Source organism: Toxorhynchites rutilus, chromosome 2 (assembly GCF_029784135.1).
Source record: "Toxorhynchites rutilus septentrionalis strain SRP chromosome 2, ASM2978413v1, whole genome shotgun sequence".
In the NCBI taxonomy this organism is placed as follows: Eukaryota; Metazoa; Arthropoda; class Insecta; order Diptera; family Culicidae; genus Toxorhynchites; species Toxorhynchites rutilus.
The window spans coordinates 308,018,818-308,090,906 of NC_073745.1; the positions used below are offsets into that span (position 1 = coordinate 308,018,818).

General features: G+C 37.9%; 5 protein-coding genes and 1 long non-coding RNA gene across 15 annotated transcripts; 4 read left to right on the forward strand and 2 right to left on the reverse strand.

The window, feature by feature from the left end:
* Positions 1–6,546: 6,546 nt before the first annotated feature.
* LOC129768322 (uncharacterized) lies at positions 6,547–9,566 on the forward strand. 3 transcript variants are annotated; one of them, XM_055769886.1, is made up of 3 exons: positions 6,547–6,822; positions 6,926–7,377; positions 7,461–9,566. In XM_055769886.1, the coding sequence occupies exons 2-3, from the start codon at positions 6,951–6,953 to the stop codon at positions 8,570–8,572; spliced, it is 1,539 nt and encodes a 512-aa protein (XP_055625861.1). In that variant the 5' UTR covers positions 6,547–6,822; positions 6,926–6,950; the 3' UTR covers positions 8,573–9,566. The 3 variants fall into 3 exon arrangements, with proteins under 3 accessions (XP_055625861.1, XP_055625860.1, XP_055625859.1); XM_055769885.1 differs by having other exon boundaries at positions 6,610–6,822; positions 6,900–7,377; positions 7,431–9,562; XM_055769884.1 differs by having other exon boundaries at positions 6,612–6,822; positions 7,431–9,561.
* Positions 9,567–18,165: 8,599 nt separating this feature from the next.
* Positions 18,166–20,429, forward strand: LOC129768977 (uncharacterized). 6 transcript variants are annotated; one of them, XM_055770936.1, is made up of 5 exons: positions 18,175–18,280; positions 18,349–18,386; positions 18,440–18,634; positions 18,691–18,818; positions 19,276–20,429. In XM_055770936.1, the coding sequence occupies exons 3-5, from the start codon at positions 18,528–18,530 to the stop codon at positions 20,427–20,429; spliced, it is 1,389 nt and encodes a 462-aa protein (XP_055626911.1). In that variant the 5' UTR covers positions 18,175–18,280; positions 18,349–18,386; positions 18,440–18,527. The 6 variants fall into 6 exon arrangements, with proteins under 6 accessions (XP_055626909.1, XP_055626906.1, XP_055626911.1 ...); XM_055770934.1 differs by having other exon boundaries at positions 18,166–18,280; positions 18,349–18,634; XM_055770932.1 differs by having other exon boundaries at positions 18,440–18,818.
* Positions 20,430–20,545: 116 nt separating this feature from the next.
* LOC129768975 (uncharacterized) lies at positions 20,546–24,118 on the forward strand. 2 transcript variants are annotated; one of them, XM_055770930.1, is made up of 3 exons: positions 20,546–21,156; positions 21,218–22,652; positions 22,754–24,118. In XM_055770930.1, the coding sequence occupies exons 2-3, from the start codon at positions 21,243–21,245 to the stop codon at positions 23,615–23,617; spliced, it is 2,274 nt and encodes a 757-aa protein (XP_055626905.1). In that variant the 5' UTR covers positions 20,546–21,156; positions 21,218–21,242; the 3' UTR covers positions 23,618–24,118. The 2 variants fall into 2 exon arrangements, with proteins under 2 accessions (XP_055626905.1, XP_055626903.1); XM_055770928.1 differs by having other exon boundaries at positions 20,546–22,652.
* Positions 24,119–27,520: 3,402 nt separating this feature from the next.
* Positions 27,521–30,335, reverse strand: LOC129768978 (uncharacterized). Its single transcript, XM_055770938.1, has 4 exons — positions 30,104–30,335; positions 29,461–29,789; positions 29,169–29,398; positions 27,521–29,103 (listed from the first exon to the last, which is right to left on the reverse strand). The coding sequence occupies exons 1-4, from the start codon at positions 30,104–30,106 to the stop codon at positions 28,967–28,969; spliced, it is 699 nt and encodes a 232-aa protein (XP_055626913.1). The 5' UTR covers positions 30,107–30,335; the 3' UTR covers positions 27,521–28,966.
* Positions 30,336–40,711: 10,376 nt separating this feature from the next.
* On the forward strand, positions 40,712–48,360 carry LOC129770703 (ubiquitin-related modifier 1 homolog). 2 transcript variants are annotated; one of them, XM_055773691.1, is made up of 6 exons: positions 40,712–40,802; positions 40,872–40,936; positions 41,090–41,481; positions 41,651–41,718; positions 47,813–47,943; positions 48,007–48,360. In XM_055773691.1, exons 3-6 carry the CDS (start codon positions 41,420–41,422, stop codon positions 48,073–48,075), a joined length of 330 nt encoding a protein of 109 aa, XP_055629666.1. In that variant the 5' UTR covers positions 40,712–40,802; positions 40,872–40,936; positions 41,090–41,419; the 3' UTR covers positions 48,076–48,360. The 2 variants fall into 2 exon arrangements, with proteins under 2 accessions (XP_055629666.1, XP_055629667.1); XM_055773692.1 differs by having other exon boundaries at positions 40,713–40,802; positions 41,320–41,481.
* Positions 48,361–68,034: 19,674 nt separating this feature from the next.
* Positions 68,035–69,028, reverse strand: LOC129771635 (uncharacterized). The gene is made up of 3 exons (XR_008742430.1): positions 68,719–69,028; positions 68,493–68,635; positions 68,035–68,430 (listed from the first exon to the last, which is right to left on the reverse strand). It is a non-coding gene; the product is annotated as an uncharacterized LOC129771635 (long non-coding RNA).
* Between the last annotated feature and the right edge of the window lie 3,061 nt (positions 69,029–72,089).

Here is a 72,089-nt window from a genome sequence, read left to right on the forward strand (position 1 = left end):
TTCTTTCATTAATGAATCGTATGTAACTGACGTAAAAAAACTTTGGTAAAATTCGACAGCTGGAATGTAATGATAGCATGAACACAGCAAGCACTTTGATTTTCAAAAAATATGAATTTTCCGATCGTGGTTTTAAGGTTTTACCCGCTGATTAAACAAACTTTTCGTGTATTGTGCAGTAAAGTTCCTACAGAAGAGATACAATTTGATGCAGCGAAACTGTAAGTTTGATAACAATAAGTGAAATTAATTTTTGCATGTTGTGTGGGGTGACATGGGCACGTTTTTGTGGAGTGAATTGGTCCTACAGGTTTGAGGCTTCTCTTTGGTCTAATTGATTCCAGATGCCGCTGAATTACAAAAAGAAGATGGACAGACAACGTTGGAAGTAGGAGGAGCTTGAAAGAGCAACGCATGCCAAATAAGAACGGATTTTCTTTGACCAAGCATTGAAAGTGTTTGAAAATGCTCGAACAATAGTGAAAAAATCCATGCAGAATTCGAGATGGTTTCAATCCAATTTTTCTGGACTGGAATCTGGCTGTAGAGGGGTTACTTTCTTCAGATAAATTATTCACAACGCGTTTATCAATCAATTTCATTCACTTCTTTATTTTAACACGCTTCACCCAGCAAACATTAAATCGTATAATTTTGCACGTGCCAAGTCTTACAAGAAATCCGAATAAATCACAATAGCGTAAAATGTAAAAACTCGATTTTATATACCATTATCAAATTAAGTCACAATTCGGTATAATAAACATCAGTTTTATGATGTACATTGTCGTAAAATATATTTAATCCGCATCATATGCGTATATTACGCTGATGCAGTTTGTGTGTCGTATGAGCGTATAATTTAAATCGATTCAGTACTGTAGTGAATCGTGTTGCATGCTGAAGAAAATCATGAAACAGTAAATCATATTAGATCCTAATAAAGAACACATTACATCATATTGAAATGTCAATGATGCACTCGAAAGTTTTAACCGCTGTTGAATTAAATTTCAGATAGCCGCGCGAGATATCTGGTGGATGATGATCCAGACGACCGGAGTTCGAACCCACATCGGAGCAGTTTTCACCAAACATCAATCTGTGGCATTTTAAACATTCATATTCCACTCCCAACACAAGTCAATCAAACAATTATTATTTCTACGAACATAAATACTCATATATAAAAATGGCGATTCGTGAGGTTGTAATAAACATTTCACAAAAATATTTTGCGCCATTTGTTTTTTTCTATGTCTGTAATAAATCGTATATAAGTATGGCAAAAGTTGTATTTGGTGCTTTGACAATTCATGAATATATTCATATTAGATCGCAATTCAATTCCAACATAATCGCTATTATAGCCGGTCAAAGTTGCGTATTCATCCAAACAAATTCGGTAAGCATTTGCCATGTATGTATATGGCCTCCACTTTTGCATGCATATGCCAGTTAGGCGCATTATATGCCAACCAAATTTTAGGGCATATGATGTTATATATACGCTTGTTATGCGATTTAATGTTTGCTGGGCAGTAAAACACGTCCGCTTGCCTATCCGTTCTCAATCGTTCTCCCCCTTCTCATTCAACGCATGTGATAGCTCGGTTCAAAGATCTCACCATCAGGTGTGCTTCACCGCAGCTTGTAGGTGTGTGCGATGCATCCCTACACTGGCCAAGACACCTGGTATCGATCTCAAAACACTGTTACTGAGTGGCGATCTAACGTACAAATCTTCACCTAGGCGGCGCTGCGGTGAAAGTGATGATGGTTTAAAATTTTGCCATGTGAGCTTATGGAAGGTTTGTAGTTCTTTCCATAAATTACAATGTTATAATCATAAAAGATTATTTGATTGCGATGAGTTTGTAGGAAATTTAATTCTACGCAATTTTAAATATAACATGTTATTTATTTACCTCTTTCAGTAGTGAAAACTATAAAAATGTTAACAATGGCTGAATTAAAGAAGGAAATTCGAGAGCACAATCAAACATAAGTAGAAAAATGCACGATTCCTGCATGTGAGAACTACCTTGGAAAGCCGCCAATTGGCGATCTAACGCAAAACGTAAACGATCGGTGAGACATCTGGATTTTGTTTTTGAACTAAGAAAATGATGCTAATGTAACCTAAAACTGAAAAACAAATCACGTATATTTTACTTCCGGTATTTCGAAGGTTGTTCTCACATGTAGGAAACATGCATTTTTCAACTTGTTTTTGATTTAGCTCTGGAATTTTCTTTTTTGATTCAACCATTGTCAACATTTATACAATTTTCACTACTGAAAGAGGTAAGAAAATAACATGTTATATAAAAAATTGCGCAGAATTAAATTTCTTACAAACTAATCGCAATCAAATAATCTTTTATGACTATAACATTGTGATTTATGGAAATAACTATAAGCCTTCCATAAACTCACATTGCAAAATTTGAAACCATCATCACTTTCACCACAGCGCCGCCTAGGTGTAGATTTGTACGTTAGATCGCCAATTGTAACATTATTCCAAAATACTTTACATAAACATAAGTATGTATTTTTCGATGAAACACACACTGGACCAAATCACCCCACAGACGGTCCAAATCACCCCGCATCAAATTTTAATGTCCAAATATCATCTCTTTTATTTTATTATATATTTGGTAGTTTAAAGCTTGATATAATGATTAAACATTATTGATTGAGAGAAAACAAGTGTAGCTTAGTATACAATGTGTCATTTTTTATTTAGACAGCATTGGTTTGGAAATATTACGCGATTTGCTTAGGTGGTCCAAATTACCCCCTTTTCCCCTATATTCAAACAAAAAGATAAAAGGCGAAAGACGCCAAACTAATTTTTTTTGTGATAAATGTGAAAGATATAACCCGAAGAAGAATCATAGCAAATATTTTTGAAACATTGTTTAGTAAATACTTATCAGAAGTTAACAAGAAAAAAATAAAAGAACCTTGTTCATTTTTCATAATCTCACAAAGTTATACATCACTGCTTTTTCAAGGACAGTAGAACCCCGATTATCCGCGAAATAGTCTGGCTAGGCCACCGCGAATAACGAAAATCGCGGATAACGCGATATACGACTAAAAATAAGACGTAAACACGAAATAACGATATTTCAGCATGAAAACTATGTTTTATCAATACAGAAAACAATCAACTATCCATCTGCAAGGTCGTCTGCACCAGTGGTCAGATAATATGAAAGCTATGACCAAAACAAAATAGCAAGCGCCTACGTCTCACTAACAAATTTTGGGAAGCTTTATAGAATTACTATGGAACTCGCTTTCGCGGATAATCCGCTCGCGGATAATCGTTCCACTGTAAAAATGGTTGCGATCAGTACGACACACATGTCGAAATTTAATTCGACCACAAAGGGTTAAATTTATAAGTTCAAGCATAATCTTAGCTTTAGTATCATTGATTGACATATGGTTGATGGTGTCCACGTAAAAATTCTCATTCGCTGTGCTTTAGCAGGAAAAGAATAAACATTGTTATTTATTTGTTGTAAAGCTAGCTGATGAGGCAGACTTTTTCATCTTGAGGATTTAGATTGAACATGAGAAAGCAGTACTACACGCTATATATGAATGTCAAAATTACTCTCATTCAGACTGATTCGGTTGCTATATGAATAAAATTGGTTAATTGGGAAAAAATATATAATTGAGATCAAGCCATAACTTATATTAACTTATTCCCAGCAAACATTAAGGCTAGGCGCAAATTGAGAAGCGTATAGCGCTCGTAAGTGAACGCGAGACTACCAACACGACTCACACGTGCCACAAACGTAGCGTGGTGGAGCGCATATTGAGTCGCAGTTTGGTGTAAATAACATGCCACTCGCATACAATGACTGATTAACACAGAGTTGCGCGATATATTTATTTACTAACACAATCACTCGACCAGTACAGCCATACAGTGTTCCCCATCACGGCGCTATATGATTGTTCACCAACACAACTACCACAACCGGCATGACCAGCACGAGAAGCTGTGGTTCAGCCACAGCGTCGCGCGAGTCGTGTCTCACGAGCGCTCCACCATCTCGCGTCATCTGGCCAATTTCCGCCGTTCTATCTGTTTTCATTAGCCACAAAAACAGGCGCTATATCGCGCCAAGTTACTCGCGCTATATGCGTCTTAATTTGCGCCTTGCCTAAATCGTATAATTTTGCACGTGCCAAGTTTTACAAGAAATCCTAATAAATCATAATCGCATATAATATCAATCAAAGTATGTATCGTGTATATTTGAAATCGCCTCGAATGTAAAAACTCGATTTTATATACCATTATCAAATTAAGTCGCAATTCGGTATAATAAACATCAATTTTATGATGTACATTGTCGTAAAATATATTTAATCCGCATCATATGCGTATATTACGCTGATGCAGTTTGTGTGTCGTATAAGCGTATAATTTAAATCGATTTAGTACTGTAGTAAATCGTGTTGCATGCTGAAGAAAATCATGAAACAGAAAATCATATTAGATCCTAATAAAGAACATATTACATCATATTGAAATGTCAATGAAATTCTGATGCACTCGAAAGTTTTAACCGCTGTTGAATTAAACTTTAGATAGCCGCGCGAGATAGCTGGTGGATGCTAATCCAGACGAAACAACATTCATACTCCACTCCCAACACCAGTCAATCAAACAATTATTATTTTTACCAACATAAATACTCATATATAAAAATGGCGATTCGTGAGGCTATAATAAACATTTCACGAAAATATTTTGCGCCATTTGTTTTTTTCAATGTCTGTAATAAATCGTATATGAGTATGGCAAAAGTCGTATTTGGTGCTTTGACAATTCTCGCGTAATTTTTGAAAAGGTGCAATGTAACATTTTCGCCAACTCGAGAAAAACGTAGTTGAAGACCCGAACATCATTTCGCGAATTGTCTTGAAAGCTATCAATCTTTATCACTGTTTTCACCACTAGCTGTCAAGAATAACTCCGTAAAACCAATCGTAACTATTGTTCCGTGATTTGAGATTAAGGTTGAAGCCTTGGAGCGAAAAATGTTACATTGGACGTTTTGACTGCCCGCGTTTGCACATTGGACATATTACGTTGCACTATAAAAATTTGAAACTAACTAATAAACAACAATCCAAATATCAGCATTTCGTCCTAAAGACTGATTATTATTGTTATCATTTGTTGAATTGCACTGAAATCGATAACAACACCTGTAAGAAACAAATTCCAAAACGACCGAAGTACGACTGCGAGTTGTATTGACTGCTCTGTTACTTCGGACGTTTCGGCCGTCGGAGGAAAGTGGCGTCCGAAGTAACAGCCGGGTGCTTAAAATTCGAATCTGTACATTGGATATTTTTTGTATCGGCGACAAAAAGATGAAGAAGATAGATACGTGAACGATTGTTTTTGTAATACATTCAATGATTGAAAACTAATAGCGTGCATCCATTAACTCGATTTGTTTACACCTATGTTTATTACCTATGTAACGGACCATTTCAAAAGTTACGCGAGAATTCATGAATATATTCATATTAGATCGCAATTCAATTTCAACATAATCGCTATTATAGCCGGTCAAAGTTGCATATTCATCCAAACAAATTCGGTTGGCATTTGCCATGTATGTATATGGCCTCCACTTTTGCATGCATATGCCAGTCAGGCGCATTATATGCCAACCAAATTTTAGGGCATATGATGTTATATATACGCTTGTTATGCGATTTAATGTTTGCTGGGTTGGATCGTTATTTTGAAAAATCTGTATGAAAACCAAAAGAATCTGTAATCTGTATCTACAGATTCTTGGTTTTAAAAAGTCTGAAAAATCTGTATAAATACAGATTATTTTGCTGAGGATAGCCTGGGAACTGTAGAGCCATCGGCCTTCGCATACAATTGGTCAGGATGTTTCTGCTTCTTCCTGCAGTTTCTCTGTCAGCATGAATCAAAAATCATTTGGGCGCTTTCGTTGTTATCGGCTCTACGGTGGTCCGTGTTCATTTCATTTTTCACCGTAAAATGAACTTCACGGTACAGTAATTTACATTTAATGCGACATGCCGAAGCACCACTCAGACTGAGGACATAGTAAAAGCGGTGCGGTGCGATGCGATGCGGAGCGATGAATGGGAACTCATTGCGTGCTATGACATACTGATCGCTTTAGATCGCGCGTTTTTTTATGTTCATTCCACTTTATTCCACATGTAAACAACCTAGCACATGGATGCCAGATATGATAACACATCTTCATTCTGTAAACAGTTGTATTGTGAGATATTTAATTTGATAGTAAATTGTATTTCTCTCAGAAAAGCTTTTTGATGTTTCATTCCACACTATTCCACATGTAAACAACCCAGCAAAAGTATGCCAGATATGATAACACATCTATATTCTGTAAACAGTTGAATAGTGAGATATTTAATTGGATAATAAATTTATTTTTTCTCAAAAAGCTTCAACCGAAAATCTAAATTGTAGGTACAGCAAATGAAACATTTTTTTCAGTAGCATTTGCTAACTTTTTCTCTCAACAACTCAATTTTTATTTTTATTTTATTTTTCGATTCGAGCTTTACCGGACACCACTTTTTGTGGGTAGAATGTAAACAAACGCGTAGAAAACGTTCGATTTGTTTGTCTGTTGTATCTACTATCAACAAACAGGAATTCCGGTTAAATAAAAACACATTACAGTGGACGAACATTTGTGACTTATCTAGTGTTATACGGCAGTGAAATCGTTGAGAACTTCCTAGGATTCCAGGGTAATTTGAGAATTAAAATAAGCGATGTAAATCTAACGCTGTTACATGCAAAAGCTCGATAAATCTGTTCTATTCAGAGGAAGAATAATTTCTCTATTTTCAGTGTTTTTACAATCTTCCTGGAGAAAATGGACGAATGGGGGGAAAGTAAACCTGGCGTCGAGCTTTTCGTGGAACATGCCGCCAGCGTTCGTGTCACGCAAACTTGCGTCAAGCTTTACGTAGAACCTGCCACGAACGTTCAAATACCGCAGCCTTGCGCCGAACCTTCTGTAGAGCATGCCACAAGCGTATACATCACGCAACCTTGCTTCGAGCCTGATGCAAAGCCTGTCACGACCGTTTACACTCCGCCACAGAAGAGTAGAATAGTATGCATAGTTCCCGGATGTCATACACGGTACGGTGAAGGTTGTTCATTCCACTGTTTTCCCAAAAAGGAGGATAAGAAACGATACAAACTGTGGCTGACAAAACTGCGATTGAAGTACGAACCGTCCGCGTCGACGAAAGTTTGTAGCGCACATTTTAGCAGTGAAAATTTCGTTGTTCCAAGTAAGGAATGTTTTTTTCTTGTCCATTACAAAAACAGTAATATTTTATTTTAGCTCGGAAAAATTATCCAAACCGGACCAAAGCGAAGATGCTAAAAAGTACAGCTGTGCCGGATATGAACCTACCTCAACCGAAAACTGACCCAAAAAAAGATAAAATAGCTAAGAAACGTGCTGAACGAGTTGCCAGGCGGAGGGAAGTTAAGCTGGAAGAAACACATGTGATCGAAACACTGGACTTGGTGGAAGCAGCTGTTCAGGTGGACACGCTTGAATTGGATTCACTTACTATCGGTCGCCGCAGAACGATGTCTGTTCACTTCAAAACTGATTCGGAGTTAAACTCCTGGACCGGATTGGCTACCCTTCGGATGCTGAATACCATCGTTGAGGGCTTGTCTTCATTGGCTGCATACAAGAAGCGATCACGCTCTCCCGTTTCACCGGAAGAGGAAGTGCTTGTTGTGTTCATAAAAATGAAAACGAATATATCGTTCCCCTGCCTGGCTACTCTCTTCAACTTGAACCACCGAACTGTTTCTACGGTGTTCCTCCGAACGGTTCCACTGTTGAAAATGATGTGCACTCCATTAATACCATGGCCCACACAGGGAGAAATACACCGCAACATGCCACACTATTTCCGGCCAGATTTTACGGATGTGGTCGCTGTGCTCGATTGCATGGAAATTCCAATCAAAAAACCAAAATGTCTCCACTGCAGAATCAACGCATATTCGCATTGTAAAGGTCATGAGACTGCGAAGTACTTGATTACCGTTACACCGGGTGGAACGATATCCTATGTGAGTCGTGGATACGGTGGGAAGGCTTCGGTAAACCAAATAGTTGCGGAGGGAAATATGCTTGGAAAGTTCAGAATGGGTGAAGCACTGATGGCCGATAAAAGATTCAGCATAGAAACCGAATGTGCTGCCTACGGAGTAAAGCTCGTGCGACCGCCTTTTTTAACCGCTCGTCGGTATCAGTTTAACGGAAAGGATGCTCGTGAAGGTGTCTCGATAGCCGCGGCATACACCCTTTATGTGGAAAGAGCTATACAACGCATAAAAATGTTCGGAATATTCAACAACGAAATCGATACACGATTTGTCCCCATTTTGGATGATTTAATATACATTGCCTGTGGAGTTGTCAACATTTCGAAGCCATTTTTGTCAAACGTACGACTTTAGAAGTTGTATTTTTGATTTGAAGTACTCGAAAATATTTTGGTTAAGTGACAGAACATAAATACATTGAAATGAACAATGAAGTAACTTCTTTCAGTACTGCTACCAATGGCCGTAACATAATCTAAATTGAAATCAAAATTTATAACATATGGCATCTGTATCAATGTTCTGAGTGGATTATTACTTCTTCTTCTTTTTGGCTTTAAGAGGGTTTAAACTTTTCAGTTCATTCGCCTCTAGGTGGATTATTACGTTTGCTGTTTCACATTTTGCTATATAGTTCTCATTCGTTCCCAGCAATTGCATGACTTGGCACATTTTAAGTCGTATATAATGTGGGATCGAATCACAATCGTAGATAATGTCGATCAACGCGTACATCATGCAGGGTGTCGACAACCTTGAAAACCTTTGAAAATCGAGGAATTCAAACAATATCAGAGAATTTTGTCCCCAATCTGGAAAAAAAGGAAATTCCGCCAATTAGAATTTTGATCATTGCAGTTAATGAATACCAAAAAAATGTTGTATATGACTAGTTTGACTCTCTGTAGGTTTTTTCAGTATATGTAGTATGCTTTTGCCTATGACCCGAAGGGTAAACAGTGCAAAATTAGACGGCTGTTACATTTGCGCTTTTTTTTACTGGCATTTGGCATCAGTATCAGCATTTGAGCTTCAACCAATTCCCTTCCTTTTCTTATAATAATTGCATTTAAATTGAGTTTTTCATTGTTCAAAATCTGCATTTTTTCTCTTCTGATACATCAAATGGATGTCCTAGAAAAACCGTTTCGTGTATGTACTTGTATCCTTTAAACGAGTTAGATGACATAACGTGGTAGAATTCGGTACCACATTATGTTCAAAAATGTACACAAAAATACCATTAAAGCCATTACTACCCTTTTCTTCTGTTTATTCAATCATGCAGATGAAGACAAAGAGTCATCATGTATCATTTTCAAACACAAGTCTAAATTGTTAAAACCTACATAAATATAAGCCTGAGTCAAATCAATCTATGACTACAAAAATATATTATAGATAAAAATAGCATTGTCTCCTTACCACGTTGTCCGAAACATTGTAATAAATTTATAGCCCGGTAAGATCGTGACTACTCAAGCTATCATAATCTGATATACGTGAGTATACCCTTTCGATTTTCTAAATCAGCAGCCAGTTAAATTCATTAATTGCATTCTTACATAACCAAACAACATGCTCGCTATTATGACATCCTGGACCACAATTGCATAAATTGTTAGTAGCAAGACCTACACGATAAAAACGTGAATTGACCACGAATTGATTGGGCAACATACAATACAATAACTGATAAATGCCTATTATCGGTAAATGGAAAAAACTCATACGCATCAACTCACATTGTGAGCTGACGCCCGAATCTAGACAAACATATAGCTCGTTGCGTCGGGTAGGAAAGCGAGTGGTTAGTGCAATCGCAAGAAAACATACCCATTTATAAACCGTCAAATTGTTAACTTTTGACGTAGGACTACGTCTAACCGGAAGATATAGGGGGTGAAATGGAAATCTAGGCACTGAACAAGTAGGAAAAAATGCAAGATTTGGAACGCTTATAACTCGAGCATTTCTCAATAGATCGCAAAGGTTTTTGCATCAATTGATAGGAAATATATCTATGCATCTATCATAACGAATAACATTTCATTTTTCTTGAGATAAATAATTGAATAATTGTGAAATATCAAGCATTGTCAAAATGCACTATGTGCCCATTTTTGATTGGTCCATTTTGTGCTCCTCAAATCGAACCGACCAAAACGGGCAACCAGAGCAGCAGCGAAATAGAATGAACCACGATTAGAAAGGAAAAAGAAAAAAATGAACGAAACATTGGTCGCAGTCTCACACATGCGTAATTCTCGAGCCAGCCAGTCAGCTTAAAAATCCCCGCTCCGCTGCCGTAACGATCATTCTCATTCAAACCGTACACCACATTGGTTCGAATCACAAAGGCAAAATCCCGCTCGAACCGTGTTGATCTGGAGTTCCCCGCAAGGGTAGCTAGGCCGAGCGCGTTAGTACCAGTGCACCATTCCACCTAGCCGGCGTTATATAGTTTCGGCCGCCGAAGTGATCGAGTTAGCTGGTAAAGCTGCTCGCGACGATAAGAAAACCCGCATTCGGAACAGAACACATTCGGTTCGGTGGACATCAAGACAACAGGCAGTTGCAGCGAGTGGCGAGTGGCAAACGTTCGTAAAATTACCTCCAATCCGATACTGAGTGGTGGTAATGCGACGTGCCATTGAATGTAATTTACTGTAAAATATGTCACAAGCTGGATGGGAAGAAATTTTCCAACTGTGAAAGCTGTGGCGAGTGGCAAATGCAATCGCTAAACAGCAAGGTTTAGCCGAACAAGATGGGGATATCGAGTGATAACAAAACAATAAACTCTTTAGATTGAAGATAATTTTGTGATCCTGAAAAGGACCCTTTTTAGCCTGCATGTGAATCCAACGAGCGAACAAATCGTAATGAATGTATTTTTCTTCTTTCTTTCTTTGTTTTTAAGAGGCTTTAAACTTTGCAGTTCATTCGCCTCTAATGTATTTTTTTGCCATCGCTCCCTTTTAACGCTCATTCGTTCGTCTCGTTGGACTCGCCCCTCTGGCTGAGTCTGCCGATTTGTCTCTATCCTGTGAGTGTGTACCGCTAGAGTATAAAACACGCGGACCCCAAAAAAATATCTTATTTTATTTCAAACCGTAAACCCGTGTGGTTGTACGGCATCGGCATCGTGGACGTAACAAAGGAGGACAAGTTAAGGGAAAGGCAAAGTCTCACTCGAACCGTGCAAGTCTCCAGTTCCCTGTTGGTCGCATTCACTGATTGCTCCGCAAGGGTAACTAGGCCGAACGGATTGGTGCCGGAGCACCAGTATACCTAACAGCGATTATTAGCTGCTCACGACAATCAGAAAACCCGCATCAAGAACAGAGCAGCTTCGGTTCGGCGCTCATCAAGGCAACAATTAGTTTCAGTGAGTGGCAAAGTGTTTCTCCGGCACGTCGCATCAAATGTAATTTCCTTAACAACATGTCACAAGCTGGATGGGAAGAAATTTTCCAACTGTGAGAGCTGTGGCGAGTGGCAAACACAATAGCTAAACAGGAAGGTTTAACCGAACAAGATGGGAATATCGAGTGATAACAAAAACACAACACCAAAGATTCTTTTCAGAACCATCAACATATTCATGAAGAGTAAACAGTAAACTAATCCATTTTTAAGGTAGATAGGTAGGTATTCACGTAGGAGAAGAAAATAAAACAATATATTTAAAATATATATTTAACAAAAGCTGTCCCCTTTGTATAGTCCTACCTCACTCCGGTTATGTCCCCGACATTACCCACCCGTCTTTTTTTTTACTATATTCACTGTTCATGTTTTAAGCAAAAAAAATCTTTATATATATAAATAGATTTCTGTCTGTCTGTCTGATTCTTATGGACTCGTAAACTACTGAACCGATCAACATGAAAGTTGGTATGTAGGGGTTTTTGGGGCCGGGGAAGGTTTTCGTGATAATTTGAGACCCCTCCCCCCTCTCTAAGGGGAGGCTGCCATACAAATGAAACACAAATTTCTGCATTACTCGAGAATTAATCAAGCAAATGAAACTGTCTATACTGCCATACAAATTATTCTGTATTTCTGCATAATTCAAGAACTAATCAAGCAAACTGAACCACATTTGGCCGGTGGAGGTTTTAGGGAGCAAGAAACATTTCTAAGGTGGTTCAACACTCCTCCTACCTTTCTGAAGAGGGGACGGGGGAGGTCTGCCATAGAAGTGAAACAGTTTTGTTAGAAATACTAGGAATTTTATAGTAAAAGGTGAATTCAACGGGGTCAATTAGAAGATCAATCAATAAACAGTTCTGCGATTGGACCCATGAACTTGCTCACGAAACAGAAAACGTGGATGTTTGAAGGTATTGATAACAAAACAAAAATTTTGGGCGGGACGAATTTTTCCGGGTCAGCTAGTTATGGATAAATTTCCTGTCTAATGATATATAACACAACATATATCACAATAACCATTTTGAGTAATATGCGTTTGAAAACTCTTAATAAATTGTTACATTTTTCGTAGAGTGACCCCCCTATATAGAAATCAAAGACATGGTCCTATGTCAAAATCATGCTGTCAAAGCTGAGATTCTGTGGTGCCTGGAAACAGTTTCAACGGGTCTTTTAACAATGCTACAAAGAGGCTACAGATGGATCTGAATGTCAGATTTAGGGATGAAGAAGATAAAGATTTGGTAAATCAGAGATCAATTTGCAGCTTTTATAGAAGGCCTGGGAATTATATATTCGAACAAACTTCTTCTTGTGTCGATGCACGGTATAAACGTGAATTAGTCATTTACGCGAGCTGCAACTGGTTTTTTAAAATGGAGAAGGAAAACTCTTGAAGTTGGGTAGTTTCGGGTTTCATATTTTCTACTGTTCTTCAAAGTATTTGCGTCCAAAATAATTCGCCAAAATTTTCGACAAACAAATCTTGAAATTTCGCCTGAGATGCGACGGATTTTTTTCTTATTACCCTCAAATGATCGTCATTAGGGGCAGCTATCCGGACAACCCAATAGAATCGTGATCCAGGAATTACCACATTTTAATGAAGAAAATATTGTTTTTCCACAGAATACCAATGAAGTAGATATGGGGTGGAGCAATAGGCAGAGTATTTTTGGATTGGTAAACAAAATATGATGTCATCATTTGCATTCAATATGGAATGTACATGAAAAAACAAAACAATGTTTAAATAACTCACGGTCTCTTGATGTTAGGAGCCAAATTTCTCACGAAATCTTGTAACTGATTGTTTTTCAATAGATTAAAATTGTATTGTTACTTATTTCTTATATCACTTTTTTTTATATGAAAAAGGTTCAGAGGACAGTTGTATTCTTAGTCCTCAGACATAGCAGCATTTTCAATGAAATGTGGCAAAATTGTAAACTTTTACCTCAAATCACATACACCGACACTGTGAGCTTTCGAAATATCGTCATCTTCTCCTACATTATTCCACAAATGTCCAATGCACACTACCACTGTGGCGTCCAAAATCGAGGGGCGAAGGGGGGTGAATAAAAAATCTTGCGAGACCGAAAGACGCGTCCACATTACGCCAATCGGCCTTGGCCGCCCGGTAAAGCCGACTAAATGTGGACGTACCGCCCGGGCTTGCCGACGTGCCGAAAACCGACTCGAATCAAACCGAACCCAACCCGAAACAAGTGGATCCGGTTCGAGAAAGTCGAACCAAAACAAAACGAAGTAAATTAGCGTTGACGACATTGTGCTTCGTGTGTTCGTGACGGCTTCGTGCATTCGATGGGACTTCGGCTTCGTGCACCCGATGGGGCGTATACATTACATAACGAACCGAATATGCCGCCAGGTACTGGCCTATCGGCATCATTCGGCATAATGTGGACGCGCCTGAAGGGGACGAAGATCAAGACAGACACGTCGAGGTAGCCTTGAGAACTACTGCGTCGTACGTATCTCGCTCGAAACTCTTGTGCAAGATTTCTTAGGGTTTCGAAAAACGGAATTAACGAGGCGAAGTCGTTTTCCTATTTCCAGTGTGTCCAACGGGACACACCGAATGCAAGTGCTTTATTCAGTGATTTTGTGGCTTATATATACGCTGCTTAACCTAAGAAATCTACCTCCTAAAGCATGAGGGAATTTTCATTTTCCTCTTCCACATCCTTCTTTTACCGACAATCTTCCCGGGCCGATAAGCGGCCGATCCTGGCATAGAATGATCATATATTTCCCAATGGAAATTCCTAGAACATATCTATTGCTTTTTTCGTCTAGCGGTCTTACAACGCTAAGATCGTAGAGCAGCAATTAGATTTTTATTGTTCTCGTCCCTTCGATATTCTACATACAACGTGGGAGGGATTCTCCTATGCTTTTCTATGTTCTTTTCATTCGAGGTCGTAAATCGTGTTCTATTTTGGCCTTTCTACGCTCCTTCAGAAAAAATGTTATCTTCTATTTGGAAGGCAAGTGTATCGCGCTTATACTCATATTCAGCGGGAATTTAGAAAAATGTCTGTTCCTAACTGAAAAGAAACTTACTGAAAATAGCGTTTTTTACATTGATGTGGAACGCAATTGAATATAAACACAAATAGCTATGAAAGTGTAATGCTATTACGCATGCTATGCTCGCAAACTCTCTGATTAATATGGATCTTTGACCAGACAGCACTCTGAGCCAGCTCAACCCATTTATTGATAAATACGTAGTATTAAGGGATGGGGGAAAGTTTAAAAATAAGAGTACATTTCATTCATTTGGGATTATAGATGAGGATGTATTGAAAAAATATTCGACAGACAAAAATGTTTTTAATTTAAATATAATACTAATTTGATATGGAAAAGCTAATTTTCATTCATAATTTTAGTTTTGAAAACGTTCATGCCTACTGAAACGCTGTTTTGAAGAAATCAAATACTTTTGACGTTTGAGATGTTGGCACCAAAAATAGAGGAGATAGAGGAGGAACCATTAAAGTTAAAATAATTGAACTAGTACCCAGGATGTGTTGCTTTTCAAAGTGGTCTTTTTACGGCGGCTCGACTGCGAAGGAATATATATGAAATATTTCTATTCTCAGATAATTCTATGGCTCAATGTGTGACACCCGGATGTGTGAGCGTTCGGTCATTGATACCCGTCCAACTCGAATCATGAAAACATATCCCACAAATTATCATTCCATCGATCCCCAAGGAATGTGGCTATTCGGAAGAAATGGCTTCGATTCTTTGGACAGGACCTAAACAGCAATACTAAAAACATGTACATTTGCTCGCTTCACTTCAGTCCAGAATGTTTCATTCATATCGATGGCTTGGAAGTGCAATATCGTCGAAAACTGATACAATCAGGTAAATTTGAACAAATCCATATTATAGTTACAATTATTACACAAAACTGTTTAGTTTTAGCTGTTCCTACCCAGCAAACATTAAATCGCATAACAAGCGTATATATAACATCATATGCCCTAAAATTTGGTTGGCGTATAATGCGCCTAACTGGCATATGCATGCAAAAGTGGAGGCCATATACATACATGGCAAATGCTTACCGAATTTGTTTGGATCAATATGCAACTTTGACCGGCTATAATGGCGATTATGTTGGAATTGAATTGCGATCTAATATGAATATATTCATGAATTTTCAAAGCACCAAATACAGCTTTTGCCATACTCATATACGATTTATTACAGACATAGAAAAAAACAAGCAAAATATTTTCGTGAAATGTTTATTATAGCCTCACGAATCGCCATTTTTATATATGAGTATTTATGTTTGTAGAAATAATAATTGTTTGATTGACTTGTGTTGGGGGTGGAATATGAATGTTTAAAATGGCACAGATTGATGTTTGGCGAAAACTGCTCCGATGTGGGTTTGAACTCCGGTCGTCTGGATTATCATCCACCAGCTATCTCGCGCGGCTATCTGAAATTTAATTCAACAGCGGTTAAAACTTTCGAGTGCATCAGCATTTCATTGACATTTCAATATGATGTAATATGTTCTTTATTAGGATCTAATATGATTTACTGTTTCATGATTTTCTTTAGCATGCAACACGATTAACTACAGTACCCAGCAAACATTAAATCGTATAATTTTGCACGTGCCAAGTCTTACAAGAAATCCGAATAAATCATAATCGCATATAATATCAATCAAAGTATGTATCGTGTATATTTGAAATCGCATTAAATGTAAAAACTCGATTTTAAATACCATTATCAAATTAAGTCGCAATTCGGTATAATAAACATCAATTTTATGATGCACATTGTCGTAAAATATATTTAAGCCGCATCATATGCGTATATTACGCTGATGCAGTTTGTGTGTCGTATAAGCGTATAATTTAAATCGATTCAGTACTGTAGTGAATCGTGTTGCATGCTGAAGAAAATCATGAAACAGTGAATCATATTAGATCCTAATAAAGAACATATTACATCATATTGAAATGTCAATGAAATGCTGATGCACTCGAAAGTATTAACCCCTGTTTAATTAAATTTCAGATAGCCGCGCGAGATAGCTGGTGGATGATAATCCAGACGACCGGAGTTCGAACCCACATCGGAGCAGTTTTCACCAAACATCAATCTGTGTCATTTTAAACATTAATATTCCACTCCCAACACAAGTAAATTAAATACTTAATATTTCTACAAATATAAATACTCATATATAAAAGAGGCGATTCGTGAGGTTATAATAAACATTTAACGAAAATATTTTGCGCCATTTGTTTTTTTTCTATGTCTATAATAAATCGTATAAGAGTATGGCAAAAGTCGTATTTGGTGCTTTGACAATTCATGAATAAATTCATATTAGATCGCAATTCAATTCCAACATAATCGCTATTATAGCCGGTCAAAGTTGCATATTCATCCAAACAAATTCGGTAAGCATTTGCCATGTATGTATATGGCCTCCACTTTTGCATGCATATGCCAGTTAGGCGCATTATATGCCAACCAAATTTTAGGGCATATGATGTTATATATACGCTTGTTATGCGATTTAATGTTTGCTGGGTACTAAATCGATTTGAATTATACGCTTATACGACTCACAAACTGCATCAGCGTAATATTCGCATATGACGCGGATTAAAAATATTTTACGACAATATACATCATAAAATTGATGTCTATTATACCGAATTGCGACTTAATTTGATAATGGTATATAAAATCGAGTTTTTACATTTTATGCGATTTCAAATATACACGATACATACTTTGATTGATATTATATGCGGTTATGATTTATTCGGATTTCTTGTAAGACTTGGCACGTACAAAATTATACGATTTAATGTTTGCTGGGTACTGTCAGAAAGGGCAACGATTCTCATGCCTCGAAATCAAAACCGGACGGCTCACCGAAAGGTCTTGATTGACATCATGCAAGAGTAAAAAATAATAAATCATCCATAACATCCGTGGAATTGGTCCAGTTTTCTAATGGGACGAAACATGACTATCCCGAGAGGAATATTCCGTTAAATGAAATTGGGAGCAGGGATCAACATTTCTAATAAAAAAAACCTCGTGATTCTGCTAGTTCTGATAGCTTAATTCAAGCACTGCAGTAGGAGGTATCGGAGAGCTACTGAGAGCTTCAGGAAGCTAAACTCTGAATAACCGAACCACAATTTCCCCTAGGTTTTGATTAGAAAAAAATCTAAATTGATTATCTTTACGCAGCAATGAATAAATGTATACATTTAGATGAAATACAAAAAAAAACTTATTTAGACAATCCATGATATTTGCAAAGCTACACGTCACAGCCTCACTGTTGCTGATGCACTAGTCAGTCCAGACTACCTTATCATATACGTACCCTGATACAGCTGGTATTTATCGATTGGTCAAAAGACTACCGGACATCACTGTTTGTGATTAAAATGTAAACAAACCGTCGAATTGAAATTTCTTTGAAACATAAACAAACAAAGTCCCGTAGTGAACAAAACTTTTGGAATCACCTAGTAAACAAGGCGGGAAAATCGTTGAGGATTTTTGGAAGATCAAGATTTAAGGGTAATTTCAGCATTAAAATTACTAATAACAGTAGAATTCTGCTATACTAGACTATATTTATTTTATAGACACTTCAAACCTAAAAGTTCATTTGCTATATTGGACAGTTAGTAGAAAAATATTCTCTCAAACGGAAAGAAATCATCGTCAGGTTTTCAGTGCTATTTTCACAGTTCCATAACACGCTCCATGGAAGATATGGACGGTTGGGAGGAAGGTAAACCATGCGTTGAGCTGCTCATAGAACATGTTCCGAGCGGCCCGGAGAGAATGGACGATTCGGAGGAAACTAAACCTAGCGTTAAATCTTCTGCGAAACAAGCCACGAGCGTTCACACCACGAAGAGTAAAAATGTATGCATAGTCCCTGGATGTTATACACGGTATGGCCACGGTTATTCATTCCACAGGTTTCCCAAAAAGGAGGAAAAGAAACGATATGACCTGTGGCTGGCCAGACTGCGATTGGTGTATGAACCGTCTCCGACGACAAATGTTTGCAGCTCACATTTTAGCAGTGACAACTTTGTTCCTCCATGTAAGTTATGTGTTTTGACGTAGGATTACGTTGTTCGGGAATACATCAAGGGTACAAATTGTGAAGCAATATGTTGATCGGGTCACGAAAACTGTTGTATTTCGAGTGTTTGTTGCACAACCATTTCTTAATGGGCTTATCAGATTTTTGCAGCAATCTATTTGGACACCCCCTAACAATCTTCTGCAAAATAACAATTAAATATTTTTTCCATAGTTAATTGCAAAATGCAAGCAAGCTGCGGGAGCTCTGCTCGCCACAGTTAGAGGGAAGTCAGTAACGATAAGGTCGTTACTGCAATTAATCGATTCCGATTGCGGTGTTTCTTTTTCAAAGATATTCAAAATCAACATGCAACAAATATCGTAACGTAATCCTACGTCAATTATGCGGTCGTGTCTCGGACGCAACCTTTTAACTTTTCCTGTACATTGTATTTCATTCCACTTTATTTCAGCTCGAAGAAGGATCACCAAACGGGTGATACTGAAAAATACAGCTGTACCGGATATAAATCTACCTCAACCGAAAACTGACCCAAGAAAGGAAAAAATAGCTAAGAAACGTGCTGAGCGAGTAGCCAGGCGGAGTGAAATCAAACTAGAGGACAATCACAATAAGGGATTTGGAACGGATATAATAGAAACAGTGGAATTGGTGGAAGCAGCTGTTCAGGTGAACACGCTTGATTGGGATACACTTTTTCTGAATCGCCGCAGAAAGACGGCTGTTCGCTTCAAAACCGATTCGGAATTGAACTGCTGGACCGGGTTGACTTCCCTCAAAATGTTGAATACCATCGTTGAAGGTTTGTGCTCGTTGGCCGCGTATAAAAAGCGATCACGCCCTATTATTTGTGCGGAAGAGGAAGTGCTTGTGGTGTTTACGAAAATGAAAACGAATATATCGGTCCGTTGCCTGGGAACTCTCTTTAACCTGCATTACCAGACTGTTTCGGCAGTGATACATCGGACAGTTCCATTGCTGAAAATGATGTGCACTGCCTTAATACCATGGCCAACACAGGGAGAAATACACCGCAACATGCCACACTTTTTCCGGCCAGATTTTACGGATGTTGTCGCTGTGCTCGATTGCATGGAAATTCCAATCAAAAAACCAAAATGTCTCCACTGCAGAATCAACGCATATTCGCATTGTAAAGGACATGAGACTGCGAAGTACTTGATTACCGTTACACCGGGCGGGACGATATCCTACGTGAGTCGTGGATACGGCGGGAGGGCTTCGGAGAACCAAATAGTTGTGGAGGAAAATATGCTTGGGAAGTTCAGAATGGGTGAAGCACTGATGGCCGATGACAGATTCAGCATAGAATCCGAATGTGCTCCCTACGGAGTAAAGCTCGTGCGACCGCCTTTTTTAACCGCTCGTCGATATCAGTTTAACGGAAAGGATGCTCGTGAAGGTGTGTCCATAGCCGCGGCATACACCCTCTATGTGAAACGAGCTATGCAACGCATAAAAATGTTCGAAATATTCAACAACGAAATCGATCCACGATTTCTTCCCTTTTTGGATGATATGATATACATTGTCTGTGGAATAGTCAACATTTCCAAGCCGTTTTTGTTAAACATGCGTCTTTAGAAATTGTGTTTTATTTTATTTGTTGTTCGAAAATGCATTTGCAGGGTGTCGACTACCTTGAAAATCCTTGAAAATCAGGGAATATCAGGGAATTCAAATATGGTCAGGGAAAATCAGGGAATTTTACCACAATCAGGGAAAAATGAAATTCGTTGGATATAAAATATAAAAGTTTTTAGCCTTCCAGGTTTTATGTGTACATTTACTTCAGTGTATGTTGTTTGTTTTTGTCTGTGAAAATGGCGCGAAAGTAGAAGTCTTTTACTTTCGTGCAGTTTTTGCCAACTCCGTGTTAAGCCGTTATTTATCAGATACCATCATCTCGAGCACCAGTTTGACAATTGTTGAATGCAACTGACAGCTGATATATTTGCGCTTTCCGAGCACAGCCAGTAAGATAGGCGATGTCACGGGGCTGTTTTTTCGACCATTTGAAAGATGTGTTTGCGTAAGAAGAAATAGAACTGCAAGAATTTAAGTTTGAATTTCGTTCAACGGAAGCGACTGTTGGTGCTCGTAGGCAGAAACAGAACTGCAAAAATTTAAGTTTGAATTTCATTTAATGGAAGTGATTGTTGATGCTCGCTTTGTGTTAAAGTTGAGGTGGGTGAGCCAATTTTATAATCGGTGAATACAGTAAAATAATTTATTCATTATTTTAGCAGAGAGGTACGATAAAATCATAAGGTTGTCTGGCATTCTTCCCCGACTATCAACTGAAGCGAAGGTGTAGTGTACTGACAATTTACAGTGACCTTTTTTACTGATAATTATTATCTTTATCATAGGAAATCCAGTAGAACTTAGTTCGAAATGGCAAGCAAAACCACGTTCCAAGGCGTTTGGTTGCATGACCCGGAGTTTTCATCATGGTTGAAACGAATTGACACTAAGCTAGGATGCGCATACTGTTCTGTATGTTCCTGTGAAATAGTTCTCAGCAACATGGGCAAACAGGCTCTCAAAAGTCATATGAAATCAAAGAAGCATAGTCAACGAACCACAGCCGGAAATATTTTCAAATATCTAATGAGTGATTCACACCAAACGTTCGAACCAGGCACTTCCAAGAATATCGGATTCAGTTGTGCTAGAAATGATCATCCACCTGTGGAATCAGTACCTACTGTTGCGATTCCTTCAGTTTCCTCTGCGAGCATTCTACCTCCTTCGAAAACTATCGATAAATTCATGCTGAAAAACGATACCATCAAAGCTGAGATCCTGTGGTGTTTGGAAACAGTTATGTGTCACAAATCACTCCGCACAGCTGAAAAGGACATGGTAGTATTGAGAACAATGTTTCATGATAGCCAGATTGCTGAGAAGGTTCAACTAGGCCGTGATAAAATGAGCTACATGATGCTGTTTGGCATTGCCCCCTATTATAAATCTGAGCTCGATAAAACTCTGCATAATACAAACTGCATTGTCGTTGGTTTTGACGAGTCCTTAAATAAGACTACAAAAAAGCAGCAAATGGATCTAAATGTCAGATTTTGGGATGAAGAAAAGAAGGAGGTGGTAACTCGTTACATGACCTCAATGTTCTTGGGACGATCTCGAGCAACAGATTTACATGCAGCTTTTAAAGAAGGCCTGGGAAATATCCCTTTAAACAAGCTTCTTCAGGTGTCGATGGATGGTCCCAACGTGAATTGGTCATTTTTACGCGAGCTGAAAATGGACTTTGAACATGGAGAAGAAAGGCTCTTGGATTTAGGTAGCTGCGGATTGCATATTTTGCACGGTGCATTCAAGGAAGGTGTTCGCTGCTCTGGATGGAATGTTACGAAGTACCTGCGAGGCATCTATCACATCTTCAAAGATGTTCCAGCACGACGCGCTTTATTCACATCGTATTCGGGAAGTGCTGTGTATCCACTGAAGTTTTGCGCTCACAGATGGTTGGAAAACATTAACGTAGCACAAAGAGCTGTGGAGATTACTCCTCATATAAGGAAGTTCGTTGAGGGTGTTCAGAATGACAAAATTGAACCAAAATCAGATTCGTACGTCGATGTAGTTGAGTGTCTAAAAGATCCTCTACTGTTGGCTAAGTTGACCTTTTTCAAATCCGTTGCCGCTGAAGTAGAACCATTTTTGCGCGAGTTCCAAACGGATAATCCCATGGTGCCATTTTTGTATAACAATTTGAGTCAAATGGCTAGAAGTATATTGGGAAGATTCATGCAGATCGATCAGCTAAAGAACATCACTCAGGTATATTTAATCTCTTGTGGATAATTCATTCTATCAAATGATTGATCCAATAGCAATTTTATTGCTATTTGAATAAAATTTACTGTTTTCATTTCTTTCAGGTAACAATAGAAGAGATCAATGAAGCCAAGAATCATTTACCAATGAAAGAGATTGTATTGGGTTTTGAAACAAGAAAAGTTTTAAAAAACTCGTCAAAATTGACCCAAAAACAAATTCTGCAATTTCGTCTGGAATGCAAAGGATTTTTGAAAGCACTGATTCTAAAGCTTATGAAGCGATCGCCATTGACGTATCCTGTGACGAAAGCCGCATCCTCTCTTGACCCTTCAGTCATTGATTCCGATCAAAAATTGGCTGGAAAACGATTCGAAAAGCTTTTAACTATATTGATGGATTTTGGTCGTATCAGTGGAGCTTCAGCAGACTTGGCACTGAAACAATATTTAAAATTAGTTGGTAGCAACAAAAGCAACAAGTTTGCCTACTATGATCGGAAAAATGAACGACTGGACCATTTCTGGAAGGGATTGCTATCGGGGGATGAGTTTATGGAACTTTTTACCATCGTAAAAATGATCTGCTGTCTCTCGCATGGAAACGCCAACCTTGAGAGGGGCTTTTCCATTAACGCTGAATGTCTTTTTGAAAACATGCGTGAGGAATCGGTTGTTGCTAAGCGACAAATTTATGACGCTGTATTTCACGCTGGAGAGATAGCATCAATACAAATTTCGAACCAGCTAATTCAACGAGTTCGAAATTCTCACTCCCTTTATATAGAAGACAAGGAACGCCGTAAGAAAGAAGATCTTGCGTCAAATGCGTCAAAGATGATGAAACGTCAACGAGAAGCAGAAGCGAAATCTTTAGAGATCAAACGGAGTAAAATTTTGGAAAACGCACAGAAGGAAGCCGAAAGTTTGCAAGAAAAAATCGCTTTGTTGAAATCAACTGTTTTGTAAAACTCATCCGAATCAAAATAAATAAAATTTTCTGCTGTATTAGTATTTAAGCATCTTTCATGAACTGCATGAATAAATCATGTTCTATCTTTTACGCCGTTTCTCAGTCTTTGTATAATTCAAACAAAAAAATACAAAAAACTCATTTATTGGATTATATTCGCTCATAAATTTACTTGTTCTAGCCTTCATAGATACTTACTAGCTGTTAAAAAACAGAACTAAAATAAAAATTTTGATCACTAGTCTATATCTGGAATTTTTCTGGAAAAGTACTGGAAAATCAGGGAATATCAGGGAATTTTTTTTCGGAATTTGAGTCGACACCCTGATTTGTTAAGTGACAAAATAAAAGTACATTGAAGTAACGTTGTTTTTGTTTTTTTGCAGCAGGGATTCACATGCGTCGATACGGTTAAAGATGTTTTTTTGCCTCAACGTGTGTGGCACCCCCATACATCGAGCTTCTTTGTGAATACAAGCTTCTTCAAATGGTTAATAACGGTTTGATGATTTATCCCCAGCTCTTGGCCGATGCTACGGCTGCTACTATGCCGGTCTTTCTCGGCTAATTCAGCGATTTTGTCGCAATTTTCGACGACAGGCCTTCCGGAGCGTGGCGCATCTTCGACGACCTCTACACCAGAACGAAAACGTTGAAACCATCGTTGTGCGGTGGAAATGGAAACTGTATCGGGTCCATAAACTGCACAAATTTTATTGGCAGCTTGAGATGCATTTTTGCCTTTGTCATAGTAGTACTATAAAATATGTCGGATTTTCTCTTTATTTTGCTCCATATTTGCGACACTATAACTCACGAACGACTTAACCAAACAAAACACTGTCAAGGACTATATTATAGCCTCGCGGAAATACCGCAGGACTTTTTTGACAGCCTAATATTCACTACAGAGGTATTCTCTATCGAATGAAAAATTCTCCTCTAATTTTGAATTGAGAATATTTCATGAAATAATGAACGCACAGCAAACCGATAGTCAAAACTGCCCATCGAAAACTTGAAAATATTTTATACAAAGTCCATTTGTTGCTTTGACGAATGCATTATTTTATAACAGAGCTACAACGTTTCAAAAATCACTCAAAACTTTCGATGTCGCATTTTGCTCCTCTATTTTTTTGTCAAGTGTAGCTCTTTGCCGACTTCGGTATACGATCGGTCACAAGAAATGTCGGTTCATTTACACACTCGATTCACTTTTAGTCGCCAGTGTAATACGAAACCTTTTCCGCAATAGTTCGGGGAATTTTCAGAGAGTACTAATAGCGTAATCAAATATTTTCAATATTTTTATTTTTTCGACTGCTTATTGACCATTCTGTCTAAGCAGTCGTTATTTATTGACCATTCTGAGTGTCTAAGTAGCATTCTACGCAAAATTTCCTCATCTTTCGAATGAACAGTATAACTATTCTAAGTAGCGTGCTTTCTAAATGAGAGTCAGTTCAAGACATAAAATTAGACCACGAAAGAGATAAAAATCCCGAATCAGCTACCTAATCGTATGTATATTTTTATCAGAACACTGGCTCACTTGTTTTAAGTTGACGACTAGTGATGAATGGATAATCTCATGCAAATGTTACTATTCATTCCTAGAAATTGATGAAATGAAAATACTATGGAAAAATGATTTTACACCCAATCATGTATGACAAAGGATAATAATGTCGGTATACATTATTATCCTAAAGGTGGCCGTACACTGTTTGCCCGGAGGTCAAATATTTGATATTTTTTGACAGATAAGGTTTGATTTGATATTTGTACAAACACTATTTTGTTTGCCACTCTTCAATTTTCAACAGTAGTAAACAATATCAAACACCGAACATGGAAAAAATCAACTGAAATATTCAAGGTAACCTAACAATGTACCGACAGGTTCGAAGAACAGACTGAAAAAATATTTTAGGCATCCAATAATTGAATATTTGCTTGTCGTGTTTTGTGTAGAATATATTTGATCAGTACACGTTGACCAAATTTTATCTGTCAAAAAGAGTCAAATATTTGGCTTCGGTCAAACAGTGTATGAGCACCCTAAGACTAACTGTTATTACAGAGATATTACAAAATGTATAGAAAATTATTTGATTGAAAATCATTTACGCATATCATCAAATCTCAACGATTATGGAATCGTTTAATTTTTATAGTTTTGGTATATGAAGATTAGGTTGGCAATGGATGTATCATCATCATCGTCGAATTTCAAAAACCGACCATGTACAATTTTTTATTGACCCAAAATAATGACCTGTGCAAAGTTTCAGCTCAATCGGACATGATTTCTGGGTGCCCAAAAGCGCTTCTTGATGCCAAATGACTTAAAAATGCATGAAACGTCGAGATCTGGTGTCATCTCGAAAAAAAAAGTTTGGGTGAAAATCAACCTTTTGGGACTGAAAATGCATTAAACGTTGTGATCTCGTGTTTCCCGAGAAAAATTTTTTGGCCTAAAATCGACCTTTTTGGGACTGAGAGCCTGGGAGGCAATGAAGGTATGGAAAAAAAATCATCGAATTTGAAGAACCGACCATGTGCAATTTGTTTATTGACCTGTGTTTGTTAAAAATGACCTGTGCAAAATTTCAGCTCAATCGGACATGATCTAGGGGTGCCTCGAAGCACTCGAAATTTTGATTTTTTGGCCACTCAGTCTGTCCCCAAACATCTATTTCGGCCAACATTTTTTTTTCGAGATAACACCAGATCTCGATGTTTTATGCATTCTTATGTAGTTTAGCAACGAAAAAAAATTTGGATTTTTTAAAATTTCTTCACTTACGCCTTGGAAGATTTTCGAGGATAAAAAAATCGAAACTTTGGGCGCTTTGAGGTACCCCTAAATCATGTCCGATTAGCTGAAATTTTGCACAGGTCATTTTTTGGACTAATAAACAAAATGTAGATGGTCGGTTCTTTAAATTCGACATTATTTTTTTTCCATACTTTCATTGCCTCTCAGGCTGAGTCCCAAAAGGTCGATTTTCGGCTAAACATTTTGTTTTCGAGATAACACCAGATCTCGACGTTTCATGTTTTTTTAACTCATTTGGCATCGAAATTTTTTTTTTCGATTTTTCAATCTTCCTTGGAAAATTTTTGAGGATAAAAAAATCGAAACTTTGGGCGCTTTGAGGCACCCCTAAATCATGTCCGATTGAGCTGAAACTTTGCAAACGTAATTTTTTTGTGCCAATAAACAAAATGTTCGTGGTCGGTTTTTGAAATTTGACACGACCATTTTCGCTGGCATCCTAATGAGGATCTATGCATACCCCGTAACTATAAAAGTTCGATCATAGGAAATAGTTTGGTCATTCACGTCAGATACTTTTATAATGTAAATTTCACTGAAGAGTATCAATGATATGAGAAAAAATATATGAACGTTCAACTGGGCAGCCCTTTCAGGCGGCTCAATCCATTTATTGATAGATTCAGAGAAATTCTTGAATGTGTGTTTTTTAATTTAATTTTGAATGTATAGGTGGTTGTATTTAAAAAAAATTCTTCCTGTCCACGTGGACTCAGTATATACCGCCTCCCCCTCTCCGTGGACACTCGTGGGCATTTTCTTACCCCCTACCCCTCTAAAGTTGTCCACATGGTATGTGAACAGTCCCCTAGGTGAATAATAATTTTAAATAAAATATTTTTTTCTGCTTAATCCTCATTTCTTGTTGAATAACTCAACGACGAATTGAATTTGCATATTATTTCTTTTGTTTCAAAAAACCTGATATAAACGAAACATTTTCAGTGATAAAAACGCCTAGTGATATAATCGAGGCGTCACTGTATTAAGTTTGAATTAAGCATAATACTCTTGATTGTGAACTTTGAATCTTGGGAAATAGAGAAAATAATCAATGAATTTTGTTTTATCCCATTTGCTTATTTATTTAATTCCATTAGCATTATAGTTCCATTAGCATTATATTTAACAGAACCGGATTGAATCGTGTACATGTTACATGTTGCTCATATAAATTTCACAGTAGTAGCCATTAAATCGAAATAGTAATTCTTCAGTTATTGCATTGTTCAGCGGAGCGGACAGCGAAGACAGTTGATATGATCGTTGTTGTGTTAATAATAGCACAACCACAACCAATACATGTTTTATGGTGGTTTGACACTCCTTTCTCCTCTCTAAAGAGGAGGAGGGGAGGGTGCTGAACAACTCGAGAACTAATCAAACAAATGGAATCAAACTTAGCATATAGAGGTTTTAGGAATCGATAAACGTTTCTAGGGTAGTTCGACACTCCTCTTCCCTCTCTGCCATGCAAATGAAACACAAACTTCTGCATAACTCGAGAACTAATCAAGCAAATGGAGCCAAATTTGGGATGTGAGGGTTTTCGGGTACGAGAAATGATTGTATGATGGTATGACACCCCTTCCTCCTCTGGAAAGAAGAGGGGGTACCATAAAAATAATACACATATTTCAATCAAACATATTCCACATGACAATTGAAAATCTTCGGAGAACTCTGAAGGAAAATGGGAAAATTCGAAAAATTCAATTCCTATGTGTTCTACAATTACATATTGACAAGCGTTGTTAGTCCATTCGATGTTTGCGGTAACGAAATTGATCTTCGTTCGAAAGTGGAAATGGATTTTAATGTGATAAAACGCACTCCTATATCGTCTTCTATCTATATGAATAAAAATGGATCGCCGAATGTGTTGATAAGAGCAAAACTCGAGAAATTAATTGTCCGATTTAGGGCTGTCTTGGTGCACCCGTGGCCGAGTGGTTAGCGTCCCACACTATCATGCCGGGTGTTCGGGTTCGATTCCCGTTCTGGTTGGGGGATTTTTCGTCAAAGAAACTTCTTCCGGCTTGCACTGTGGTCACGCGTATTCTAGAGCTTGCCACTCCAGAGTACATTCAAGGCGTGTTATTCGGCATAGAAATCTCAACCAAGTATTAATGAACGACGCTAGTTAATGAATACGTTGAGACGGCAAAAGTTCCACAGGGAACGTTAACGCCACTCAAGAAGAAGAAGGGCTGTCTTCATTGTATCATATTTTCTGTATCAAACATTTATTCCATGTAACGGACAAATCTTGCAAGAGAATTGTGTTTGAAAATAATCTGATATTATAATGTCGAGTTTCGGTAGAAGTACTGAAATTTCATAGAAAAAAGTAATTTTAAAGGGTAGAATAGAAGATCAATCAATGAACAGTTTCGCGATTGGACCCACAAACGTGCGCTTAGTAAGGAAACGTGGATGTTATTATAATTAATTTAGGGCAGGACGAAGTTTACCGGGTCAGCTAGTAAGGATATATTTTTTAAATATAGATGTTATCATTTTTTTTTAAATACTGATTCGAACACTCCATAACTTCTACCCCTTCACCGTGAACAAGTGTGGATCTTTCCTTTGGTCGTCCATTTTTTTCGAATGCCAAACTGCTTTCAGGGAATCCTAAAACAACGAATAGAGAACAATACTTATACCAATATAATTTGATCATCGAATTACTAGTGCACCTTCTACGAAAAGTTGAAGAATGGTGTTACTTTCGTCCGGAGTCAGTCCCGCTGGCGGGGCTGGTAGTAAAATAGGAGAAACAACTTTAGCCATATCCTCTGCATTCGTCGTTTTCTTGCAGAACGCCGTCAGTAACGTTGGCCTGTGCATGTCGACAGCAACCTTTTCTGTAATTTCACCCCATTTCTGTCTCAAGTCTGCTGCAGTAAGCAATGGAACCGATGGAAACCTAAACACAGAATAATCAGGACTATTGTCAGTTACATTCAAGAGAATCAGAAACACTCTTACATTAGAAGATGGTTCAAAACTGCCATTATGTGCTTGCACTTTACCATTCCAGCTTCGCACGAACACTGCAAAGTCCACTGTTCAAAGACAGGTCTGGTACGGATGGAAATTTTGTGCGGCTCAGACCGCGGTGACGATGACTTTAAACAAGTGGCAAATATGGTGACGCCGTCCTCGTGTACGGTTCGGACTCCGACCAGAAGTAAGCGGTTAGCTTGAAACACACGTTCACCTTCGATTATCAGCCAGCTTGCTCCTGCGGCGTATTGAATGATATCCGCAAGTTGTACCTTCACCGTCAACATCAAAGTTTTTGCCTCGTTGGATGCCTGTTTTCGAGGAAATATAACAGTTTCTGATTAACTTTTCATTACTTCGAAAACATCGCTGGAAATATATTTTATTTGAATACAATAAAGTTGCTCAAGTTTTTCTTTCGTAGATTCAAGAAAAAGCATCGATACATTGATTTTGATTTATACTTTCGATCCGGATGGGAAGCTACAATCACAATTAATAGATAATATAATAGTGCAATAAGCACTATTTTTGAAATACAAATAACGAAACAACAATACAAGAAGAAATTGAACGAATAGTTAAAAAAGATTGTACATTAGGTACATTAACATTTATTACTTACCATTGTTGCTGAAAGCTATAAACCTTCGAAATAACGTTGAACAAAAAGTATGAATTTTATGCAGCGTTTGTTTATGTTTACCTCACAATACCGAATTGACAAAACAATGTCGTCGCGGCGGATTCCCTGAAAGCCAGGTATCTGACGCGTTGTCATATTTTCGATGCCACAATCTCGAGCCATGGATGCCAAGTGATTTTGACGTAGGACTACGTCTTTGATTTCTATATAGGGGGGTCACTCTACGGAAAAAAGTAACGTTTATTAAGAGTTTTCAAATGTTATAATATATACCATTAGGCTAGGCGCCAATTGAGAAGTGTATAGCGCTCGTAAGCGAACGTGAGATTACCAACACGACTCATTCGTGCCACAAACGTAGCGTGGTGGAGCGCATATTGAGTCGCAGTTTGGTGTAAATAACATGCCACTCGCATACAATGACCGATTAACACAGAGTTACGCGATATATTTTTTTACTAACACAATCACCCGACCAGTACAGCCATACAGTGTCAAACCCACGGCGCTATATGATTGTTCACCAACACAACTACCACAATCGGCATGACCAGCACGAGAAACTGTGGTTCAGCCACAGCGTCGCGCGAGTCGTGTCTCACGAGCGCTCCACCATCTCGCGTCATCTGGCCAATTTGCGCCGTTCTATCTGTTCTCATTAGCCACAAAAACAGGTGCCAAGTTACTCGCGCTATATGCGTCTCAATTTGCGCCTTGCCTTAGACGGAAAATTTATCCAGCATTTTTTCGCCTGAGACATCAACAGTCGAAATAATAAAACAAGTGAGCGGTTTGACAAATAGAAGAGGTATGTTTTGCGAGCGGAGGTGAAGGTAAATCATGTATTATGCATTCTTTCTCCAACTTCGTTCCCATGAATGTTGTATGTAACACAAAATTGAACGAATAATTGTTCTATCTAACTAATTAGCAAGATGTTAAAGTAATCAGATGCAAGATTTCATGTATCACTGAAAATTCATGCAAGATTTCGTTCATAAATTAACAAGAGGCAGCGATTATCATGCGAAGATTTATTGAGATCTGCATTACATCGCGCCACAAAAATGAAATGAAATGAAATATTAATATTTTTCAGGACTCATATTCATAATTCTCAATGACTCAATTCCTTCTATGATAGATTAAGCAGTAGAACCAATACGACTTGATTGTGACTGTCTGCAAGCGAACATTATTTCACCGAAAAAGCTACTGCTCTCGATGCCTTAGAACAAGACTAATAATAGGAATAAGACAATAGAAAGAAATCACAATACCATAGCACGAAATCGTGAGTATTTTCAACTTGTTTTTTTTCGTTTCTTCCCCATAAATTTCATATTCAATGTAATCAATGACGATATTTGTTTTTGTTTACCGATTCACATATACTGCATCTACCATTCCACTCTGTTATTTGTCCCACTGATATTCATTAATCATTTTCAGTTAGACAGTTGAACTTCCTGCCAGAAGCTTATTGTCTTTCTTTGTTCGTTACAAACCGTTTGAAGGTTATGAGTACATACAACAAACGGCCCTATTCAAGGCTACTGTTTAGAGTTTTAAAAGAGATTTCTGAACAATGAAAAGAATTACATTTAAAATAACCAAGTGTTCTGAACAATCACAGTCCTACGTCAAACTTCCGTCCGTGCCCCTAGGCTCGGACTCTTCTACTTTTTCCAGATATCTTCACATGGTACGAAAAATATTATTAGTTATGAAACTAAATTCATTACTAAATTCTGAACAATGTTTGATAGATTATTTAATATTTATTCTAATTGATATTGATTGTGTTCATTAAACTGACCTTGCGGTATTGAAGTTTATTGGCGTGGGACTATGTCTAACCAGAGTATATGGCGGTGAAATGAAAACCTAAACACAGAACATGCAGGAAAAAATGAAAGATTCCGAATGCCTATAACTCGAACATTTCGTAATAGATCGGGAAGGTGTTTGCATCAACTGATAGGAGATATTTTTACGCGTCTATCACCATTATTAAAATGTTATTTTCCATGAGATAAACAATTGAATAACGGTAAAATGTCAAGCGTTACCTAAACGCCCTAATTGCCAGCTTTTGATTGCCCCGATTTACGGTTTCTCCAACTTGAAGACTTGAAGTCAATGTACCTGTGGGAATTCGCTTCGCAAATACACACGCAGATAGGAGGTGTTTTTGTTCCCACCGAGCTGTGTTTCCCTAACACGGACATTGAAATCAATGTGCTTGGGGGAATCCGCTTTGCAAATAGATGCAAGTAGGTGGTATTTTGACACAGTTTTATCTAGCTTTCTCTGTAATTTGTATGTTTGTAACATGTTTGTCTGTAGCGCTTTACCACATCAATAGAAATTTGACCCCCTTTCTGTTGACCGATGGATCTGAAATTTGGAACACACCTTTATCTCTGCAGTCATTATAAAACTGCGTATTTCATGATTTAAAAAATCCAAAATGGCGGCCATTACAAAATGGCGGATTACATATCTCAAGCCCCATTCATATGGGTTTTCCCAAAATCCCATCAATATGAGTGCCAATGAAAAGGATTGACTAGTAGAACACAGTTATTTTTAAAACATGCAAATCCAAAATGGCCGCCACCACAAAATGGCGGATTACATATTTTCTCAAGACAAACCCCGCCAAAATGGATATCAAATGAAGGGGCTTGACCAGTAGATCATAACTATTTATAGAAAACTCAAATCTAAGATAGTCGCTATAACAAAATAGACAATTGCTTTTTTAAATGGTTTCATTCAACTTGACCTGTTTGTATGTCTGTAGGGTTAACCCGTATTAATGAAAAATTAACCCCTTTCCTTTTGACTAATTAAATTAAAAAAAAGGGTGTGATAACTACTAACTGCTACTCGCCTAATTATTTTTTAACTTTTAGTACATTATCTGTATTACTATTATGTGCGAACCGGAATATATGTTTTCCCAAAACATACTTCTAAACTGAGAAGCCTGGGAAAATTGTCATTTCAGATACTAGAGGTGAATGAACTTTCACGGTTCGAGAACTACGTAAACATGAGAGATGCAATAATTCCAGAGGGAAATGTTAAATACAATGATCGTTTGACAATTCTTCCGTTCACATATTTTGGTAGTACTAGGCATCATATCAAACGTAAAAGGACGGTCATAAAATTTACGAAGAACATAATCTATTACAACAATGCATGAATTGATCTTAAATGGCAACTGTTCAAACTTATTACTTACAAAGCAAATATGTTGAATTCAATTGAATTCGTAAATTGTTTCATTCAATCGATGGTTAAATCAATACAATACAAATGCTTACTAAAACAACGGTAGTCCCACGTCAACCTTGCGTTTCTATCACCCATTTTTTAATTACGGTGAACAAAGAATATATCGCGTAACTGTGAACTAAATTTTATTAGTTTAGAAATTATCATTGACTTCATAAACCGTTGATTGAGAGAATATCCTCCAATTCTACTACAAAAACAGAACTGTGATGGGTGTTATATTAGTGTGAGCTGTACGGATTCAAGTGCCAAAAAATAGAATGGTTGATTCTCATTTGTTAAACATTTTATAAAAATTCACTCAATTTGTTTATTTCTCACTAATTTTTTAAACGGTGTGTAACCGGAGAATCTTCAATTTGCAAAACAAACGAGTAAAGTCTCCATTGATTACTAAGGAAAAAAAAAGACGGGTGGGTAATGTCGGGGACATAACCCGAGTGACGTAGGACTATACAAAAGGGGCAGCTTTTGCTAAATATGTATTTTAAATATATTGTTTTATTTTCTTCTCCTACGTGAATACCTACCTATCTACCTGAAAAATAGATTAGTTTACTGTTTACTCTTTATGAACATGTTGGGGGTTCTGAAAAGAACCTTTCGTGTTGTGTTTTTGCGTTTTTTACAAACTTTCTCAATTTTTTCTTATAGTTAATCTTATAGTTGATTTTTGATTTTTTTCTGAAAGCTTTGTACTTATTAAATGTTCAACGCCGGGCATCTTTCGGCGTATGCACATATCGTACAATTAAAATGATGGCTGTGATAGGGAATGCATAGGTGGCCATCAGCTCATTCACTATCATATATTTCACTATTGAGCACATTACCGTACCTTAAACTGTGGTTTCGGAGACGAATGAATTGTAAGATTTGTAGTCTCCGCAAACAAAGTAAATAAAAATGAAAAAGAACTGAAGTTTTGGAGACGAACTCTTCGATCTGTCGAGAAATAAACGAGCTATAAGCGTTCTGAAAAATCAACAGTAAATACAGGGACGGATGAGCTTCGGATTAAAGTCCTTTAAAATAAGAACAGAGCAGCAGCAAATACATAGCTCATCATGTTGCTCCTTAGTTATGTTTCTATACAATGCAGATGTAACGTCAGTCAATTTTCAACATCAGTTATCAACCAAAGAAAGCAGTTCTTGGTAACGAGAAAATTCGTTAATGCCATCCTGTATACAATGTGTTGTAAATTGAAGCCACTTTTAATTCGGAAACCATGCATGGGTTTGTGAAAACTGAATGATCAATTTCAAAGACCCCAACCACCAATAAGTTCAAGAACAAGCATAAACAAAATATTTATATTATGTCATATTATGTCACTTTAGAATGCATTGGTATTGTGAAAAACTTTTAATAACTCTTCTTTGAAAGGTTTAATGGCCCTGAAAAGCGCCGTGTTTTACGGTGGCTGGTTTTGCTACCAAAGCAGTCTGTATAAACAAACTTTTTTCTTCTTCTACCTGCTGCCGTTTTGCGATTGCGTTTGCCACTCGCTGAAACTAGTTGTTGCCACCGAACCGAATGTGCTCTGTTCTGTAGGCGGGTTTGCTTATTGTCGTGAGCAGCTTTGCAAGCCAGCTCGAGCACTTCGGCGGCCGAAATTCTATAACCGCTATTAGGTACACTGGTGCTCCGGCACCAATCCGTTGATGCGATGTGATGTGAAACGATGTCATACAACCACACTGATTTTGTGTGATTACCAACATTGTAATAATTTCCTTATATCCCATTCTTTTCCTGAAAAATTATGTCACCCTTCTAAACTCGAGTCCACCGCGAGTAATCGGTTACCCACATTACTAACCATAGATTTAAGAAAATTGTTTGTATATATATAGTTTTAAAAACATATTTAAGAATTCGGCTCCTTTAAACTTACGTAACTGAGCCTGTAAAAATAAACGAATTAAAAAAAAACCACACTGATTTACGGTTCGAAAGAGAATGATATATTTTTCAGCGGATCCGCGCGTTTTGTACTTTAGCGGTACACGCTCACAGGATAGAGACAAATCGGCAGACTCAGCCCAAGGGGCGAGTCCAACGAGACGAACAAATGAGCGTTAAAAGGCAGCGATGGCAAAAATATACATTCATTACGATTTGTTCGCTCGTTGGATTCACATGCAAGCTAAAAAGGGTCCTTTTCAGGATCACAAAATTATCTTTAATCTAAAGAGATTATTGTTTTGTTATAACTCGATATCCCCATCTTGTTCGGCTGAACCTTTCTGTTTAGCGATTGCGTTTGCCACTCGCCACAGGATTCACATTTGGAAAATTTCTTCCCATCCAGCTTGTGACATGCTGTACAGTAAATTACATTTAATGTGACGTGCCGAAGCACCACTAAGTGTCGCATTGGAGGCGATTTTAACCTGTAATTGAACATTTGCGATGGCAGTGGTACAGCTTTCACAGTTGGAAAATTTCTTCCCATCCAGCTTGGGACATGTTGGGTCATAACTTGGACCCCGAACTCTATGTTTACAAAAATGTTCAACTAAATATGTCGCATTACAGGTCCGTCCAATTAGCTAAATGTCGAACTAAATGTATGTAAATGTAAATTGCAATTTAAGAATTGGTGAAAATTGAATAATCGAGAAAGTCTCCAACCATCAAGAATCTCAGCACAACTGTTAAATTCTCAAACTCATCATCTTCTGGCAAACAAATTATGAAAAAATCAATTTGTGTTTTATTATTATTTTGGATAATATTTTAGAATGCATTGAACTGTATTTCGTACCATCTTTTGTGAAAGATTTAAAAGCCCTGATAAGCGCCGTGTTTTATGGAATGGTTCCAATTTAGAAAACTTAGTACTCGTGGTTTTGAAAAAAAAAACATTTCGAACGCCCTCGATGCCTGCCGCCTTGTTCTGGATTTGCGACCAAAGCAGTTTGTATAAAGAACAAACTTTTTTTTCCGCTACCTGCTGTCGTTTTGCGATTGCGTTTGCCACTCGCCACTCGCTGCAACTGCCTGTTGTTGTCTTGATGTCCACCGAACCGAATGTGGTCTGTTCTGAATGCGGGTTTTCTTATCGTCGCGAGCAGCTTTGCCAGCCAACTCAATCACTTCGGCGGCCGAAACTATATAACGCTGGCTAGGTGGACTGGTGCACTGGTACTAACGCGCTCGGCCTAGCTACCCTTGCGGAGCAATTGGCGGATACACTTACGGGGAACTGGAGACCAATACTGTTCGAGCGGGATTTTGCCTTTTCCTTCACTTTTCCTCCTTTGCCATGTCCAGACATGGCTGCTTGTGTTGGTTTGTTGATGTGATGTGATGCGAAACGATGTGGTGTACGGTTTGGATGAGAATGATCGTTACGGAAGGAAGGAAGGTCTTGTATTATAGAGACTTTAAACTTTTGCAGTTCATTCGTCTCTAGCCTTGAGAAAAGCCCTTTGAAAACTCTACTCTACTTTACTCCAGCGCTACCACCTCCGCCCTCTTGCATTGAGAAAGGCACTCGATCCCTCGCCGTCCAGCTCGTCCAGCAACGATGTTGTCCAGTCGGTATCCACACAAAGAATGATCGTTACGGCAGCGGAGCGGGGATTTTTAAGCTGACTGGCTGGCTCGAGAATTACGCATGTGTGAGACTGCGATCAATGTTTCGTTCATATTTTTTCTTTTTCCTTTTCAATCGTGCTTCATTGTATTTCGCTGCTGCTCTGGTTGCCCGTTTTGGTCGATACGATTTGAGGAGCACAAAATGGACCAATCAAAAATGGGCACATAGTGCATTCGGACAATGCTTGTTATTTCACAATTATTCAATTATTTATCTCAAGAAAAATGAAATGTTATTCATTATGATAGATGCGTAGATATATTTCCTATCAATTGATGCAAAAACCTTTGCGATCTATTGAGAAATGCTCGAGTTATAAGCGTTCCAAATCTTGCATTTTTTCCTACTTGTTCAGTGCCTAGATTTTCATTTCACACCCTATATTTTCCGGTTAGACGTAGTCCTACGTCAAAAAAACAAATAACACTGAGCGAATGACATTAAGGCAAAAGCCTTACTTCTATTGGCCACATTTCCACCCAATAGTAGAAATGTTATGGGAATAATATCTCCCAAAAATCCACATACACTATCATACTGAAATATCTTCACATACTTCATAATTTCTGGCATTTCTCGTCTCGAGCATCGAAAACATTAATGGTCACCGGTTTCTGTAATTTTTATTCAAAAATGTCATCAAACAGAATGTAAAAAAAAATGTAAATGTTGTTATGGAGATTTCGATTTTGATGAACATAATTTTGCATCCTAATTTCACCGGAAACAAAAAGTGTTTTTGTATATTTTTCTAATTAAAGTATAAATTGAAAAATATCAAGCGTTTTTTAAAATTCCGTGTCACCAGGAACTGCTACTAATGAGTTGATTATTAAATTTATTCTCTTTGGTGTGGTGTTCATCCTGTTCAAATTACGTAACGCAATTCCTATCTCTAACACACAGTGAGTAACGTACGATACACCCTTTTCGCGTTATGAAAATTGTACATAACGCCTTTCTAAGATAATCACCCTATTTCGGAACCAGATTCGACTTGAAATTAGCACGGTATTGCATTCTGAGATTAGACAGGCAATGTCGCCTCCTTTTGCATGTGACGATTGGGTTTGAATCTGGGATGGATTGTAGAATGCAGAAGTCCATCTCGATCGGATTGCGAAGTTTTAAATCCGTTCGGGTTCGTTCGGGGAATATGGGTGAATATTCGAAGCGATAGACAGGCGAATCGATCCAGCATGATTCGATCGAAAATCAATCCGCAATCCGGCCGCCTTCGAATCAAGACGGGCCTAGATAGGAGGGGTGGCTGTTTGTTAACTAAGTTTGATAAGGGGTTGGTATATGGACAGTATGGTATGGGAATTGTTTGTCTGAAACGAAAGAGAGGCTGATCACAATAGTCTGAAATTCTGCGTTGCAGCTGAAAAACCGCAACAACGAAGATATACGTTTTGCGTATAGAAAGGACGGAACCTTTGCAACCCATAGTACGTGTTGAATAGAGTACACAAACCATGCACAAGCGTATTGTGCTTTGCTTACAAACTAAATACAGTAGACTTTCAAAATGATCACAGAGTGATTTGGGTGTATTGACTCAATCGATGTATGGTCTCGTCTGTGGTTGAAAATATAGCTGATTAATCAGTTGGTGTTATCCAGTACAATAGTTGCTTTACACTATGTTGCTTCAATCTCTACTTCACATTTATAAGAAGAAGTTTAAAATAACGTGGAGCCGAACGCACTGCTCTATCTGAACCCCATCATTCCACAGTAATAATTACCAGGGGCCGAAATCTTCGAAAATGAAAAATGAAAATCGAATCTCCTTTCAGTAGCTTCGTTTCGACTAGGACTACTTCGGCATTCGCTGTCAACATAATTTGAATTAACTAGAAAATGAATTGAACGGCATTCCGAGCGAGGATGACTGATGAACTATTCTAGTCAATGATTATTCTAATTGACGTGACTAATGAATACAAATCTGCCCCTTCATTCAACTGTCTTCAATCGACACTTGTACTTCCCCTGACATGAATTTTGCTACCCGCGTACTCAATCTTATTTTTACGTTCATATAAAATGAATAAAAAAAATGCCAATTTTCCCAGGCACATTGGTTGTGATGGTTGTGTTAGGGAACAAACTTCGATGGGAACAAAAATTCCTCCCACTTGCATGTATTTGCAAAGTGGAATTCCCCCAGGTACATTGATGTTAAAGTCTGTGTTGGGGAAACCGTAAATTAGACTAATCAAAACGTGGCAGGTAGGGCGTTTAGATAACGCTACAGTTGTCCAATTGTTTATCTCATGAAAAATAACATTTCATTCATTGTGATAGATGCGTCGAAATATTTCCTATCAATTGATGCAAACATTTTTCCGATCTTTTAAGAAATATTCGAGTTATGAGCATTCGAAATCTTTCATTTTTTTCCTGCATGTTCCGCGTTTAGGTTTTCATTAACCCTATATATTCTGGTTAGACGTAGTCCCACATCAAAAACAGGGAAGTGGGTTATATCTATGGTATAACCGCAAGGGTGACGTAGGACTATCGTTGATTTAGAGATCATTTGTTTGAAGTTGAATCTAAATCCATTCTGAATGAATGAATAAATAAATAATTGGGGGACTTCGAAAACGAGAGCGTTACGTTGGAGGTACAAGGTTTTATGCATCCAATATTGGATACGAAAATATCCTACAGATGGGGAATAATCTTCAGAAGCTTTCCTGCTGATTGCACTTGATTGAAAAATCACAAAACCAATTGTATTTGGCCGCAGTATTATATGGGTAGAAAACTTTTAAATAAACTCTTCCGCTCGAATGTAATTTTCAAGTCCAAGGGGAACTGGCAGATTATTTTGCAGTAACGATGACATCTTTCCGGATTCTTCTCGATTCTTCTCGAAGTCCACCACCAGTGGTTAATGCTAACTCGATAACCACCTGTTAATATCACTTGATTGACAAATATTTGGTCGCAGTGTTACATGGATAGAAAACATTAAAATAAACTCTTTCGCATGAATGTATTTTTCAATTCACAGGGAACTGGCAGATTATTTTTCAGCAACGATTAGATCTTTCCGGAATTTTCACGATGCTGAATGGCATCCAAACGAAGAGTTCCGCGCGTGTATGTGTGTGTGTGGCGGCTGCTCCAATCTCTTCCCGGGAAACCGTTTGTGGTATCACTCTCCTCCTGATGGATTCCCTTCTGTCCTAAGGTGCACAAACAGGCTCTTGGTGACACCGTTCATCCGCGCTTTCATGATAAACAAAGAGCTTCACCACAACAGCGACAACATGCTCCAATCGCTGTTCAATTAGAACTGAGTGGATTTCCGAGCGGCGCTCGCTTATATACCGATTGGGGATTTCAATAGCCTGTTTTGAAAGCAATTTTAAGACTATTGAAACAAGTTTTTGGATCAAAAAGTAACAAGTATATAACGCGTAGACATTTTATGTTTCGAATGAAGTGTTTATCATACCATTTCGTTCAGTTGTTTAGGAGCTATTAACGCTCAAAATCTCGGTCTCCGGCGTAACGCTCCCGTTTTCGAAACTTTGATTTTACACCCCGGTATAGAAATGAAAGACGTAGTCCTACGCCAAAAACAAATATGATTACATCATAGTTTCTGTAATAACTTCTATCATGAACCCCTCTGATACTCGTGGCAAGCGAGTTTGACATTTCACAGCTGATGGTCTCCTGAAATGCGGTTTTTGTTTATGTTCCGAAATTTGTGTATCTCCGCTGAAGATTTTGCCGGTTTGCCTTCGAAATAGGGAAATTTATCGCAAAATGTATTGATGCTTCTTTTTCTCGTCTGTATTCTAGATTTTCGTGAGCTGAAGAGCGTCAATTAGGACACTCATCCTCGCATGCGCTAATAACTGACGGAGGTAGGTAGCGAACGATGGAACAGGGTGAAACTTAGGATTGCGTAAATTTACGCAAATTTCATTTTTAATATAAGTTGTGTGATTCAAACAAATGTTAATTGCACAACAGTAATATTTCAATTTTCTATGCTAATCACTATTTTGGACTTAAAGAAACGTACAACTCTGTGTGCGAGCGAAATTTACCTTTCACGATCGTGCACGCATCACGAGCTCTCTCGACGCCTTCGTGAGCAGAGCAGCGAACGATCGAATCGGGTTTTTAAAAAGCATCCTTGTCTACGCCTCGAGCGTCAGTCTATTTCGGACAGAACGCAGTGGATTACTGGTGGCTTAAAATAGCGCGTGGATTGATAGTATTTCTTGAAACATCTTATCCTAAGGATTTGGAAAGTGATTTTCCCGTCTGTTTGGCATCGAGTGTGAAGTGTGTTACTCTATCTAACCGTGGCTACCTTAGTGGGATCTTACCGGAACAACACCATGGACGATTCGATTGACGAGGATGTGATCTCGGCAGGTGCGACCATCACGGTGGAGTTTAGGTGAGCGAAATGTGAAATCGTGTTGGCGTTATTCGATTGTGTGGTGTACGGAGTGGGTGTTATGAGTGGAATAGTGCGTGATCTGCACTTGTGAGGTGATGATAGAATGTGGCTAGTAATGGTTTAACGTTGTTCTTTTTTTTTTAAACCCGCATGAAAATTGCTGCAGCGGTGGCGCCGAGACACTATTTGGAGGAGTGAAGGAACATGTAGTTCCGTTGGATGGATCCAAAATTGGTAAGTGTCTATTCTCATTGGTGCTCTTACTTTTTACGCTTAGACTATTTTTGAAAGAAAACTTCCATCAGTAGAGTTTTCTTGCATTATCAGGCATGTGATGTTAATACTTTGGCGTCCGGCTACTCCACAGTGGTTACGCACGAAAATTAGCGGCTGACTGCCGGCCACACCACAGTGGTTACGTGCGCATATTATCTTAATAGCCGGCGACAGCACTTTAGTATCGTTTGCATTCTGTAGGGTTTTCGATTAGGTAGCAATAACTTACACACACTATCAAGTTTTATGTTTTTATAAGTAGGGAAGGTGGGGAAAAACGGACATATTAAGAAGAACTTTAATTTTATCTTTCGAAACTCATGTTTTTCCAAACTTAAATGCCGTTTCTTGCATTTCAATATACTGTTTTTCGAATTAATCGGCCGAAAATTTTTCAATCTTTTTACTAAAATTAAAACGATGATTCCCCGCATGCACATATACTGGAGGGAATATGAACAGGTTTGTAATATTTACGTATGTATATCTTCGCAAAATCATGAAAGTAGGGGAACAGGGTTGAGAACTTATGAAAACTAACGATAAGATGAAAACTAACGATAGTAAAACTTAAAAATTTCTAATTTCGATTTCATCTAGACAACGAAAAACAATTTCTCACAAATCTGCGTTGGTCCAACAAAAAAAAAGCAATAAGAAGAGCATGTTTTCTTAGTTCTGGAAATCGCGCTTCTGGAACAAATTTAGAGAAGAAATCCAAAAGATCATGGTCATCAAATTTGTCATGCAGTTCTGAATCACACTTCCTTTCAATGCATTCCATCTGTATTTTAAAGGAGTGTTCATCAAGAAAACTGAATGGAATAGAAATAGTTTGGATAATTCTTTCATGTGCTTTTGAAGTTTCGAAATCTGCAAGAGTCAGAAAATGAGCAAAATTTGATTTTACCATTTGTTTTTCGAACAACCTCAGTTAGCTTTCGTTTTTTAGCTGATTGAATTGTGAACCCATTTACCTTGCAGGCCCAAATTCAAATTGTTCAGATTCAGCTTGTGATGTTCGTTAGAAAAGCTGAATCTGCTATACATTCCTCGTTTTTGAAAATTCCACCCGTGAAGTGAAAGATGAAATGTCGCCATACTGTGCGTCCACATCTTCAAGAAACGCTTGGAACTTACGAATAGTACAAATCAATTCTTCCGCCACTTCAAATTATTGGGATATGTTAAAAAAATAGCTTGAAATACTTAATGTCCTCATGACTGAAGGATTACACTAAAGAATCAATTGTGATGATAATTTTATAGTTATATCAGCAGGGAATTAAACATTTCAAGTTATTATTACAGGGTGCCCGAAATATGATTCGGGATGGTGCGTAACCCGCGTAAATTTGAAAGTCGCGATACTTTTTGAACAGACCTCGTATAGATGACTTTCGATAAAAAAAATGGGTGGGTTATATCTATGATACCGCAAGGTTGACGTGGAACTACCTTATCATTTGTTTGTATTGATTAAATTTTTTATTGAACGAAACAATTTCCGAATTCAATCGAATACAATATTTTTGCTTTGTGAATAAAGAGATTGAATAAATGCCATGTAAGGTCAATTCATGCATTGTGAAAGACTATGTTCTTCGTTATAGAAAAATTTAAGGATAGTCCTTTTACGTTTGGTGCGATGCCTAGGACAAAATATGTGAACGGAAGAATTATCAAACGATTATTTAATTTTACTTTTCCCTGAAGTTGACATCCCTCTTTTCCCTGAAGTTGACACCTCTCAGGTGTACGTACTTCTCGAACTGTGAATTTGCTTGATTTGATGAACTTCAGGCACTCAGTTTCGATTTTGACATGTTCTTCGAATGTATGTTGTTTAATCAATTAGCGTTATCGCAGCAAATGGTTATCAACTTTTTACCTAATCATCAAATGGTATGCGTAGAAATTCAGTGAGCAGAAGATATGAAGGCATATCCTTCAATGCGATCTTGAATAACCGATCCAAATCGTTGGGTTCGTAGCCGCTTTTGTAATCCGTGTTAGGAAAACAGTTTTCGGAGTGCAAAAAAAAACATGCGGGTGCAGAAGTACCCCCGGCTTGCATGAATCAACAACTTGAACTTCTACTTTTTATACTATAGAGGCTTTGAACTTGAATGTTCATTCGCCTCTAATGTCTGCACGATTTACCCAAGTTCCTGAGCTTAGAAGACCGTGTTAAGGAAACATACTCTAATCTGCACAAAGGCAAGCGAGTACAAAAGTACTCGCAGTTTGCATTTATTTGTAAAGCCGATGTTCCCAGACACCTTGGTTCTGAAGTCTGTGTTGGGAAAACACATTTCAGCCGGAACAAAAATACCCCCGACTTGCATGAATTTACAATGCCAATTTCCTCACTCTCCATGGATTTGAAGTCTGTGTTAGGGAACATATTTCGGTGAGAACAAAAATACCCCCAACTTGCATGAATTTGCAATGCCAATTTCCCCAAGGCTGCTTGGTTATTATGGCTGTGTTGGGGAAACCGTGAATCGGATCAATCAAAACGGTGTAGTTAGGGCGTTTAGATAGCGCTTAACGTTTTACAGTTATTCAATTGTTTATCTAATGAGAAACAACATTTTATTAATTGCGATAGATGCGTAGAAATATTCCTTATCAATTGATGCAAACATCTTTCCGATCCAGTAAGAAATGTTCGAGTTATAAGCATTTGGGATCTTTAATTTTTTCCTGCATGTTCTGTGTTTAGGTTTTCATTTTACCCCCCATATACTCCGGTTAGACGTAGTCCCACGTCAATAAAGATTCACACTGGATATTTCGAAAATCATCAATTTTTAAAATGTTTAGTTTTCATATACATTGTTTCAACTTGTCCCGTAGAGTAAGTTGAAACGTGAAATATTGGGCCTGATCATGAACATCACTGCCACGTACGCCTTCATGTCACTTACACTTTACTTAATCTTTTTGTGTCTATCATCATTGTCACGGACAGTTGCGTGTAAAAACAAACTCCGTGAAGTGAAAGAGTTCATTCCCTTTTATGAGCGACATGCAGTTGCATAATTTTGGGCGTTTGAATGTTATGTCGATTGCATAATTTCGGACGTTTGGACGTTATGTAGATAAAATTAATACAGTGTATGAGATAATATTCCATTAAGCGTATGTTTTAGAATGACAAGTTTGCGATTGTACCTCGATGATTCGGTATTTCAATGCCAACTATTTGGGCTCATCCCATGATTCATTTGTTTGGTGCGTTAGTTTGCTGAATCAAACGCTGGTTCAAAGATGAGGAATACTTGGTTGCTCGTGTATAATGTAGTTGTTGAACATATGGGAATGTAATTTTATTATCCCTTCTATAAATTACTCTAGAGGTAAAACATGACTATTGTGTATAATAATGAACATCTCGCAAAATTTTTTTTTTAGCTCTGCTCGTTTGAATAGTGAGAAGTATTTAGTATAGATCAAGGTGAGAATCATTTGGTAAGAACTACATTTCTACATTTCTTTAACTCATAGAATTTATCCACCTCATGATCAGTATAATCTGAGCTACTCCCATATGTAATTCTGATTTTCAGACCTTTTATCCTTCCTATTCTCGTGTAATTTGATATACGGGACACGAGGTTTGATTTAATTATTTAAACAGAAACTGGTCAACAACATCGGTCAAAAACATAATCTTAATACATAACATCTGATGGATTTCAATGAATGTTCTAAAAGTAGAAAGTGATGCAGATTTTCTTTAGAAGGATATCAAAACTATGAAAAATTTCGAAATAGTATCTTGTGAATGCTTTGTAATGATAGACTCGTTTTTTCCTTGTTTGAAACTTATTATCAGTTCAGTTCAATTCTTTGTTTTCGAGGAACATTAAACTTTGCAGTTCATTTGGCTCTTAAATCTATTATCACTTTTTTAATATTCTTTTATTCAAAACAATATCGTTGAAAATATTTATTATGTAAAAAGGAAAAAAATAATGGTCTTATTCTTTATAACTATCGTCCGTTATAACTATCGTGCGAATGTTTGAATTATAAAAACCTGCTTCCAATGTTGGAAAAACTTCACGGTTATTATTCAATATTCAAAAATCAATGTCAAAAATCAATATTATACATAATCAACCATAATTATCGTTCTTTCTAATGAATAATGACGAATTGTTGTTTCTCTCACACTGTTACAACGTATTTGTGCCAGTGGCCTCAATTTACATTTTATGGTGCATTAACTTTCTATTAGACTAATCCTAAAAATGAAAACAAAAAAAAAATGCTATTGCTATTCGGAAGTAGAGTTACTTATCTTTTGCCATGTTTCAATGGGCATGCGGGAGCTACATTTTTAGTTCTTAATTACTCCTCATATCGCAGTAACCGAGTCCAAAAAAACAAATTTACGTCCTCTGGATACGTCAGGATTTCGTCTAAAAATGCCACCTAGCGGGTAAATTGCCGTTTGTTTATGTTTTCTTTCCTAAACAAGACAATACAAAATACAAAATGTTATATGCTAAATAAATACGAAATCAACTTACTCAATTACGCGTGACTAGCCTTCACCATCTAAAACACAAGTGACAAATGTACCTGGTTTTTCTCCGTGTCAAAACAAAATGTCAAAAATCGATTTTTCAGGTGGAAAAACAACCAAGTGCCAAAAAAGTCACAGGAGGGTTGTGTCCGAGACACGACCGCATAGTTGACGTAGGATTCCGTTAGGCTATTTGTTTATTTTGGATATGTTTGAATAATTACATCGTAAAACTCTTTGATAATGGTTTGGTTTTAATGTCTCTGTCTTTAATATTTCGGTGAGAACAAAAATTCCCCCTACTTTCATGTATTTACAATGCCGATTTCCCCCACGCAGCTTGGTTTTGATGTCTCTGGTAGGGAACACATTTCGGTGGGAACAAAAGCTCCCCCTACTTTTATGTATTTGCAATACCGATTTCACACATGCTTTTGATGTCTTTGATGTCCCGCCGCATCTGTCGTCAATTTCGACCAATCAGAAGTTGGTATTTCCGTTAGGATAGGGATTGAGATTTTTCAATTGTTCGATAGTTAGTTGCATGACATATATTATTTTCTTCAATATTAAAAATTGTTATGGAGTGCCGAAATCGATTGACGCATAAATTACATCAATCTATCATGGAATGACTGCGCAATAAGCGCTTGAAATTGGACATTTTTCACGATGTGCTCGATTTTCGATTTTCAATTTGTACCCCAACATGTTCCCGAAAGACGTAATCCTACGTCAAAACATATTTTTTTGACAAACAAAAATTCGCGATAACTGTATATCTCGACGAGGGATGCAATTTTAAGATATTTGGCATATTTTTTTTTAAAACCTCGATTTTCGGTGATTTTTCGTTTTTCAAAAAAACTAAAATTTTAACGTTTGTGACACCAGTAAGTGAAGTCCGAATGAGCTAATATTTTGCATAGGGTATATTATCGGGCTGCCATACAAATGAAACACAAATTTCCAAATTTCTCGAAAATTAATCAAGCAAATGAAACGAAATTTGCCGTGTGGAGGTTTTAGGGTGCAATAAATGATTCTATGGTGGTTAGATACCCCTCCCCCTCTCTTAGGGGGGCTGCCATACAAATGAAACACAAATTTCTGCATTACTCGAGAATTAATCAATCAAATAAAACCAAATTTGGCATGTAACGTAACGGAGAAACATGTTATTTGCAAGTGGTTGAAAAATCTTGAACGAGAATTGTGTCTGAAAATAATCTGATATTATAATGTCGAGATTTGGTAGAAGTACTAGGAATTTTAAAGTAAAAGGTAATTTTAAAGGGTAGATTAGAAGATCAATCAATGAATAATTCTGCGATTGGACTCATGAATAGCGCTTAGTAATAAAACGTGATAACGAAAAATTTTTTTTGGGCTGGACGAAGTCAGCTAGCCGGGTCAGCTAGTTTTAAATAAATATAAGATTTAAACGTCTAAATATCGCTTGTAACGTCCAACAACTAATATCGAAACCTTTATCATCTCTTCTCCCACCAGTATTGCTAGAGGAGATGCTCCGATGGCTTCGGGATCACCTACTGACGGGTGACCCCGGTCTCTTCCTCCAGGACAATACCGTTCGCCCCGGGATCCTTGTGATGATCAACGACACCGATTGGGATTTGATGGTAAGTTTTATCCGGCACTTCCCATATCTATCAAATGCTATTATAACCTTTCAACCTCCACAGGGTGAAACCGAGTACATCCTGCAACCGGGTGATCATATTTTGTTCATTTCCACACTCCACGGGGGATAAACCGTGCGGCCAGGGACTGGAATCTGTGATAAATTATCTTTTATAAAGAGTAGTAATTCATCGATGTTTGAATGGCACACGACCCCTCCCCCGGGTCAAACGGTTGCTTGGCTAGATTTGGCTTGGCTGCTCCTATCGAGCTAACTGATTAATATAATCTTTTTATTGTCTGGTAAGAGTTGAGGAGTAAACAGGAAAACCTCATGTTTAAGAAGGCGCGCATCAGTATCTTTATATTTAAATATGAACCGAGGAAAAAAATAAACGGAAAAATATACTAATGCAAGTGCATGTTTTAATTGGTTGTTTTTCTCATCAGCTCTAGTGGGGATGGGTCAAGGCTCGTGGGACTAATTTCAGCAGACAGGAAAAAAATATCACAGGAGGGTTGTGCCCGAGACACGACCGCATAGTTGACGTAGAATTCCATTAGATTTTGATATGTTTGAAAAATTGCATCGTTTATCTCTTGGGTGGCCCTGAAAAAGGCCGTTTATTTGGTTGTTGGGTATTGTTTGCTCAATCCACTAGTGTTACAACCGAGTGTTGATGACAGAATGATGATGATAAGTCCTCGGATGGTGCGTTAGAAGATGCCGAAGTGGAATGAGATATGATGAAAACCGTCCTGTGTAATTTAATCTATATATATAAGAATTGATTTCTGTCTGTCTGTCTGATTCTTATGGACTCGGAAACTACTGAACCGATCATCATGAAAATTGGTATGTAGGGTTTTTTGGGTCCGGGGTAGGTTTTCGTGATAGTTTGAGACCCCTCCCCCCTCTCTAAGGGGGGGCTGCCATACAAATTAAACACAAATTTCTACATTACTCGGGAATTGATTACGCAAATGAACCGAAATTTGGCATATATATGTTTTATATAGGTTTTAGGGAGCAATAAATGTTTTTATGGTAGTTAGACTCTCCACCCCCCTCTCTAAGGGGGGGCTGCCATACAAATTAAACACAAATTTCTGCATTACTCGAGAATTAATCAAGCAAATGAAACCAATTTTGGCATGTGGAGATTTTAGGGAGCAATAAATGTTTTTACGGTGGTTAGATACTCCTCCCCCCTCTCTTAGGGGGGCTGGCATACAAATGAAACACAAATTTCTGCATTACTCGAGAATTAATCAAGCAAATGAAACCAAATTAGGCATATTGAGGTTTTAGGGAGCAATAAATGTTTTTATGGTGGTTAGACTCTCCACCCCCCTCTCCATACAAATCAAACACAAATTTTTGCATTACTCGAGAATTAAGCAAAAGAAACCAATTTTGGCATCTGAAGGTTTTAGGGTGCAATAAATGTTTCTATGATGGTTAGACTCTACACCCCACTCTTTAAGTGGGGCTGCCATACAAAAGAAACACAAATTTCTGCATTACTCGAGAACTAATCAAGCAAATGGAACCAAATTTTGCATGTGGAGGTTTCAGAGTGCAATGAATGTTTTTATGGTGGTTTGACACCAGCAGTGAGGAATTAGGTGGATTCCTCCCGTGAAGCACGTGATCGACTGTTGCTTATCGGTCCTCCTCCAACAGCTCCCGCGGGTGAGTGTGGACACGATTCGGCCGACAGTGGTCTGGCTGACACAATGTAGTTATAACGAAATCAAATAACCTAAAATCTGTCAGTGTCCGTGTGCTATATGAAACGTCCCATACCAGAAAAACAAAAAAAAAGAAAAAACCTAGCAATGGACCAAAATAGAAATAATAAATATGAAAAAAACTAACATTTAGTTCAGCGAATATGCTTAAAGTGTAGGCGAAGATAATGAAAAATATCTATCAGTGTGTTAAAAAAACATGACAATTGGAAATTTTCGGAAAACTCTGAAGGAAGAAGGGAAAATTCGGAAAATTAAATTCCCATATGTTCTACAATTACATAGTGACAAGTGCTGTTTTTTCCCCTGTTGGGTGTGAACTACTGCGTCCATTATTTTGAACTATTGTGGTAACAAGTGCTGTCAGTCCATTTGATTTTTGCGCTAGCGAAATTGATCTTTGTTCGAGACTGGAAATGGAATTTATTGTGATGAAACGCACTCCTATATCTTCTTCTATCTATACAAAAAAACGATCGCCAAATGTGTTGATATGAGCAGAACTCGAGGAAGGAATTGTCCGATTTAGGGCTGTCTTTGGTCTATCTTATTTTCTGTATAAAACATTTATTCCATGCAACGGAGAAACATGTTATTTGCAAGTGGTTGAAAAATCTTGAACGAGAATTGTGTCTGAAAATAATCTGATGTTATGATGATGAGTTTTGTTAGAAATACTAGGAATTTTATAGTAAAAGGTAATTTCAACGGGTCGATTAGAAGATCAATCAATGAACAGTTCTGCGATTGGACCCATGAATTTGCTCATTGTAAGAAAACGTGAATGTTTGAAGGTATTGATAACAAAAAACAAATTTTGGGCGGGACGAAGTTTGCCGGGTCAGCTAGTATAAGATAATTACCATTATCGAACACAATTATCAGTTATTATCACCACAAAAGTCATGTTACTTTATTATACAGAACACATATTTGAAATGAAAAAGGTAATTTTCTTTAATAATGTTTATTTTCTAAGTGTGTTAAGTGTGTTAAATGTGTGTGTATTTTCTAAGTGTGTTCACTTTTTCGATTATTTCTTCACTTTTCCAATTTTTCTCGCCGCATGAACTTTCCTTGGGGGTAGATAAACACAAGAAAATAAACAACTTAAATTGGACGATCTGTTCTAGAGCGGGAACACACATTGGTTTTTATTTATGAAAATTGAAATAAATCGTTTTATATTTGAAGTCAGTTTTAACACAACCGCTACCATATACAATAGGATGCCAATGAAAATGGTCATCTCGAATTTCAAAAAGTTACCCCATAAAAAATGTTCACCACCTCGAGAAAACATCCTATGCAAAATATCAGCTCAATCGGACTTAAGGGAGAGGGGCGAAAAATCACCCAAGGGAGGAGAAAGGGAAATCGGGGTTTTCGTATTTTTTTTTGATGCCAAATGTCTTAATTTTTTTTTGTCAAAAATCGACACTCTGGGACTCTGGGACGAAACGAAAATTATGGTTTGGGTACCAATAAAAATAGTTATCTCGATTTTTCATTCGGAACTTGCTGCGAAATGTTGATTTGCACGATATACCCTATGCAAAATATGAGCTCATTCGAACTTCATTTATTAGTATTATTAGTTCACAGACGTTAAAATTAGAGTTTTTTAAATAACGAAAGGTCACCGAAAATCGGGGTTTCCAAAAAAAATTTTTTTTGATGCCAAATGTCCTCAAATTACATTGCTCATCGACAGGCCAACTAGTCTCGAATTTCGAGGCAAAAATGCAATTTTTTCACAAAAAATGTCGCCATTTCGTCAAAATTCAATATTTTGAAAAAATCCTACGTACGATAACAGGAAATATATTCAAAATTACGTAAAAAATAATCGTTCACTAGAAAAACTTTAATAACTCCCACCTGTTTACAAGGTTTTGGCTGCAAGGGTTCAACAAACCGGTTGCGGCTACTCAGGGGACAATCCAATTGACAACAATATATTTTTTGTTTGTTAAGTAATATATATCTAACAAAACTGCGATATCAGATTAATCAGTAATCTGATAGTAATTTGTTTTCTCGTTGAAAAAAAATCGCGAAAATCACATACCTCAATGATGTTCATAGCGTACTGTTTATTTCAAAAAGTTTTTTCTTAGACGCCATGTGTTTTTTTTTCATCCTCAAAATGTTCACGGGACTGCGTAATAGTAAATCTGAAAGAGTAGTGACTACGAAATAGTGCGAAGCGCTAGAAAAAATGTTTCGAGTATTATCTCATCGAGCTCCGATTCGGATATTGAGGAACTATACACAAGTGAAGACCTGGACGATATGTTAGAAGAACTTACTATAGACGACATAAAGATATAAAAAAATGGAATATTAAGTTTAATTTTTGAGAACGATTTTTTAACAGTACATTTAAAATGTAACGGTTTATTGATTTTCCAATAAGTTTGTCAAACATCATATTTTAATCAGACATCTGGTTTTTGAGTTACACTTTTTTGAAAGAAAGATCAATCATTTCAATTAGGCCCTTTAAGAAATCAGTCGTAATTTAAATTGGTCATATAATAATGAAAATTGTAATTTTAGGTAGTTTCCATCATTTGTACCAAGTTTCAAAAAAATCGTAGAGGGTCGGGTCAGCAGCCGACTGATTTGGGGTGGAATCGCCCCAGATCTGGGTGGCGGGGCGATTAAAGTGTTAATGCGAAAGCCCTGGTAAACTGCTGAGCTTTGCCATATGAGGGATGTGCTTCGGAAAACAAGAAAACGCTACTTCAAATCGATAACCACGGCTGACTGCATCACTCTTGGTAACATAGAAATAGCATACTCGGATCTGCTCGCTGAAACACACAGAATATATATGCGCAGAGTACAGAAGAAAAATCGGGTGTCCTTCTGAAGGTATCTTCTTGGATGGCACTAACGTTCGAGTGGAACTTTTGCGTTCTCAACGTAGCATTACTTGCGTCATTTTTATTTTACGCCTTGAATTTACTCTGGAGTGGCAAGCTCTAGAATACGCGTGACCACAGTTCAAACCAGAAGAATTTTCTTTGACGACAAATCCCCCGGCCAGAACGGAAATCGAGCCCGAACCCCCGGCACGATAGTGTGGGACGCTAACCACTCGGTCACAGGAGCACTATCCTTCTGAAGGTATATGAGGTCACGAATACAAGGATGCCACCCAGTATGGAATTTAACGTGACAACTACTAGTTCATCTAGCGAGGCGGTCCATCTCTTCGACAACTTTTTCCAGAGTGTTTTAGCGACGCCCGGGATGTATCCAGAATGCTTTCAGCATATTCCAACGTATTACGTAAATATTCCCCCACTCGAGGAAGTCCAGAAAGTGCTCGAAAATGTTGATGTGTCCGAGGGCGCTGGAGTTGATGGGCTACCACCGTTATTTCTCAAGCATTGTGCATCCTCATTGGCTTTTCCTATCGCTTGTCTATTCAGTCAGTCACTCTTCGAAAAGACATTTCCGAAAATTTTGAAAGCAGCTCGAATTGTTCCGATCCACAAATCAGGCAGTACTCATCGTGTCGAAATAACCGTGGAATATCGATTTTATGCTGTGCAAGATATTTGAAACCAGGACCCGAAATCTTTGAAGGTGAAAAATGAAAAATGAAGACCGCTTCGCTTCGACTAGAACTGCTTCGGCCGTCGCCCATAACAAAAAGTGATTTGACTAGAAAATGAATTGACTAGCGTTGACTAGCGAGGATGACTGGTTAACTAGTCCAGTCATTGATTATACGAGGGTCACTATTTATATTTCGGGAATTGGCAACACTGATGTCATGTGAGTCCATCTGACGGTTCCATCGTAAAGTTTGACATTTTTGACGATATACGTACTCAGAACATTTTGTCATACGGACGCTATTTGTTTATTTTATATTTAGTTGAAAGTTTGGTCTCGGCAAAAAAATAGAACTGAATCGTGAACATTTTCGTGCGATGATTTTTTACGACTTTCGACGTGGATTATCACAACAAGAGTGCGTCAATCAATTTAATTTGACTTTTGGCGATGAAGCTCCATCAAAAACCACTGTATCGCTGGTATAGTGAATTCAATCGTGGTCGTAGTTCGCTGTCCGACGAGTTTCGTGAAGGTCGTCCAAAATCGACTGTAGTGCCAGAAAACATCGATGCTGTGCACGAAACGATTAAGCAAGATCATCATGTAACCTATTGTGAGATTGAGGCATCCCTAAGCATTAGTTCCACCAGCATATATGCGATTTTACATGAACATTTAGTTGTGCGAAAATTATGTTCACGTTGGATCCCACATAATTTGACAATCGCTCAAAAAAAGGCTCGTGTCGATTGGAATAAATGCTTTGAAAATTGGTTTAAGCGCATGCAAAAGTGTATCGATCATCGTGGCGAGTACTTTGAAAAACAATAAAAATATATTCGCAGCTTAACTATTTGTTTTTGTTCCTATTCCCGAAATATAAATAGTGACCCTCGTATTAACTGACTCGACTAATGAATACAAATCTGCCTCTTCATTCAACTGACTGCAATCCACACTTCCATTTCCCCCTGACACTAATTTTACACCCGCGTACGCAATCTTATTTTCACGTCCATATAAAGAGGAACGAAAACATGATTTCTGATGCAAAAAAGAAGCTATCCCATCAATGGACGGTTTTTTGTCTATCCATCGTGAACCCAAACCAACGAACTTAGACATTTATCAAGTATGCTATAAATGTCCTCGCGTTAGTATTAGTCAGTATTAGGCGTGCAAAATAGCGCACACACACTGCACGCTATTTTATACGTGTGAGTAATTTTCGTGTACAATACAAAAGAACCTAGCTCACCTGTAACGTATGTCAAACCACATTGAACTCAAACATCGATGCATGCACACGTACTTGGAAAAGAGAAAGAGACGAACGAATTCGTTTTGGGGGAAGTCACTTCAAAATGCAATAAGGACAATTTGACTGGGAAGAATGAAATGATATAGTCGAGTCGGTAGAGGGAGATAGCGAATAAACGCCCGACTGACTTTTTAGTCGTTTTGGCGGAGAAACTGCGTGAAGAAGCCAAAAGTCATTACAAATTGAATACGGATATAGTCAGTCAGATAGTCAGCTGTATACCCTCAGTTGACTGTGACTTTGCAGAGCCCTGTTTGAAACCATGATTCATGGTTACTGTATAGAGCTGGACATTCGCCGATATCAACACGGATTTTTACAGCACAGATCAACGACAACAAGCTTAATGTGTTAGTCGCGTTTTATTTGATGAAGTCGAGTACAGGAATTAGGTTGATTCCATTTATGTCGACTTTCCAAAGCATTCGATACTGTTCCGCATGAGTACTTGATTTGGAAATTGAAACACATGGGATTTCCAGAAAACAACTGGATGGCAACATTCATATCTCACCGCCAACCGTTAGATTCTGCTTACAAGCAGTATGAGTGATTTGAAGAGCTTAAACGAGTAATATCCTCTGCGAATGGCTTTTTTTAACTGATTGAGAACTAAAGATGATCTGCGAATTAGAAACTTCATGTGAAATTGGCGTTAATTTTGTGAATGGTGAAGGTTTTTCCATCTCGTTCTATAGTTATGAAACACTGGAATTTTAGTTTTTTGAATGTTTTGCGCCTCAACACAACATTAAAGTTGAAATGGCCAGTTTTATAAATGAAGATAGTTATTGTATTTTATACTATATACTTCAACTCAACCGATCTCTTACATGTCTTTAGAAACTCAGAAAAATGGAGTGGTGCTATAGTTATGAAACGCAGTGTATAGAACGATTAAGTTTAGTAAAGTAAAGTAAATCGAAGACGAGGACAAATAAATAAAAATATTAATAAAAAACGCGTGGGTAATGTCATAGACATAACCGGAGAGACGTGGGGCTTACCCTTCCCACTTCCTTTTGATTCTTCTTGTCGGTTTGTTATATTCTGTTATATTGAGGCTTTGTACCTAAAATTTTCATTCGCCGAAAATATAGGGTTGGGGAAAAAGAAATGTCGTATTTCTGATCGAAATTTGACTTTTGAGTCAAATATGTGTCGTTTTGTTCGCAAACTTGTTGCCATTTAGAAGGTAACTTCATTATCCCCCACCCAAAAAACTCAGACAGCCGGTATTCGCAAGCCTCTTTTGAGGCCAACTTACTATCACCAAGAGCGTTTTGCATGGACCGGAAGAGATGATAATCACTTGGAGCCAGGTCCGGACTATACGGTGGGTGCAATAGGACATCCCATCTGAGCTCCCGTAGCTTCTGGCGGGTCATCGAAGATGTGTGAGTCCGAGCGTTGTCCTGGTGGAAAACAACACCATTTCTATTGATCATTTCTGGCCGCTTCTGGTCAATCGCCTGCTTCAAACGGTCAAGCTGCTCACAGTAGAGAACCGAGTTGAGGGTCTGGCCATAGTTGAGCAGCTCATAGTGGATGATTCCCTTCCAATCCCACCGAACACACAGCAAAACCTTCCTGGCCGTCAATCCGGGCTTGGCGATGGTTTGGGCCAGCTCGCCGCGCTTCGACCACGACTTTTTTCGCTTTAGGTTGTCGTACGTGATCCACTTTTCATCTCCAGTTACCATCTTCTTCAAAAATGGGTTGAGTTCGTTCCGTTTCAGCAGTGCATCGTAGGCGTTGATTCGGTCTAAAAGATTTTTTTGCGTCAATTCGTGTGGCACCCATACATACAGCTTTTTTTGGAATCCAATCTTCTGCAAATGGTTCCAAACGGTTTTATGGTCTATACCCAGTTCCTGGCCAATCGAGTGAGTGCTCACATGCCGGTCTACTTGGATGATTTCAACGATTTTATCGGTTTCCACGACGATTGGCCTACCAGTACGGGGTGTATCTTCGACAGCCACTACACCAGAACGAAATCGATCAAATCAACGCTGTGCTGTGCGAATCGTTACAGTATCGGCCGCCTTCGTTACGATTTTTTCGGCCGCCTTCGTTGCAGTTTTACCTCGCAGGTAGTAAAAACGTAAAATATGGCGAATTTCTTGCTTGCACAACACTGTCAAAACGACACTTGTAGCACAGATTGTCGTCTTTAAATAGCCGTATAGTATGACCCGATGCGATAAGTACAACACAAGATATGTTTAAGTGTTGCCATATATTGACAATATACGACATTTCTTCTACCCTTTGCAAAATATCAGCTCAATCGGACTTCATTTACTTGTGTCGCACAGTTGTCGAAGTTTGAGTTTTTTGCAAATCAAAAAAAAAAGTTTTTTTGAAAACTGATTGATTCCTTATACGGGTTTTCACTTTGCGGCCGAGTTTGATGGAACGTATCTAGGCCGCAAAGCGAGGTATGGGTGTATCCTATTTTGATCAAACATTGTTTTTTGATGGGAAAAACTCCTGAACAACCAATGCAGTGGTTGACGAAATCCTATTCCACTTCTGCTCCTTCGAGAACAACAGTTTATCGGTGGTTTAGCGAATTTCGCTCTGGAAGGCCTAAAGAGGCTACGAATCCGTGAAGGCGATCTGGCGTAGTGGTAACATCCTTGCTTCTCACGCTAATGGTCACGAGTTCAATTCTCACTCCCGACATTCTCCCAAAAATGGAAGTAAAAGTGACGAACCACCCAAAACAGTTGAAAGTCACTACAATATCCAAAAAAGGCTACGAATCCAGAAATCGTAGAACAAGTGCATCGACTTGTTTTGAACGATCGTAAAGTGAAGTTACGCGTAGACATTTCGAAAGAATGAGTCGGATACATTTTGCACGATATTTTGAACATGAAAAAGCTAAAGCGCCATGGGTGCCGCGTTTGCTGACCGTCGACCAAAAACAGCGGCGCGTTGATGATTCAACAACCGGTTTGGCGTTGTTGAAGCGCAATCGAGTGGACTTCTTTCGATGTTTTGTGACAATGGATGAAACGTGGATCCATTACCACACTCCTGAGTCCAATAGGCAGTCTGCAGAGTGGCACTGAGGCATATTTTGAAGATTTTCGTACTACAGAAAGGGAATCGAAATGTTGGAAACTCGCTATACCAAGTGTATTGCCCTAGCAGGGAACGATGTTGAGGAAAAACGATTGTATTCATTAAAAATCCCGGGACATTTCAGCCCATGTAGTACATCTATTACTCTTGATGCAACTTATTCTATTTAATCATCGCATCCTTCATTGTACAGAACGCTTTTATTGAGCGAGCGAGCAATGGATACAGCAAAAAGAATCCCGAATGAACTCTCAACGTCAACACATAATGCTGGCTGAAGCGTGACTGAATTTTTTATCTTTCCCATTCATATTTCATATTTGATTATAGAGACTTGAAACTTCTGCAGTTCATTCATCTCTAGCCCGGAGAAGAAATTCTACTCCAACTCCTTCTTGAACTGCCTTGAAAAAGACACTTCAATGTCGTTCGACGCTCCTCAGCAAACCGTGTCCGCTTTCAACAACATTGAACGACGTTCTTGAATTTTGTATCTTCTACCCTTCTTGTACATATGCATCGCGCTTCGATCAACGTGATTTTCTGAGTGGCGCTAGAATGGGCATAGCAACAACATTCCCAGAAGCCATGCCTTGTAAGCTTACTATCGAATTGAATGGAATGGAGGAATGCTGCATGTTGCATTAGACTTGTACGAGTAAAATCGACAAAACATCTTGGACAAAAACAAAGGTGGGGATATTGTGTATTTGGAATCAAAATACATCCATTAATTGAAGAAATATTAACGTTCAAAATAGACCCCTATATGAAAGGCTAGTCATGGTCACACGTCAAAAAAAATTGGACATTGGGAAGCGTTTGATTTTCGTTTTTCAATTTGTTAAGTCAGAGGGGACCTAATTTTGAGTTATTGTTCACATTTGGTTAAGTATTATGTAAGCTACCTACCACATTTATCAGATTCGGATAATCACGCATACAGCAGGAACAACGGATCGTAATTGTTATGATTGATCCACGAAAACCCTTCATAGTATGCAGACAGAGCGGACCATGTACCATTTACCATGGCGAAATGACTCTATATCATGTGCAGACAGAGTGGAGTATGTGTCAATCATTTGTACATTGAATTCACAAGTACATTGAATTTACAAGCGCCGAATCCAAACAAACAAAACTTTTTCTTGAAGCTTATAGGTATCTTGTTGGAATGTGCTTGTACCCGTTAGTGTAAAATGTAAACATTCTGAGTATATTAAAAAATAAACTTGGTCCACTCTGACTGAACGGGTCATTGAAAAATACTGGTCTTCAGTGTGAATGATCGCAAAATGTACTATCTCAGAGTGCGATTTAGACTCTAGCGATGACAATGAATTCGAATTTGACGATTCAATTGACGAATACTGTCTAAGATGATTGAAAATAGGGAATATACGCTATCACATGAAAGTCGTGCAATCATATTCATGCCTGTATTAGATAGCAGAGACTATTATGCTGAACGCAATCAAATGCTTATGCGGTTCCAGCTTCACATCCCTTCTCGCTCTAATTTTCATAACAGAATGACACACTTTTACTCACAACCAGAGATGCCAACCTTCCTGATTTTTCAGGATTTCCCAGAATTTTTAGCGCGTTCCCTGATAGCCTGACAAACACTCAATTTATCCTGATTTTTCTGAAATGATCCTGATTTTTCCTGATTTTTGTACTCTTTACATTATTCGTGATAAATATACTGGTTTCCATGTCAAAGTTTTCTGTCATGATAGTTCTGCGGTTCACACTTGTATATATCTAACATTAAGTTAAATTCTCTAGACGCAAAGCTGTATTTTTTTTTATCTCTTCCCTCATTTGTTTCGTGGCTTTCCAAAACAAAGCAACAAAATTTCATGAAGCCAGACTGTCTGACGAATTCATGAAATGACAACGAGGTTAAGTTTGAAGAACAACATTGCCTTATTGAGAATAATGTGTATGTAGATGTATTCCCAGAGTTATTAATGTAGGAATTAGTGATGTCTAAATTTTTCATTTATTCGATTATCGATTAATCGTTGGGGCATTTTTCAATATTCGATTCATTCGAATAATTGTCTTTCAATATTCGATTAATCGAGCGAATATTTATTTCTTGTTACAATCACGTATCACGTTGTCATTCTGGTCGCGTGGTCTATCGGGTTGTCGATGTTTGATGGTTGGATATAAAAATGTTGGATAAAACAATTATATAGCCTAATTCTTTACATTAAAATGCATTAAGCTTGAGAAAGATTCCTTCTTTCATGATCGCGATTACAGTGACAATTATTCGATGTATTCATATTTTGATTTTTAATTATTCGATACAAAATTACTCGATTATAATTTCAGTTATTCGATTATTCGAATGAATCGAACGATTAACCGACGTCTCTAGTAGGAATACGTTTCGGAGTGTAAAATTAATTGAGTGAAAAATTTTATATTCACAGTCAATATAAAAAGATTTTATATCTAATTTGTTCGTCTGATTCAAAGTAGAATCAACTTTAATGATGGAACTATGGTAAATATATCTATAACCGTACTTAATATCATAAAAAATAGAAAAAAAATCAAAAAGTCTCCCACTGCTGATATGCTTTCCTCATTTGTTGAGTAAATATTCATTCCAAAGCATGGACGATGAATTCAGTGAAAATTTGAAGATTGATTTTCCTGCAATTGACTGTAGTGATTCTGTATGTTTTTCGGAAAAAAACATAAACGATCAAAAGGTTAGGTGAAACACTAGCATTTCCGCTTATGCGAAGATTTATACCATGCATATTAATTCTTTTACATATCCGATATTCGTCCGAAGAAAGATAAACTCTGTTTATGGTGGGATTTGGAATGGATTCTGTATTATGAGCTACTACCAAGCTTCCTGTTTCTCACATGTATGGCTCGCAGCAGTTTTCGACGAAGAAGCAAACATGTTCTGGGAGGATAGAATATGCGTGAAAGATTGTGAAACAGAACTATGGATATAAAATTAAATTATAATGCTTTGATTGAAAATTATGTTTGTGTTTTCCCAAAAATCGACATTAACTTTTCGGACAACCCATTATGAGCTATTCTGGTTTATCCTGATTTTTATTTTCATTCTTCCTGATTTTTAAAAATTATAGTTGGCAACCCTGTTCACAACTGTTATTTGATTGAGAAATATTTCGAAATTGTTCAGTCATAGTGAACAAAATCTTTAAAAATGCTTCACTTGGTTCAGTCAGAGTGGACCATGTACGTAGAGGGAGCCAAATAAGTGCCTTTTTTGGCATAATACTTGATGTTTTTTTACAATTATCATACATCAAAGTAGTGCCAGAGAGAAGCTAACATTTCTGAGAACAATTTTGAACAAAAAAATTAAATGCTTTGAAAATTGCAGAGCACTGAACTTCAAGCTCGTTTTCCTCGAAATCATAAAAATGTCACATGATCCGGTCTGACTTAACATCGACCATTTGTACCCCCAATATGCTCCCGAAAGACGTAATCCTACGTAAAAAAAGCGCGAATTGATGTGTGTTCACTGCTCTCGAACGCTCGTCACTTGGCTTATCAGCAGCGCCCATTTCTCTAGTCTCGAAATAAAAGCGAAAAAATACGAATGACACTTATTTGATTTTTTTTGTCGGTAGTTAAAAAATTGAAAAAAAGCCAACTGCTCGCGGGAAAATAAACGAAATTTGGGGACATACCCGCCAGCTGTTTCTATTTTTTCTCCGAACGAACACACGCGGATCTGCGGTGAACAAACTGCCAAAGAAGATACACCTGACGTCAATCGGCGCGAGCATGGATCTTACTATTGTTTTTGTTTTATGTTTTTTTTTGAGGAATATGAACCATCCATCAAAGGGAAACGTTGAAAGCCATTCATCACGACACCGACAGACAGCAGGACATCGAGCGCAAAAGCGGTCAATTTCCTAGGAAATGACCTTGCTGTGCCAGTTAACTCAGTTGCTCAGTGGTTTTCCAATCACACTCCCACACTCGTTTATGCTCCCGTGTCTCTTTGTTCATCCTCTCCGACTGCGAAGAAACGAAGATCGTTTTGGAGTGATCTCAAACCTCGCGTGCAAATGTGGACTGAAGGAGGCTAAAAATAAACGTTCAAATATAAACATATTGAATCCGACACAATTTATGTGCTGTTGTTTTGATTTACAAGCGTGTATAACAGGACTGTGCGAATGTCAAAATCACGGCCATTGCTTGAAGGTTGACCACGATCTTGAGAAGCGCGCCAACTTTCTCGCCGCGATCAAAACCATCATTTAATATCGGTTAAGGGTAGATATCGAGAGCTGTCCTACGACAATATGGGCGCGTTCTAAAATTAACCGGCATTCATTATTTTGAACGCCGGCCGGTGCAATTAACCGCATCAACCATCACGTACTTTTGGCGTAACGGGTTAGACGATTTACCGCCGATCGAAAATAGAAGCAAGGGAACGTTCGAAACAAACCTATTTCGAAAAGAGCCTAACTTTATCAGAATTCTGTCGGGAAACAGTGACACAATCAACACACTTGCTATCAAGAATCCGACAAATACTTCGTCTGCATGTGTCCAAATACCACGCCGACATTTCATCAAATCGAATTCTTCGCGACATTCATTCGGAACGCATGCCGTGCGCCAGAGTCGTTTCTTGGCAACGTTGGCGCGTTCAGAGATGAGTAGGTACAATGCTACCATGTGCCGGCTGTGGGTCAAGTTCCCTCGGTTCCGCAGAACACAAATCACTTCCTAGCTGGCAAGAAAATATCCGCAAACGGATCATTTCGCAAGTACTGTGCAAACCATGCAAATCAGATCAAGGTCTGCCGGCCATCGTTGCGGGGGTCAAGCGATAGTAACCACCAGATCATTGGAGTAGGCGTGGTGATCTAAGCAGCGCTTCGGTTCGGTTCGATTCGTGGGTAGCGAGCAATGGTTCTGTTTTTCTTTTCCGATTTTCCGTTACCCGTTAGGATACAGTTTCGTGACGTTAGTCCGGGGGTTGTTTATAGCTAGTACGCGTGTTGAGAAAAGCCGGAAAATCTGTCTCCCATTAGTGGCGGAGTTCGGGGGTATTGGGGTGGCGTGATGGCGTTTATGTTTGAAAGAGTGCAACAGACGGTGTGCAAAATTTGGCTGCTTCCCCGTTTGGCTGACTTGCGAACATTCGACGCTAAGTGTGTTTTTTTACTCTCTTTTTCATTAGCTAACGTATTTTTGGCAATCGTTTGATGGTGTGACATGATTTGTGCACTTTCATGATTAATTAAATCTCGTTTATGGATAGGTGTATCAGCTGGGAGATCTAAATCAGTCTGAACAATTATTTTTTAGTTAGGTGGAACTGTAAGTCTCGTTTGCAGCTTGGATTGCTGTAGTAAACATAACATAAGTACACTTGTTACTTGGCTTTACAATCTTGCTGAAGCAATGTCAACGGTTCTTGGAATCATCTTCTCTGAAGCGATGCAGTTCTTTAACCCACGCTTTTCGTCTCACTTGTAGCTAATTTATCTTCGCGGACGTTTACACATGTTTGGTTCAAAAGAAGATTAGAAATGTAGTACTGAACAGCGTTTCATTATTTATTTTCAAGTGTATCGGGTATTGAGGGCCTGATTCTCGAATACACTACGAATAGACTTCACGGTGGAAACGGAATGAAACGTATCCGCGATGACAACGGTACGGTGTCGACATCTGGATACGAGATTTGTTTCCCACTAAACTTATCATTATAATATCAAATTATCTTCAGATGAAATTTTTGTATGAGATTATTATATCACATGAAGAAAACAAAGTTTTTCCACTCACATTGAAAACCAGTTTGATACGAAGAAGTTATTTTTCATTAATGATTTTTTATTTGAAAAGTGCTCATTCTGCCTGAAAACTCAATATTATCTTCGATACTTCACTAACTCATGAAACGTAGTTCTATGGCGTGCCGTTTATTTCGTTTCCACCGTGAAGTGTATTCGAGAATCAGGCCCTTAGAATCGGTTTTTTTTGTCCAGTACAGCGTTTCAAGTGGATGATTCTCGAATCTTGGAGAGCGGTTTATTTGCAAAGTCTTTTTTCTTGAAATCCTGTAAAAAATTTTGTTGGAAAATAAGTTGGAAAAGTTGTAAGTTGTGAAATTGCTCAGTAATGGAAGAAAAAAGAAAAAAGAACAGAATTAATGCTGCACAAAAGTTGTGAAAATCATACATGGAGTTCAAAACAGCCAAGATCATCATTTGTGCAGTGTTAAAACGATTTGAGGTACATTTGTCTGGTCCCCGGGAGGTTCGATCGAGGCGTCGAAGCGGTGCACTGGACTAGAAACTGCGTCAGAACGTCATGAAGGTTTTCAAAGCGAATTCCGGACTCGGTGCTGTTTTCAGTATACGGATACGGATACGTTCTTATGGACTATGAGATATACTTTGAATTGGACTTAAAACTACTTCCGGGATAAATGTGTTTTTTATAAACCAGGGGCAGGGTCCGACATTTTCGAAGATGAAAAATGAAAATCGATTCTCCTCTCAGTCGCTTCGACTAGGACTACTTCGGCATACGCCATTAACATGAAATGAATTGACTGATGAACTATTCTAGCAAATGGTTGTTCTAATTGACGCGACGAATGAATGAATCGACAAATCTGCCTCTTCATTCAGCCTTACTTCCACCCATCACTACTACCCCCCTGACATGAATTTCGTAACCCACGTACACAATCTTATTTCAACGTCCATATAAAGTAAAGCGAAAACATGATTTCTGATGCAAAAAAGTATTTACACCATTAATGGACAGCTCCATTGTTTACCCACCATCGATACATGCATACATGATACATGAGTAAGCGAAACGAAATGAGAATGTCGAGTCGTAGAGGGAGATAGCGACTAAACACCCGAATGACTATTGAGTCATGTTGACGGAGAAGGTGCGTGAAGAAGCCAAAAGTCATTTCCGATTGTATACGAAGGGGAATTTCTTCATAGTCTGCTGACTATCCTCAGTTGAATATAACTATGCCGAGTCCTGATTACGACAGATCGTCTGAGATCCGCACATTGCACCGAATACCGTTCATCCTTGTCTGAATCAAGAATTAGCTTTCGGGAAAGGCATTCATCTAAGATTCTCCACAGCTGTCGTCGGTCGATTGTATCATATGCGGCCTTGAAATCGACGGAGATGTCGTGCGTAGGGACCTGCTGCTCGCGGCACTTTTGGAGGATCTGGCGCAGTGTAAAAATTTGATCTGTCGTTGAGCAACCGGGCATGAATCCTGCGTGATAACTTCCTATAAACAGACGGCGAAAGAGGATCTGAGACAGAATTTCGCAGGCACCATTCAGGATTGTGATTGCGCGGTAGTTCCTACAATCCAGCTTGTTGATATGTTTTATAAATGGGGCAGATTACCCCGTCCTTCCAAACCTTCGGTAGCTTTTCTGTGTCCCAGATCCCGACTATCCTTGGACACATTGGAACTGAAAGAAATGAATGCAGATTATTCCCGTTTTAATCACCATCCAAATGAGTTGTGTACAAAGAAAAATCGAAAAATCTAAACGTGACATGGCGACCGTTACATTGTGACGAAGAGCCTATAAATGCCATACAAATGAAACATAATCTTCTGTATAACTCTAGACCTAATCTGGCAAATGGAGCCAAATTTGGGATGTGATGGTTTTTGAGTACTAGATATGTTTCTATGATGGTATGGCGCCCCTCGTTCCTCGGAATAGAAAGAGGGTCCCTCAAAAATATTGCACATATTTCAACCAAACACGACAATTGAAAATCTTCGGGAAACTCTGAGGGAAAATGAAAATGATTGAAATGAATCGCCGAATGTGTTGATGAGAGCAAGACTCGAGGAAGGAATTGTCCGATTTAGGGCTGTCTTTATTCTATCATATTTTCTGTATCAAATATTTATTTTATGTAACGGAGAAATATGTTATTTGAAAGTGGTTGAAAAACCTTGAACGTGAATTGTGAAATGTGTGAACGAGAACTATCAGCTGCCAGGATTCATATTCTTAAGCTGGAGAGGATACAATATCGTTGCTTGCGTATAGCCATGGGGTGTTTGCATTCCACACATACGATGAGCCTCGAAGTCTTGGCAGGAGTATCTTCGCTTACTTTTCGGTTCACAGAATTTCGGTCTCACAGATTTCTCATCCGTTGCAAGATCATGAATCCATTGGTGATTGATAACATCGAAAATCTACTCCAACTGACTCCTCACACATAAACGGGTCCACTGGCTTCGGCATCTTTAATGAAAATTCCAGTGCCTCTTTTAAATTCAGAGATCCTTGTTCCGTGTATGTCGCTGAGCTGGGTGCGATATATTATGCTCTCGGGATCATTGAAACACTGCCCATCGACCATTATTTTATTTTTTCAGACAGTCTCAGCTCAATAGAGGCAATCCGCTCAATGAAAGTTGATAAACGCTTATCTTATTTTCTAACAAGAATAGAACATCTGTTGAGTGTTTTGGTTGAAAAATTATTCAAGATTACCTTAGCATGGGTTCCCTCTCATTGCTCGATTCCGGGGAATGAGAAGTGGACTCGCTAGCTAAGGTGGGCGCTTCAGAAGGCACACTTTTTGAAAGGCATATTGCTTATAATGAATTTTTCCACATTCCTCGTCAGCACACACTGGTAAGTTGGCAGCGCATGTGGAGTGAAGATGAGTTCGGTATACAATACATACTCATACTCTTTACAGATACACGGGCCGAAGGTTGTGCAGCCCACTGATCATTCAAACCCCCCCCCCAATGTCATAATCAACACATTCGTACTCATTCCGACTACACACTGAATCTAGGATACCACATCCTCCCCTCACGTTAAAATGTAACGATACCAGTAAGCATCAAGGATGATCTCATTCATTCATTAGGTTCATCGATCACACCAAGGAATCTCTGGGGTATTCTGATTTGCCACGCATTCAGGCGCTTTGTGATAGATTCTCCGTTTTATGATAATGCATCTTCAGACGACTGGGTTTCTTAGGATCCTTTGTTAACGATTCGTGTTTCGTGTCAAAATGGCTGGCTACGCGATGTACCGACTTCCACTAAGGTGATTCCTGGCTTGACTCTCCGAAAACGAAATATCACTTATCCACAAAAATCCGTCCATCTTTACCGAAATTTAACAATTAATGTTGTAAACTGTTGTCATTTCCGTTTGTTCCATTTCATGAGCGGGCAGCGTGGCTGTTTTTTTTTGTAAATATTTAATTATTTCAATTAATTTATTTCTAATGTCTGTCTGCTTTGAATATTCGACCACATAAATAAATTCTATTTATATGCTGGTCTTGGGCATCACCCGACTCAGCTGTTTTATACTGAACAAGTTGGCCTTGGGCTTGACCCGACTCAACTATTTTATTTTATTTATTTACTTTTAGTACAAATTGGCCTTGAGCTTAACCCGACTCAACTGTTTTGGCCTTGAGCTATACTCGACTCAAAACTTTAAGTACAACCCAGCAAACATTAAATCGCATAACAAGCGTATATATAATGTCATATGCCCTAAAATTTGGTTGGCATATAATGCGCCTAACTGGCATATGCATGCAAAAGTGGAGGCCATATACATACATGGCAAATGCTTACCGAATTTGTTTGGATGAATATGCAACTTTGACCGGCTATAATGGCGATTATGTTGGGATTGAATTGCGATCTAATATGAATATATTCATGAATTGTCAAAGCACCAAATACGACTTTTGCCATACTTATATACGACATAGAAAAAAACAAATGGCGCAAAATATTTTCGTGAAATGTTTATTACAACCTCACGAATCGCCATTTTTATATATGAGTATTTATGTTCGTAGAAATAATAATTGTTTGATTGACTTGTGTTGGGAGTGGAATATGAATGTTTAAAATACCACAGATTGATGTTTGGTGAAAACTGCTCCGGTGTGGGTTCGAACTCCGGTCGTCTGGATTATCATCCACCAGCTATCTCGCTCGGCTATCTGAAATTTAATTCAACAGCGGTTCAAACTTTCGAGTGCATCAGCATTTCAATGACATTTCAATATGATGTAATATGTTCTTTATTAGGATTTAATATGATTTACTGTTTCATGATTTTCTTCAGCATGCAACACGATTTACTAAAGTACTGAATCGATTTAAATTATACGCTTATACGACACACAAACTGCATCAGCGTAATATACGCATATGATGCGGATTAAATATATTTTACAACAATGTACATCATAAAATTGAAGTTTATTATACCGAATTGCGACTTAATTTGATAATGGTATATAAAATCGAGTTTTTACATTTTATGCGATTTCAAATATACACGGTACATACTTTGATTGATATTATATGCGATTATGATTTATTCGGATTTCTCGTAAGACTTGGCACGTACAAAATTATAAGATTTAATGTTTGCTGGGAAGTTGGCCTTGGGCTTAACCCGACTCAACTGTTTTGACCATGATTTATATTCAGCGTGAAACTTTGTATTTATAAGTTGGCCTCGGGCTTAACCCGACTCAACTGTTTTGGCCTTGAGCTATACTCGACTCAAAACTTTAAGTACAAGTTGGCCTTGGGCTCAACCCGACTCAACTGTTTTTACCATAGGGAAATCACCTTTCTGGCAACCCTTCTCGTCGGTTTCATCCCAATGTCCTGGAAATAAAAGTAATGATGGCGGAGTTTCGAGTGACATAACATGCGCTACCATAACCAACCTTCACCTCGTGACGACAATATTTGTGTCTACATTCAACTTCCTAAAATGCTACCTGCAGAAAATGATTTATCCATTAGAATCATACACCTTACTGGAATTCCGGCTGATTACGAGTACAATGTGGCAGCATGCAGTGGTTACCTGTGAAATCATGTTGAAAAAAGCGATATTTCAGTACGACGTTTTCACTCCCCCACGGCCACAGGAAACAAACGAACCCTCACCATATAGAAATCACATAGGACTTTTGTAATGACATCATATTTTTCTTACTAATACTGACATACATTGCCTACTACTCCACCTCGATGTGTATTCCTTTGGTTTCATCGGTTTCTCTGTCTAAACCAGAAACAAAAATATGATCTATATTTCTCTTTTTTTATCCTTCACCAGTCTGAGAAATCGATTAAATTTATTCTCTTATCTTGTATGGCAGGATCGCCAATGTGGTATTCCGGCAAACAACACACAACACTATAAATTGCTTGAAAACCGACATCCAAATCTTTCTCAATGTCATAATCAACACATTCGTACTCATTCCGACTACACACTAAATCTAGGATACCACAACCACGTGGACAGAAAAAGCATTTTTTTAGACACCCCCTTCCCCCCGTGGACAAGCGTGGACATTCCTTATACCACTCCCCCTGTTGTCCACGTCCATACCGCCGGTTTTGAGGAAAAAATCAAGAAATTCTATTTTTTTCGCTTAAATTTCATTTCAAGTTTTTGTTTGTTTTGTTTCTATTTTCTATCTCATATTTTTATTGATAAAAATGATAGCCTTACCAATGGTAACGTTTTGTCTTGAAATCTTCGATTTTTTTCAACATTGACCGGGAGTTCATTATTTTATTCCGAATTCCATTTACGTTATCTCCATATCCATTTTAAAATATCGATTGTGAACTTATTCTCGAGTATTTTTATTAAAGGTGGCTCGCTGTTTGAGTTTTCAAAAAATCAGACAATGAAATCAAGCACTTTGTTTGAAAACAATTTTTTTTCGTCTAAACATCAATGACTTTCGCTTTTACAGGTCCGGTAGTGCCTGATGGCTCTAATGAACCTAGTAAAAACAAAACATCTGCAGTGTCATCGTGATCGATGATTCCGTTGACCTAGAACCCTTATTTGTAAAATCATGCTAAAAATTGTTCGGAAAAATTCGTGCCGATTCTAAGGAAAAAACCAAAAGCATATTTTGTAGACATACATCTTTTCGATCATAGATGCACCGTTTTTTCCCAGCTGTATGACACCCGCCATGTTTTTGATGCCAACATCTCGTCAAAAGTATTTGTTTTCTTCAAAACAGCGATCCGCGTTGGCGGCATTGTGCTTCGTTTACTAGTTTAGGGGAGCGTCAACGAATAGCTGATTTTCAGTCAGAATGAACGTTTTCAAAATTAAAATTATGAATGAAAATTAGCTTTTCCATATCAAATTAGTATTGTAGCGACCCTTTTCACGCGTCCCATAAGAAATATGTTTAATAAGAATTGTAATGGTAAAGATTTATATTAGAGATAGGGAAAAATACAACCAAGGATCTTCCAATAGGATTGTTGGGATTTTCCATACTAATGGAAAATTCCATATATGCAGAAGGTAGCAAATAACATAATTTTAGTTTTGAGAGAGATGTACATCCTCAGTGAAGGATTGGGATAAGAGAGAAAAATAAAAGGGGTCGATCGTCAGCCACGCAGGAGGACAGTCGTGTCTCCTGCAAAAAAAGGAAAAAGTTGTGTTGTTATTTTAAAAGAAAAACCATGTGCCTAAACCGCGCGGGGCGCTTGCATTGTGGTGACAGCGGTGGGATATGTTGTCCAAGTGGGGACAGCAGCCCACCCATCGTGGTATTTACAAATTTTGCTTTCCTTGAAGATAATCTGGAAATCAGAAATTATCCCAAGTTGAAAAATTGTGCGAGGACAGAGATTGTAGTGAAAGAAGAAGAAAAATCGAAGAAAATATGAATGAGCATAATGCGGTACAAGAAGTGACGTTAGAAAATGAATATATCGTAGTGACAAAAATGCGGGAAATTCTTGGAATAGTCGAGCCAAGTAAAACCATCCCACTGTAGTAGTGATCTCCAAAGAAGAAAATTTCAGTAATGAATCGTTTGTTTCGAATCGATCGAACAATAAGGATATGCTGTCGAGCATATACAGCAAAGTGAAAAGCATGTTGAGAAAAATGATTCCTGCTCCGTGTCGGTTGGAGAAGCTCATTCGGTTGAGCCATCATTGTCTGCTGAGAAGTTTGATTCACGATCGACGTTTTTGCTGGACTGTGGCCCCGAGATGTTTATCTACGTCGGATCGTATATGGCAAACCATTCGTTGGACAGAGGAGGTGGTATGAAACCACTTAATTATAGGAGAAATAGTATAATAGACCGTGTGTTGTGAAAACATGGACATGGATAAGTTTAGTAGTTTATTTCCTAATTTTTTAAGAAAGTTTTCGTTATATGTTTTTGAAGATATAAAAACGACTTAGGATGAAATAAACACACCTTGTTCTATTTCACGTACCGGCTCTTCTGCGATTAACTGTAAATCTGTGAAGCAAATTGTCGGTAGCGTATAACAGTTAGTTAGAATTCACAGTTCATAGTTAGGAACCTCATAATTGACACAATAACTTAATAGCCAATATTACTAACTGAAGTTTCATGCTGAATGCTGCAGAACTATTGCCGAATATTAATTGCGAGAGAATGACATAAAATAATAATATGAAAAAAGATAAACAATGAATGTAGAAGAGCAAGAAAAATGAGAGTTAATGGAGATTATTAAACCAAAAAAAATATATATATATATGTATGTGATCATCAACTGAAACTGAATTTTAGTTAAGGTATGCTAATCGTTCAATGAAATTAATCTGGCGAAAGGAAAAGCTAATCAATGAATGAAGTTATTAAATATAGGAAACATGACACTACCTGAAAACAAGCTTTAGGATGGCAGGATAACAAGTCTTGAGAAACATGAATAAAGGAAGGGACAATCATTATTTAATAATATTCCATCAATTCTGTAAAAAACTGTTTATTTCGTTTGAAAAAACATTCCTGTCTCCCATGCTTTAATAGTATAAACAGGGCAATATGGGGAAATGCACTTATCGAATTTTGAATGTGTAATTTAAATTTTTACAAACACATTTTTGAAGTGGGATCTTTATAAAATGCAAAATTTGCATTAAAGTTCATGAGTAACTAAAGATGTGAGTTGAAACTATATTATAAAACTTTCAAATGACACAAAATAGCGCTTTAAAGGCGAAGAAAATTATTGGAATAGACACACACGCCCTTCAAATATATGATGAATGAATCAAAAGAGTAAACAAGGGGATATTAATAAACGTATTATACGAAGAAATTTAAAAAAGAAAATAAACATGTTTTCAATGTAGCTGTAAAAGCTCAACAATGTTGATCGATAAGACGTTTTGGGAAATTTTTGGAGATATGATCATTTTATTTTTCATTTGGAATTGCGGAATTACAGAATTGAAGGAATTCATTTTATTTTGATTACAACCGGAAATTAAGAACAGCAAC

Excerpts from the sequence above, each read along its gene's own strand:
- LOC129768322 (XM_055769885.1), top strand. The coding sequence starts at position 6,951 with ATGGACGAATGGGGGGAAAGTAAACCTGGCGTCGAGCTTTTCGTGGAA. Across the intron at positions 7,378-7,430 it reads TGAAAATTTCGTTGTTCCAA|CTCGGAAAAATTATCCAAAC; the intron begins GTAAGGAATGTT and ends ATTTTATTTTAG.
- LOC129768977 (XM_055770931.1), top strand. The coding sequence starts at position 18,470 with ATGGAAGATATGGACGGTTGGGAGGAAGGTAAACCATGCGTTGAGCTG. Across the intron at positions 18,819-19,275 it reads TGACAACTTTGTTCCTCCAT|CTCGAAGAAGGATCACCAAA; the intron begins GTAAGTTATGTG and ends ACTTTATTTCAG.
- LOC129768975 (XM_055770928.1), top strand. The coding sequence starts at position 21,243 with ATGGCAAGCAAAACCACGTTCCAAGGCGTTTGGTTGCATGACCCGGAG. Across the intron at positions 22,653-22,753 it reads AGCTAAAGAACATCACTCAG|GTAACAATAGAAGAGATCAA; the intron begins GTATATTTAATC and ends CATTTCTTTCAG.
- LOC129768978 (XM_055770938.1), bottom strand. Across the intron at positions 29,399-29,460 it reads GTTTTGAACCATCTTCTAAT|GTTTCCATCGGTTCCATTGC; the intron begins GTAAGAGTGTTT and ends TTCTGTGTTTAG. Across the intron at positions 29,104-29,168 it reads TCTTCAACTTTTCGTAGAAG|GATTCCCTGAAAGCAGTTTG; the intron begins GTGCACTAGTAA and ends TCGTTGTTTTAG.
- LOC129770703 (XM_055773691.1), top strand. The coding sequence starts at position 41,420 with ATGGACGATTCGATTGACGAGGATGTGATCTCGGCAGGTGCGACCATC. Across the intron at positions 41,482-41,650 it reads ACCATCACGGTGGAGTTTAG|CGGTGGCGCCGAGACACTAT; the intron begins GTGAGCGAAATG and ends AAATTGCTGCAG. Across the intron at positions 47,944-48,006 it reads ACACCGATTGGGATTTGATG|GGTGAAACCGAGTACATCCT; the intron begins GTAAGTTTTATC and ends CAACCTCCACAG.